This window comes from Varanus komodoensis, unplaced genomic scaffold (genome assembly GCF_004798865.1).
Source record: "Varanus komodoensis strain SLA01 unplaced genomic scaffold, ASM479886v1 scaffold33, whole genome shotgun sequence".
NCBI lineage: Eukaryota > Metazoa > Chordata > Lepidosauria > Squamata > Varanidae > Varanus > Varanus komodoensis.
In genome coordinates this window covers 4,122,324-4,192,913 of record NW_025335817.1, presented here as the reverse complement: position 1 = coordinate 4,192,913, position 70,590 = coordinate 4,122,324, and the positions used below count along the sequence as shown (strand labels likewise).

General features: G+C 52.6%; 1 protein-coding gene across 1 annotated transcript; it reads right to left on the bottom strand.

Moving 5' to 3' along the window:
- Window positions 1-13,747: 13,747 nt before the first annotated feature.
- On the bottom strand, window positions 13,748-57,983 carry WDR72 (WD repeat domain 72). The gene is made up of 19 exons (XM_044438541.1): window positions 57,831-57,983; window positions 57,203-57,309; window positions 55,564-55,642; window positions 54,478-54,652; window positions 52,583-52,659; window positions 51,545-51,664; window positions 50,652-50,797; window positions 50,239-50,335; window positions 49,238-49,379; window positions 48,585-48,830; window positions 47,500-47,720; window positions 46,977-47,172; window positions 43,573-43,787; window positions 32,507-33,276; window positions 31,430-31,515; window positions 29,023-29,105; window positions 27,783-27,939; window positions 14,028-14,132; window positions 13,748-13,821 (listed from the first exon to the last, which is right to left on the bottom strand). Exons 1-19 carry the CDS (start codon window positions 57,981-57,983, stop codon window positions 13,748-13,750), a joined length of 3,249 nt encoding a protein of 1,082 aa, XP_044294476.1.
- Between the last annotated feature and the right edge of the window lie 12,607 nt (window positions 57,984-70,590).

Sequence of the window (70,590 nt, the reverse complement as noted above, 5' to 3'; positions counted from 1 at the left end):
CCGGGTGTTGCATCTGCCGACAGGCCCACAGGTCAACAGAAATCTCACCAAACAAACCAGAACGACTGTTCCGTCCTCTTATTTCTTTCTGCTGTGCACATTGCAGGAACTTCTGGAGTCCCCGGGGAAAGCAGATGGGAGTGTGTTTATTACTTTTTTCCCAGGTGATATTGACTGAGGGGCTCATTAAACAAGGGAGAACACGCCATCTCTGTTGCCCTACCTCAGATCTGAAAAACCATTCAACCCTCTATAAAAGTGCTTTGGAGTTCTCTCCCCACAGCCCCAAATTCATTTTCTGGATATTTATTTCTCTCTGACCTGCAATATTTTCTTGCTTCAAGAAGTACCCATAACAGCTTCCTGTAAGTAGCAACAAGTCCCAGCAGGGTTGATGCTGCAAAGCTGCAGGTAACACAAAGGTGAATGTTTGCAATTGCGTCTCACAGCTGACTGCTACCACAAGATCCTCATCCAGTGTAGGGTGGTTGCTGCTACAAATATGCAAGAAGCTACTGCCTGCTTCAGAGGATTGGCAGTCACTTTGGCTTGCAAGTGCACCTGCTTAGTGGCATAATTGTTTCATGGATGAGAAACAATTTCTCATCTGTGAGAAATCCGTAACCTTAAACTGCTGAAAACTCAAACAGCATCCTCAGGTATCACACCAACCGCTGATTCCAACAATTTGACTACTTGGGAAGAAGAGACTTCAATGTCTCTGCAGAAATTATCACCAGCTTTCAGACAGGCACTGCCGACACACACCTTTCCATCGGAGAAGCAGCCCAACAGAGCTGGGTCGGCCACTAAACATTTAGCACCAAACCTTTTTGATAGCCAGTGCAATCCCTTCTTTATGCTGACTCCACTTCTCTCCCCGTGGATGCATTTCCTGTGATCCAAACATGAGAGAGGCCCACAAAATTCAGCCTGTGCATTTTGCATTACTTAATATTTCCTGCTGCAATATGCCGGGCAGACTGGAGATGCCAGTCACATCTGGAAACAGCCTCACAGGGGGCGGGGGGGGGGCGGCTCCTGCAACTCTGGCCTGCTCTTGCCCCTGCCAGAGGCCTGCCCCCCTCCTTTTCCTCTCTGCAGAAAACAGAGAGACAAGACAGCTAAGCAGCAGATTGGGCCCTGCACAGGAGACAAATTGGGATTCCCAGTTAGTCACAGATGTTTAATTTAATTACAATTAATGAATTACAGTTTACCCTGAGGGGAAATTGGCTTTCTTTGCCAAGGAGGTGTTTAGTGAAGAGCAGTCAGATTCATGACCTGGACCTCGGATTAACAGGCTGTCCATTAAGAATGCATGAGTAGCTGCGCAGCCTGCCTTTATCTGTTATGGTCCTTTTAATCACTTGTAATGTCTTGGAGAAGACCATCAAATGCTAAAATACCATAAATTAAGATCCTAAGCTTACCTTGGCTGTTACAGGGGCATTTTCCTCACTGACAAGAAGCCGGGGCGGGGCGGCAGCTCTGGAACATCAACATGCTTACGGCAAGTGTGCAGAAAGCCGGGCCCGGGGGCCGCCGCATCTCCAAGCAGTGAAATGCAAGTGGGCACTGGACAAGCCGGACTTCGAGCACGAGGCCGTGTGCAAACCTTGCATCGAGAAGCGCCCGTTCTGCTCGCCAACGTCCCTTCACAAAGGGCCCCAGCACAAGTACAGGGGCATTCTGTGCACAAAGTCCGTAACATTTGGGCCAGAGCAGGACGTGGAAAGGGTTCAGGGGATGGGAAGGGCAGTCCCTTGCATGATGTAAAAACAAACAGGGTGCCATTTAGCGAGCCCTACCATGCTCCATAAGCTATGCGTACAAAAATCGGAAAGGGTCCCAGAAAATGTTCATGGTCCTAGAACACACCTTCATTTTCTCTTTGACCTGCGAATTAAATTTCACCAGTGGCACTCAGTGGCAACGTCTGTACGAGATGCTGGGGAAAGAGGTGTAGCTCGGCTGTACAGCCTGGATTGTTCTGCACATTGGAGGGCAAAGCTCCTGTCGCCGGCACCTCCATGCAGGGCCGGGGAAGATTGCAGTCTGAACGTGTGTGAACTGAGCCACTGCCAGCAGGCAAGGGAGGGGGCAAGATGGATGGAGGTGGGCTGCCGCTCCCCACATGGGCAAAGCAGGGCTCGCACAAGCATGTCTTCCCAGGCACGCGCATGCCAAGCTCCCTCCGCCTGCCTTTCCTCTTGAGATGGCAAAGCTCCCTGGAGAAGACAGTGTGGGTTCATGTTTGCTTCTCCTATGGGGCAACAGAACTGTCTTGTGCATGTGGAAACGATTTGTTTCAGCCTCTGACCATTCATCCCTGTGGTCTTGGGGCCAGTGCAAGCATTTCAAAAAGCCCCTGTCCTCAGCCACATTTTGACATTCCCTGGTTCTTAAAACTCCTAAAAGACAAACCAACTCTGCCGCAATTATATTAACATGACTGGCGGCAAGTAGTGTCTCGTTAATGAGGCAAAGAAGAGAAATAATCCCAAGCCAGCTCAGCTCTTGCTGCTCGCCTTCCAAGAGAGTGCTCTGGTTTTCACGCCTCTTGCCAAAGTACGTCCTGCCGGAGGCATGTTTGCCCTGCCGCTGACATTTCAGAATTCCTCTCCTTGCTAACCAAAGCTGTAAATCACAGATCCCAAAGGTGTGCGATGCTTAATTGCCAGAATTGTCTCTCCTCTCCCCGCAGTGGCACACGCATCCATTCCTGAGGCTTTGCCCCAGTGCGTAGATTCCAGGAACATCCCCTGCAAACGAGATTCTGTTGTTTGGTGCAGGGAATGGCTCCCAAAACAACACCGATACACGAAGTGGCAGCCAGCCAGCCATGCAGAGACCACTCTGCGCTCCGCCAGCACAGCGGCTTTCTGATCAGACTCGATACAGGCCCATTTGCTGGGGGGATTTAAGGTGCAAGAGGCCACCCCACCTCTTGTGTGTGGGCCACGCTCTAAGCTGCCCGCATGACGGCCACTTGGACTCAGGACGGGTTTGCAGGGGCAGGAGGGGCCCGTCCTGTGGCCACTGGTGTCGGTTGGGGGGGCGTGACCTTCACTCCTATTGATCGCCCCTCTCTAATTTCCACCACATGCTGAGGCTCGTTCTTCCAACCTGCTGGTGTACATTAGAGCAGAAATCCATAACGCAGCCCTGTTCATCCAAGCACAGGAAGAAGCAAAATTAAATGGCAAAAACAATCGGAGGCTGGAGCTGGAGATAATTCATCATGATCCTGAATGTCACCTGGCAGGACGACGAGACCTGGCTTCAGCCCCCCGGCCCAGCGGAGAAGCCGGCCCGGCCCTGCAGGACACTCGGTTGCCACTTCTGGAGGCCGCGTCGGCCCTGTGGCGGCCCCGCTAGTCGGAGCGGACCGCCAGGGATTCGGCCTTCCCGATTTCCCAAGCAAGCACCTTCTCTGCCTGGGCCTCAGGAAGGAGAACACAGACCAGGGCCCAAGAGGCTTTGCCGTGACAGCGGGGGCTGGGCTGATCAAAATGAGAAGGGGTTGCGCTGGGGCAGGGAGGGGAGTGGGGCAGAAGTGGGCCCCATGTCTGAATTTAGCTAGTTGGTTTTGGCATTGTTCGCATGGGTGCCCTGCCCTTTTCCATCCCACAAAGACCACAGTGTGCCGTGACCGAATTCCATTCACTCTGAAGAGACAGCGCAAAGCTCGCTCGATCCACGGTTCACGCTATCTTCACACCAATGTTGAGCACCGCAGGGCCCTTTGGGCTTCAGAAGGGGCCTCCCTAACCCTAGCCATGCCAAATAAAAGCTACTTTAGAAATTTCCTGTCAAAACTTCCTCGGATTCAGCCTGTGGGGCAACACCAAGAGGCGCTCTGCACACGGTCTACCCAGCAGCGCCTCAAACATGACGTTCTGTAGCCCTAAACCACCTTTTGGTATCATCGGCTGCCTGCAGCTACAGAGAAGTTGAAGGTGGAGCAAGGAAGATGGCTGTGGAGACTCGTAAGATCCTTGTGATGCCAAAGCCCCTGCGTGTCTGTAGAATCTACAAGTCCCAGGTTGGCGCAGGGAGGTCAGGTGCGGTGAGGTATCTGTGTCCCTCAGGAAGCTCTTCCTGCCCTTTCCTCTTGCCCTCCCTGTTGCCTTGCAGGCAATCCCATGGCAGCAGGCCTGGGAGAAAGAGAAAGGTATGGAGAAGAGAGAAATACCAAGAAACAGAGCGTGGAAAGAAACACAGAAGTATTTCCCACAGTTTAAAGGCTTCTGCCTTCCCACAACACCCCTTTGGTTTGCCAAGGCCTCCTCTTCCCTGCATGGCTGCTGAGCTGGGAGGGGAGGGGTGGGTGACGTCACTGGGGCAGCCCAAACAATCCAGAGCAGTCCGGGGCACATGCCAGGGTGGCTTTAGATCACTTACAGGGTATTGGTGCAATAAAAACAGTGACGTAGTGGAGGCGCAGGTACATCCTAGCTCATGGAAGGACTGCACGCCTTCCTCAAATACATTTTCAGAAGATTTTAGCCTTTTGGGAGATGAAATGCAGACTCTGGAAAAGCAAAGAGTGGGACTTGACTAGAAGGCTGCAGGGGGAAGGTGGCTATTTTTCCTTCCTTCTACTGCTGACCACTACAAATTGGCTGCAATTCCTTAAGACAGATTCAGCTCCTTTTCACAACCAAAATATCTTCTTCCTTGTAACCCAAATAGAACCCCTCCCCTCATGCCTCTGGAAACAGTACCTTCTACAAGCGAAAGCACAACATTTACCATGGCTTTTATCAAAGATTTCAATTCCCTTCATCTTAAGGAAAATAACCCTTTTATTTTGTTGTGGACATAAAATTATGGCCCTGGGAAAATTGGAAGCATTTCTGTTGAGGGAAATCAATTTTCTCACTGCCACATATGCTCAATTTGTCACAGCCATTACTCAGATAATAACAGTCAAGTACCACTGAAATGGTGCATAGAGCACGCTCCAGTTTAACCCACAGAGCAAGAATGCCCCCCTCAAATGGTACTTGTTGCTCCAATAAAATGAAGAACTTTGCAAAAAGGCTTTATTTTTGAACAGGCGTTTCCAGTCACCTGACGTATGAGCTTCCAAGAGTTTTGCTCCATCATTTCATAGCAGGACATTTGAGCCACAAATGGCAGAAATTCAACCAACCAACATCTTCCCAACGCAGAAAACCTCAATATAAGGCCTCTGTGTGTGTGGTGGCGGTGGTGGCGGTGAGGAACTGAGATGATTCAAGGGAACCGGTCTTCTACAAGTCAGAAGAATCCCACTTCCAGGCACCTCCAAGGCTGTGGAGGGGCAGGAGGCCCTTCCTTGTGCTCTCACAGTGCCTCTCTCTTCTGCCTGGCTGTGCCTTCGTCTTCCTCCCATCCTGGTGAAGGCTGAGAGCCGAGAAGTGCTTCAGGCTTCCCCTTGTAGCAAGAGTCAGAGTGCCCTTCTTGGGAGGCACCAAGGCTGGGGAGGAGCAGAGAAAAAGGCGGGGGCCTTTCTCTCCAGGAAGCTCACCTGGCGCCAAGCCTGCCTTTCCAGCCCAGTGCTCTCCTCTGGTGAGGGTTCCAGGGCAGGAGATGCTTCCCCAGCTCCTGCAATCTGCGGTCACTTCAACTTCAGGTGCTCAGGCTTGGACCTGGGACCTTCTTAAAGCAAAGCAGGTGGTGAGCTGTTCTGCTGGCTTGTACTGTTTTTCTGGTGTCACTGCTTGTTTGTTTGAATTTCATTTTGTAAGCTGTTCTGAGACTCCCTTTTGCACCAGAGAGCAGAACATCAATGAGCTAAATATGTGGAATATTGATGTTTGAGTGGAGGCACCCATGAACCTCCTGGGCACTCTAAACAAATTCACCTCTTCAGAGCTGGATGAACTACATCTTACGATGCTAACTGAATATACAGATGGTCTCTCAGAGCTTCAGTATGTTTAAAAAAATAGAGAAAGGTGCAGTGACACAAGAACTGCAGCAGGCAAGCATCATTTTCATCTTCAAACGGTATCGCAGGGGAGGAAAAGATGGTGGTAACTACCCATCAGTCAGCTTGAAATGATGCATGGAACGGTTGTAAGACAAGTTGGCATTCAGTTGTATTTAGTCAAATATGCCATAATCACAAAGAGCTATCTTGGGTGTCCCAAGAGCACGTCATCCCAAAGGAAGTGACCTCCTCCTTCGATACGAGCGACTACAGATCAAGGGGATGCTGTCAACAGAGTCTGCCTTCATTTCGGCCGGGCGTCCCCTGGCATGCTTGCTGGCCCACTGGTGAAAGTGGTCCAGATGATACGCCTGTTGAAGAGCTCTGTGGCCCAACAATGGGCCCCAGAGGTTCGGTCAGAATTCAGTCATGCAGTGCGTTGCGAAGGAAGGCGGCAGCTGTTCTTGGCGCACGTTCCAAGACCAGGGTTGTGCTAACTGCATGTGTTCCAACGCTGCCTCCTTTTTCAGTTCAGATTTGGAATCGAACGTCTCCGCCTTGGAACGCTTGTGCTTTGGGAGACAGGGGCCTGGACTCGACAGGTTGTTCATTCACAACCCAGTTCAGCACCTGATCCCAAGAAAACCTTGCTCCTGGTTAGGCAGGCTGGGCAAATGTTCAGGAAATACACATGTCCCTAAATCTTCCATTCTGGAGTTTTACCTTTTATTCCTCACAATATTTTGTAGGAATGTGCTCACAAATATTTGTCTTTGGCCAGAAGAAGAAGGAGGGTTGTGGAGGGAGAGAGGCAGAGAGAAGAGGCTCCCTTGTCCAAAAGGAAACTTTATCTCTGGCCTGGAAGAAAATTGCTATAATAGGTTTTTTCCCCCATAGCCCAAATTAAGTCACTGTCCTCTAGTCAGCTATTAATCTTTTTATAGTAAATAAATTTATTCAGACTGGCCGGGTATCATTTTCAGGACCATTTCCTAGCATGCTTATTACGTTATCAGGAATTAACGGGTAACATGAAACAAACCTTTACGGCACCTATCCCTCAGGGCAAAGGGCAACGTCCGCCTGATCTCCTGGTCGCTTGTGCTGTCGGCACCGTTCTGGCCCTCCTTTGCAGGGGCCCGCTGGGCTCTGGCCCTGAGGTTCAGCCAGCCTCAGCCACCCCCATGTTCCCCACCCGCCCTCTTCCTCTGCCTGCACCGCTTTCCTGCTTCACCTCGGCACTCCCCTCACTGCAGGAGCAGTGGAAGATGGGGCCTGTAAGCCCCATGGCAGTGGAGCTCTGGAGAGTGCAAAGCGCAGCAGCCAGATGAAGAGCTGGCTCCAGAAGGCTTGAACAGGCAGCACCTGTCCAGCCATCCTGCACTCTCTCTCTCTGTGCTTCCAAGCCTGATTCAACGTGATGGCTTTAGCCTAGAGAGCTGCGCAGCCTGGAACCACAACACCTGATGGAACGCCCATGCAACCTATCCAGACTCGATGACCCACGCCTTGGGCCTGCCTCTCCAAGGAAGGTTCACAAGAACGGCCTTTTCCATGCCCCCCCCCCCCCCCGATTATGCAGTGAGCTCACCAGGGAGGCCCACCTGGCACCAACATTAACACCTTTTTGGGTGCCACATTAAAATTGTCCTCTATTGCAGGGCATTGAATAGTTGCTGTTATACTCGGGCTTTGTCAGTTGCTTAAACAAGTCTTATGATTAAATTTGTATAAGCTATTGCAACTTTAAAAAAATTGTATGGTAATAAAAGAGTATGTTTTTATTGCTGTTTGTATTTTATATTGTATGCTGTAAGCTGCCCAGGGAGCTCGGGCTTTTGGCTGGTACAGAAAATAAGCAAACAGACAAACCCGAGGGCCCCCTGAAGAGAGAAGCCCTTTCCAGCTCTCCTGCTCCATGAGCTTTTTAAACTGGAGGTGTACAGATGGAGAGGAACCGCGGCCTCAGCCCCCAACAGACGTGCTCCCTGCCACCATTGCGCTGGGTTCCCATCTCTGCACCACAGGACATGCAGTGTTCTCGCGACAGGCTTGCTGAGCATGGCTGCTCGGAAGGTGCCGGTGTTGCACAAGTGAGTGGCCCAAGGTGGACCGTTTCTGCAAGAGCATCTCCAGGAATTACTAGGTTTGGCAGGGATGCTAGAAGGGATGCAGAATTTACTAGCCGGGATGCAGAATTAAAAACAAGCCCTGAAGCATCATGTTACACAGGTGGCATTATTATCCTGGTGCCCATGAATTCCATGGACAGCTGCCAGTTCTGACTTGGCCACAGCCAGTTCTGACCTATGTTTTGTACCAGGTGAGGAGTGAAAGGAGTGAGTCAGATTAATTTGATATTTTCAAGGGTTCATGGTACGCAATTTGTCCAGGGAAAAGATTTCAAGAAACCTGCACATCTCAGAGGCTGTGTGCTAGCCGTGCATGCATTTCTTCATGCTGTGGTTATAAAGTCTGGCACTTCATAGCAGCTCACAGCATAAAGACCAAGGTACCTGATGTAGCTTAAGTGGACCTTCCGCATCAAATATTTCTTTTTGGAATAAGAATGTAATGTAAGAATGCAGTAGAAGCCCTGAGGCTAGGTCAGACCCATGGCCTGTCTTGGCTTCTGCGTTCTCTCTCTCTCTGCCAGCCCTGCTCCCCTCCTTCTTCCTTCCTACCCAGCAGAACCCCGGGAGGGAGCCAATCTGCTCCTGCCAGAAGTCGGGATGCTGGTAAAGAGAGGGCTTTTGACCTCAGGGCGCTGACAACACATGGCCCTGGATTCACTGGCCACCAGCTCTGGGCTATCACATCACACTGTGCCATTTCTCATCCAGTAAGCGATGAACATTCATGCCAGATCAGGGATTCTTGAAGGAGCAGTACTGCTACCAATGGAAAAGAGGAACTTGTTCCCGTTAATAGGACATGGAGACAAGGTTGGTTGTGGACTGCAGCTCAGTCAACATGCATGCGCGCACCCTGCTGTGGGGCATGCCAGAGGCACCTGGGCAGCCACTGTGGGAACAGAGTGCCAGACACCAGAAGCCTGATCCAGCAGGGTGCCACTGATATCTTGGAGATGCTGCACTGCAGGAATGGTGCCCAGCTGGGGGACAAAACAGAAGGTGGGCACACCGAATGATGCACTTGAATACGGATTACAGAAAGCTCAGGAAAGGGCCAGGATCCGCTTACTTTGACTTTTACCACAGTTCTCTTTCCTCTGGTTCCATTGGAAGAGCAGTGCTGCCTTCTAGCACACCTTGCAGGAACATACCTTGGACACCCAAGGATATGGCTTCTTCTCCTCTGCAACACAGAAATGATAACTGTTAAGTTTTTAAACGTTCTTTTACAATCTCTCTCTCTCTCTCCCTCTCTCTCACATACGCATGTGTGTGCATGCATGCGAACACACATTTATGGAAAGATTTTCTTCTCTGCTGAGTGACTGGGTTGTCCTGAAATTAGGTCACCCAAAGAGGCCAAAATACAAATAAAGCAGCCATGTGCACACCTAGTGAATGAGAGAAAGAATCGCATCTGTGAAACAATGGTTAAAATGGACCCTTCAGCTCTTTAATTGATTTACTGTAATCAGTATGAGTTCTAGAGTGCTCAGAATCACAAATAAATCCTGGATTAAGTTCTTGCTTGGTTAATTTGATTTCAAGAGCCAGCAGATGGATAATCAGAACTTAACTGGACTATCAGAAATTCCATAGGAAAGCCAGAAGAGTTCTGTTTTTCTAACTTTACACGGACACTAGACTTGCTAGTGGTTAATGTGGTTACTCCAGCGTGTTATTTGCTACAGGATGTGAAGAAGCTACCATGGTTACTGCAGAGCCAAGTGCCCGGGTCACACCTAGAGGTGCTGCAAGCCAGCACTTGGCCCACATTCCGCCACTGGCCAGCTGCCCCCACCACCGCCAGGCAGACAGGCAGCCAGCGAGGAAGCAGCCAGCCCTCGAGTGTCCCACTCCTCTCCAAGCAGCAGCAGAGTCTGCGGCTCAAAATACCATCAACATGGTTATTAAAATGTTTGCTCTAGGGTAAAATACATTTGGAAAGTAATATTTGAGAGAAAATACTGTTAGAATTTTGCAATGTAATGTCAAGGACCGCCTTCTCCCACAGGAACTGACCTATTAAGATCTGGTTCAAAGGCCCTTCTTGACTGCCATCCCCAAGGGAGGTAAAGCAGATGGCAAACAGAAGCAGGGCCTTCTCAGTGGTTGCACCCTACTTTTGGAATCAGTGCCTTCTTTACAATCATTCTGGCGATAGTCAAAACCAGCTTTATTTTCCAGATATTTTAATAACTGATTCAATAGATTGAAATTAATTTGAAATTTTAGTCGACTGATTACATAAGTCAGTTCTTTTGATGATCTAACCACTATCCTGACTGGAAGAAAAAAAATCGCTAAAATGTTTTGTGGCGGTCTTATGACTAATTATTAATATTAGTATATGTTTAACAGTTTTCAAAAATGTTTCTGTTTACTGTATGATTTTGTTTATTATTATTATTTATTATTTGCATTTTTATACCACCCGAACAGCCCAGAGGGCTCTCTGTTGTTGGATGTACCTGGGAGCTAGATGACTGCGATGGGACTGCCCTTGAAAAGTGTTAGACGTTTCAGCTTGTGCAAGCGGCAGCAGCCACTGTAATCACTGAGATCAGAAGGTGGAAACATAAGGAGATTTCTGGCCCACTTGCCTGGCTGCTTGCATGCTTTCATGCCCAGTCCAGAGGGCTTGTTTTAACCAATGCGACCTTTTATGGCTTGGCACCGACACCTCTCCCAACCTCAGTGTACTTGGAAACTGCAATCTGCATCTGATGCCTTCCTCTGGCTGCCGCCTCCAAGGTAGGTTCTGAAGGGAGCAGCCAGGCTCAGGGCCTTCTCAGTGGTAACCCCCACACCACACACACTGCCGAAGTATTGGCCACTGAGGCTTGCTTGGTGCCAGCACTGCGATCTTTTCAGCATCAGGTTAAAACGCCTCCCAAGCATTTAATGGCATAGGACGGAATGTGTCAGGTGCTTTAACAGGTCTAGTGTTCACTGACACTGTTGTATTTGTTTAAATTTTGTCCTTTGGATTTTACACTGAATTTTATCATCCGCGATTGGTATAAAGCAATCACTCAGAAGAAGAGCGGGCAGAGCTCATTCTCCCAAAGGAAACAAGTGGCCCGACCCAAGTGACGTATCACGGTCAAAGGTCCAAGGGAGCCAGTGCTAAAAGGGGTGCCTGCCACACCCCAGAATACGGAGGATGGGGCTAGCGGGAGCCAGTCGTTACAGCCGTGTGCCTCTGGGTGCTGGGGAATAGGGCAAGCGGGATTCGCATCCGCCTGCAGGTCTCCCGTGGGGGCCTCTGCTTAGCCGTCCCACGAACAGAGTGCCAGGCCAGGCAAGACTTTGGCCCGAGCCAGTGGACTCAACACGGCCAACCACGGCCAGCCCAACGTGTGCTCTGGACAGGTTGGGGATGCAGCAGGTGAATGGCGCATTTCCTTGCCGATACCTCACAGGAGAAAGCGACCCATACCTGTGGAGGTGTGTCTACCCACAAAGGCAACAAGAAACAGGGAAAGGTGATGGATAATCACCTGGGACAGAAGCCTCAGGAGAGCGATGCCGCCTGCAAAGGCTGCGAGGGGCAACAAGGGAGAAGAGGCAGACTCAGAAGCACCTCCTCCTCTCTGCTCCATTTGTGCACAAAGCCCTGTTGCCTCTCCCCACTGCACCTTACTGGAATTGGAATTTGATTGGTTAACACTTTCTACGTGGAAATAAATTACATCACCTAATTAAGTTCATCGAAATCAATAGGAGAAAATGAGTTTAGGATAGGGACATAAATTTGCTATCTACGATTATTCCTCCTCTGGAAATCTAACGCAAGGGAGGCAGGATGTCCTCCCAGAAGCGCCCTTTGCCCCTTCTGTGCCCCATGGAAACATCTGGAGTTGCCACCCTCCTAGGGAAGTGGAGCGGGGGATGCAGAGGAAGAGCAGCCAGGGGTCTCTGAGCAAAGCCAGGCCGCTTCTGCACCAGTGCTGCCAGGAGGGGGCTTCTCTGTGCACGGTGCACCCACAGCCAAGGCCGATTTCGGCCCGTCCCGACTCCGCTGGGCCCAGTGACCGCCACCCCCTGCCTGACCGCAGGGGCAGCTGCCCCGGGGCTCTCGCAGGGGCCTCCCCTTCCACACCGGGCCGTGGCCAGAAGCGCCGCAATCCCTTATCACGGCATCGCATCCCTGGCAGCGCCATAAATAATTCATGCCCCGGCTGGGTCTTCGTTGTGGGTCTCCGAACGGCATCGTGCCGGGAAGCTGGCAGCTGCGTCTGGACAAGCACCACAGATCCAATGTGACAACTGACTAACAAGTATTTTTCCCAGTCGATGGCGAAGGTCGACAATCACATGAAGTGCAAAAACAAAACACCGAAATGGAAGGAAGCTGTTTCTTTCTCTTTCTGAGGCGCCGGCTTATTTCCAACTCATAACCTCTGGTCACATTAGAGGACTCACCAGCCCTCTTTATTCTCCACACTCGCCTGTCCATTTACGCCTGTCCCTGGATCAATATGAGCAATTCTGGGAGAAATACGATGTTGTCATGACAACCAAGCCACAAATTCTCAGTGGGAAGCCGTGAGACCAGTTCAGAACTCTCCAGAGGTTTCCCGACCTATGAGGCATGTTCCTTAAAATGCAGGAACGGACGGAGGGGCAAACGGGCGCGCTGCAAGCACAAAGACTGCGAAGAGAAGCAGGCCAGGCAGAGCTTTGGGTAGAGCTGATATTCTTATCAGTACATATTTCCCTCCACACGCGGTCCCTGCCTGTGTGCCGAATCAACGAGGGAGCCGCCCTTCACTCCTCCGTGCTTCAGCCCAAACGCCATCAGGTGCCAGAGGGAAAAGCAGACCTCGATATCCTTTTGCTCTTCCAGACTATTTGATACAGCCAAACAAAGGCACAGAATAGGCTCTTATTATTATTGCTTGCAGTTATGGACCACCCCATAGCCCAGAGGGCGCTCTGGGCGGTTCACAGTGCATTTACCATGCAATCTGCCCCTTCTCGAGCCCTCTTCAGCCGGCACGAGAGCTGGCGGGGGTGCTCACTCTCGCCATCCCCTGATGGTGCATTAGAGCAGCTGCGCCTCCGCCAGACGTGGTGGGCAGGGATGGGAAACAGACACAGCTCCGGGCAGGGAACCACAGTCCCCCGCTGTGCATCTCTTCCCGGAGAGTCTGGGCTTGAAAATCAGTCACATTGCTGAGGTCGGCAGGGCTCTGAGATGACTCTGGGGACTTCACATAGACCCCTGACCACAGCCTTTCTCTGAAAATGCAGACTTGGCAGCGCTCCTCAGGGAAGGGTGAGCGAAGCCTGGGAGAGAGCAGGCTGCTGGACTGCGGGAGCACTCGAGTACTCTGCAAGACCATGGAGGCGATGGATTACAGGCCGACGGGCACAGAGATGCCAAGGGAGAAACGATCAGGCAGAGACCAGGGCTGCCTCATGCTTGCCAAAATGGAAGGCCTCTACTCTGCAAATTTCCCTGTTGTCAGTCCTGGGTCGATTTGCAAAAGGCAGAACATAGAATCCATAGATTTACTGTGGTCAGAGGGATGCTGCATGGGCTTCCCTTTATTAAAACGCTAATCAACATCAATTGCAATACATGTGCAGTCCTAGGCATGTATACTCAGAAGTAAGTGCCACAGTTACTCCTGGTCAAATTGTACAGAAGTGATGCCTAAACAGGGCATTTATTAGCCTGTCACTTCTGTTTTAGCGTCTTGCCAACATCCTTGGGCAGCGCATCCACTGGATTTTTCGTCATCCGGCTCTCCACTGAAGGGAGAATATTTCTCGCTGGCGCTAATGATTATTCTCAGCTTGCCATGCTGGTCTTTGCTCTGCCCAGTTCTAGTAAGTCTTGACCAAAGGAGCCCCGGTCCCCAACCTCCCAAGCAAAGATCCATCGGTCATTGCTGAAAGGAACGAGGCTGCCCTGCAGCAACACTGCCAGGCAGCCATGATGGATGGGCTCAACTCACGTGGGTTCTCCGACGCTTCCGAGACCCGCCCCTCGGCACCGTCCTCTCCACCGCGGTTCTCCACAGAGGCCGTGCAGCTGTCACGCTTGACCGTGCTGTTGGCAACTACAAAGAAGCAGAACACGGGCGCTGTAACAACTTCCCATGCTACTCCTGGGCCCATCAATCCGCCAACGTATCTTCCTACTCTCCACTTCTGCCTGGCTGTCCAGCCTTTCTAACACACCTGGCTGCATCCCTGGCGTACGGCGCGGATGGGGCAGAAGGTACATCAGGATCTACTGGAAGACCTCTGAGCAGCGTGCCGTAGATTAGCACGGATTTTCTAACTCCTGCTCATGCAACAGGAAGCAAAAGTCTCCTCTGTCTGTCCTAAATTAAGGTGACAAAGTGGACATTTGTCTTCGTACAAAAGGACCACAAGCACTCAGGCATACTCTGTTCTTTTATTCCAAGGGTATGCCACAATTGTGTATCTGGCTCTGGTTGGACTTTGGGGTTCTACTAAGAAACAAAGCAAATCCAACAAGATTTCCACTTTAACCTAAATGTACATTCTAATTTCCTCGAGGTAATACTTTCTGGTATCTTGTCTAAAATGGGTAAGTCGAAACATGGCCATTGTTTTGCACAAAGAAAGTTACAGATATGGATAGGCAAACCACTGTGATCCAGCTCAACAGCCCCTTTGAAATGGAGGGTATTTGAGAAACAGCCAAATTCCTCTTGGACTGGTGGAAGCACTCAAACATTTCAGGGGGCAGGCAAATAAATAAAAATGTATGGGAGTAATCAATTAAGTACTATCACTTGAAGCTATAACTTCATTTAAGCTGTATTATAAGGCCGTCTCCCTGCAAGGCAGATCAGAGGGTTGACTGAGGGTTGCCAGTGCTTAAAAAGCCCACGGAAACATCTGTTTCTTCTCCTCAGTGTAAGAACACATGATACTGCCGAGCAGAGCTTTGAAGAAACCCTATCAGACCTGAAAACTTTGGGGAGGAAAGGCAAGGACTTTGAGATGATCCCAATGGCTTTCTCATGTATCCTTCCAGTACTTGGAGAAAGAATAGAAAAGGAATGAACCCTCCCCTCCCCTCTTCAAATGCCTGCCAATGAAGGTGATGCCAGTGCAACAGGTCTGGGTCCTGGGACCACGGGCGACACTTCCTGGAAGATGGGCTGCAGGCAAGGGACAGGGTGTTTCTCACAAGGACTGGAAAGAAAGTTGGCCACAGCATGAAGAAATTCATCAAGAGGGTGGCTTCATACTGAATCCTACAGGGGAGGGAGAGGTAAACTTGCGGGCGACAGTAGATGGAGGTTTATGTACCACAACTGAAGACACAACACTGACAGCGCCCAGTCAAAAAATACAGGAAGATAACTAGAGTGTAAAGCAAGGGTCTTCGGTGCCTGTGCACCCGTGCCCAGCGTTTGGGAACAAACAGCAATGAACTTGACCTCTTAATATAGGAGGGAGAACATGACTTGGTAGCATAACTGAAATCTGGTTTCATTATGACTCTTATGACTGGAATTCGGCAGCTGAAAGATATAACTTGTTCCAAAAGAACAAAAAGAACAGAAAAGAGATGGAGTCACTTTATATGTTGAAGATACACATATCTGCACAATCACAAAAGCTTAGTAACCTCGACGAGAGCCTCTTGATTGAAATAAACAGAACAAAGACTAAAAGGAACCTGGTGACCTGAGCCTACCTAGTCAAGCAGAAGGTGGGGATGAGATGTTTGAAAAACAAATGCAGCCACAGCAACCTTCTGCCTTAGGCAAAAGAGAGGAAGGCGCATCTTACGCCAAAGCTCCAGGACTGCTCCAGGTATCACTCAGAGCAAAGAAGTTTGTGCCTAGAGACAAAAGAGATGTCTGTGGCCCCTCACATGGCGAAGCCTGGAGATGGGGGCTCTGTGCTGGATGCTGCATTTTACTGGCCAGCGTCTTAGGAGCCCTCATAGGGGGACTTCACACCCCGAGACCGGGACAAAGCACGATGAGAAGAAAGCGCAGGAGTGATGGAAGCCAAGCCTCAGGACTCAAGGAAGCCCCACCAGACCGTGAGGGCTCTCCGGCAGGCAGCTCGGTGCGGGCAGGGAGCATCTGGGAACGAGATGAGGCCGGGCGACACTTGCAAGGGACTTTGCTGATATGTGTAGCAATGCCCTGACTGGAGACCAGGCTGTTGTGATTCCACGGATTAAATGTCAGGTTGTCAATTATCTTCATTACACTTTTGGAGACAGATTAAGGAATTAATTTTGAGCGAGTCTGAAATTAGGACTCTGGGGTGAATACAGCAGCATATGGCAAGGGGGAATATCGCTTGGTGACACCGATGTAGGTGGGGTCAGCCAGGAAGCCGGTGCTAATCCCGACCCAGAACCAAGCGGCAGGCAGGAGACTGGCCAGGGAAGTGACTCCCCGGCATCTGCATGGGACACAGGCCGACCCGTCCCACTTTCACTGCTCTCAAAACAGTTCTATCCAATTCCCGAGAGCCATTTTGCATGTGCCAAGCTGGTTCATAAGAGCGACCGTGCCCCTCAAGGCCAGCCACCCCAAAGCTGAAACCAGAACCCGGCTTGCTCCCTTTAATGTCTGGCTGAAGCTTCTTTTCCCCTCTATTGGCTCCCCTCATTGATGCTTCAGGGTGGCTTTGAGCCCAGGCGGTCCAACAAAACTCATCCAGAGCTGGAGATCACTGGCTGCTTCCTGGAAGTCTCACCCCAGTGGGACAGGAGGGGTCAGGGCACTGTTCAAGCACTGTCTTCCTGACGAAGTCGGCAGCAGGACCAGGGGCCGTCCCCAGGCTGAGCCCGGGGGGCAGGGCAGCACACCCCAGTCCCCCGCTCTGGCAAATGATCCTGCCATGCTTTCCGTTTGGAAAAGCTGGTTGTAATTGCCTTCCTTCAGCTGTTCCTGAAGGCAATATAGGAAAATTCCGTATATTGATCTTAGGTGTTCTGTGTGAGTCAGAGGAGAGTGAAACAGTGTCTCATGTGCTTTTAGATCATTCTTTTTATCGGGATATAGAAAAACGGCTAATGAACCAGTTTTGTGTAATTTGCCTGGCCATCCAGATGCCTTTTATGTTCATTTACTTCTTTCTGATGTAAAAGCATATGCTACTCTGAATACTGTTAAGTTTTCTGTAGCAGTGATTAAAACACACCTGGCTCTAACCTGAGCCTGCACTTATCTTTATAATTGCTGTTTGGGGTTAAATAATTGCTTTGGACACTGTTCTAGGAGCTTGTCAATATGCTGGTCCACTGAGCATAATAAAGTCCTTGACTTGGTCACTGGCCAGGGACCTCGCCGGGCTCGTGCCAGATGGAGGAGCATCCATGCAAAACTGAGCCAACCACTCTGCCACCCGTCTGACCGAGAAGGGCCTCAGCTCGAGGCTAAAGCACCGTGCTCCCGCTTGCTCAGCCAGCCGCTGCAAAGTTTGCGCCAGTCGCTGAGCGGACCCACGAAAACATGCTGCAGAACACAGGGAGGAGCCTTGAATCCAGCTTGACGCTCTCCTCTCCTTGTTCCTGCTGCTGGAAGTGGGGGAGCACCCGTCCTCCCAAGGCAGGTCAAGGACAAGAGCTGCATTTAGGATTTAAGAGCCCGACCAGGGATGGGTAGAGGCATGTTAATGTTGTCAGCAGGGACCCAGAGCACAGCAGAGCGCCGGGAGCAACAGTTCCTTGGAGAAAGCACGTGGCTGCCTTGGTGAGAGAGAGGTTTGGGCAGGCCGTGGCCCTTGCGAAATGCTGAGGCACAAGCAACGGTGCCACCGCCCCCCGACCCCAAACACAGGGAATACAAAGCCAGCCTCTTCTTAGGCAACCTCCTTGGCCTGCAAATATGAACAAGTCAGAGCTCAATCAACAAGCAGCTCTGTGGTTAAAGAATCACTGATGGAAGAAGCTGATGAAAAACTGGGATTAAGGCTTTAGTGTGAGTCTTCTTCGCATTATCACGTTATCTGTCTGCTGCCTTAAGCTCTGCAAAACAGCTGGGATCATCTTCTTACAGGCCGCAGCTCCAAGATGTTTCAGCTGCTCCCAATCCAATTACACAGAAGTTAAATACAAAGAAAGGCCTAATTCTTAATTTTTCTAAATGAAGAACAGTGCGATTGTAGGTTATACAACAACTTAATCTGTCTTAAAACTGAGTATCAACCTTGTTCTTTACAATGCACTTGGTAAGCTAGCTTGTGATAGATACTGGAACACTCAGTCTGGGAGGTCAGTTCGTAAGAGCCTAAACGCTTCTGAGTGGATGCAGGTATTTGGCGAGGATTCCACCTGGCAAGCCAAGGATCTCTCTTCCAAGAGCCTGTGCCGCTTGGACACACATCATTAACAAGCCAAATTTTTTGAAAGAGCCACGAGCAGAATTTCATCACTCACGTACAGAACCCATCTCTTCTTCTAATTGCCCACCACACGTCTTGGTGATCAAGGTAGCACATGAGGGAAAAATTCAAAATATCACTGTTCTTCAGCAAATCTCCTTCCTGCTTGACAGAAATTTTATGTTTTCATGCATTTGTAAAAACAAGATCAGGGCAACATGTGCTCATGGATCCTTAAGAGGTTGGGTTTTCTAAATTAGAGCTGCCTAGTGCTTAAAAAAATCAAGGAAAGGGGCAAACCAAGTTAGCCATGTCCAGCCAATGGGCAGGGCCGATGTGGCTTTCCTTCCTCTCCTGCAGGCTGGAGGGCTCTCCCTGGGCCTTTCAGTATCTCTTGGTGCAGCAGGATTTGTGCAATGCCACCCATGTGGAGATGCGCCCAAGGAGCCGTCTGGAGCGACTTCCCTGCAGCAGGCAGGGTGCATTTTGCATGGCCCTCAAGTGCCTGTCATTTTCACACGTATGGGGAGCATCATAATGAAAATGATGGTATTTAGGGCAACGTCAAAAGTGCGTATTTGTTTCCTAAAGACGTTTCCTCCTCCTGCTAATGACAACATGATCTTTAATCTTACTATGCTTTGTGGTTTTAAAAATGAGGACTTTTATCATGTTTTCCTCCCCAAATATCTGGAACTGTTCTCCAATGGCATCTGTAAAAAGCTGAAGAATGTTTCTTCCCGCCCTAACCCCACCCCAGAGGCCTCTGCTGATAGAACAAATCTTCCAAGCCTCCTCCTTCTGCAGTCAGGAGAGCCTGCAAGGCATTGTGGGGGCCAGTTAGAACAGAAGCAGGAAGGGACCACCGTCCTCTCTCTCAGCAAAGCTGGTTCGGCTTCTGGAGCATGGGCCCACCAGTTCCTCCTCAGAAATCGGTCTCTAGCCCTGTTAAATGTTGTCGCTGTCTGCCATGCTTCAAGTTGCACTAAGTGCTTTATGTAAACACAGCCCAGTGTTGCTATTTCTTTGTAATGTAATATACGAACATCCATTTAAATAAATGTATTATGTACATTATGTATTGTAAGCCACCTAAGGCGGCCTCGGCAGTTATAGGCAGCCTATCAATACATGCATGCATAAATGAATGGCAGACACAATGACCTATGGGGGCTCTTCACTCAAATAGGGGCCTTCTGTTGTGGGAGGGGTCTCAGCTCGCTTTGGAGGCATTACCCGCACTCGCTCCGGCTCCTCTGTCATCATGATAAGATGCAGGGGAAGGAACTGTCCACAACCACAGTGACTCTGAAAAAGCCCACAGTAGTCATTTCTCAAACACGCAGGAGTAGATGTTGTGGCCCAGAATTGGCTGCTGGGGTTCCAGTATGCTCAGAATCAGTCCCCATGTACAGTTCAGAGAGGCAGCCCAGGATGGACAATCCCCCAAACAGTTAAAAACATGGGGCAAAAGCAGGATGGGTGGGGAGAGACCTGCAGGGTGGGATCAAAAGCCCTGGACCACGTGAGCTGTTCCCAAACATCCCGATTTTGTTTCCATGCAGGAGCACCTTGGGCCACCTGGTCGCACCTGGTCGCTCCCATTCATTTGGCTGCTAATGCAGCAGCCTGGCCAAGGAGCCTCCTGTTCATTTTGGAAGCTACAAAAAAGGTGTGGGAGGCAAGCAGCCACCTCCGCTCTGATTGCCAATGGACTGCAGGCAGTAACATCAGGGTGCCATGGAATCATAGCAGTCCTGCTCAGTGCAGGACTCCACTGAGCATTTTATGATACCCCAGAAAGCTTTTTGCAAGTCTGTATTTCTCTGAGGCAATAAGCTAACTTCATGCAGAAAGTGCAGGCCATGGTCTTGTTTCAGAGTGTGGCATGCAAGCCCCTGTTAAGCATTTCTTGTCAGGCCTACTGGGGTGCCCAGGCATGTTAGCATCTTACAGAGAGAGGGCAACTCTCACTTTGGAAACGGCTCCACAGAAGATTCCAAAAGAAGCTTAAAAAGGTGTCATCTCTAATTGTGGCCAAACGCCAAGGCATTCCCAAACCCAAATGCCAAATGGGTGTTAGCCTCTGCACAGCTAGAAGGATAAGGCTGTCCTAAGCCCGCCTGACTTCCGACAGCGGGATGACTCCAAGCAGCGGGGAGGGTTTTGCCTCTGGACCCAGGCAGGGGAGATGCCATCGCGCTCAAGGACCAGTCCTTGAAGTAAATAGCTGCGACCTGGCCCAGAGGCTGCAAGAGAAGCAGCCCCCCAAGAGTGGCATTCTAGGCCAGCCAGAAAGGAGCCCTGAAGGAAGGAGTGTGAAGACACCACTTATCCTGGCGCTGCCACCTCTGCTAGCCACCTGGGGACAAAAGGAGGACTAATTGGAAAAAGCTGGGCACCCCCTCAAGAGTGGCTCCATTCTTTTATAAAAAGAAGAGCTGGGAGGGGGTCTGAGGTGAAAGACCTCCAAAACGACAGTGAGAATGAGGAGGACAAGGATTCTGGGACTCGCATCTACTTCCTGAGGAGGATCGCAAGTGTGTTCATGCAGGAACCCTTCTGCTGTGGCCATCGAGTGATGTGCCATTACGGCCGTCCGGAGTGCCCTCAATTACTCTTTAGCTATGGGAACACATCTAGAATACGATCAGGCTTTCACGGGCTAATTTTAGCTTCTCTCTCTCTTTTTTTTTTTTTTTTTGCTGCAGTGCATTTTCAGGCTACAGTGGGCTGCTGAAGAAAGGCTAAACAGAGAGGGGAAATGCACACTGGCAAATTTTTCCCGCTAGTCCACAGGCCTGCCATTTGGAAAGGCGACTGCCATCTTTGCAGTTATACGTCCCATTTCAAATGTTCGCAGTGCTTCTTGGACTCTGCCTCGAGACCAGCTGTGGCAATGAACAAAATGAAAAGGTAATGCTCCAGATTATCTTACTTTGCATAAACCTGAGCTTGATCAAGAGCTGCATGTACATGTCTCATTGTGTGTCTGTATTTTTTGTAAGTGCCGAGCCTTCACAATAAGATTAAAGTGGCAGAATGTGGATTGTATAACCTGCTTCACCAATGCCATGATGTTTACAATGGATATTTCCCAAGACAGACAAATCAGCATGTGCTTTTTTCTTCCTTTCCTATTTTCTACCCGTGTCTGTGTGTATCATATGTTTTCAGGGCAATGCAAGAAAATCATTTACACGAGAAATGAGTATTTGGTTTACAGAGCATCCAACCAGCGAGGAGACAACTTTCCTTGGCCTGGATGAGGAAAGGTCAGAAAGCAATTCTGAATAATAAACGAGACCCGCTGACCTCATGACCCAAGTCTGGCAGGGTCAGTGAGAATCCCTTTCACCAAATGCAGAGAGCAGAGATACAAACTGTTCCCCTAATGAGCTCCAGAGATAAAGCAGGTGCCAATCTGGTGGCTGTGGAGGAAGACACAGTGCCAAAAGCCACTCCACCACTGCCCTTCATGTAAATGGGAAGGGATCTGCGTCCTTGGAAGCACAAACCAAGATGCCCCAGGAAGCCGGGGGCTTTGTTTCCCCTGCTGGGGCCCCTTCTAGCATGTGCATGATCCTGTAAGCAGGGAACCCTTCATTAAGTGAGGCGGAGGGGAGCGGCAGCCCAACAGGGCGATGCTGCCTCACCTCCGCCCCCTGGGCAACTCGAAGAGACAGGCAGCAGCCTTCAAGCTTCCTGTGTGGGTCGGAGCCACTGAACGCTGGATGCTTCCCAGAAGGGCAGCATAATAAGCAGCCCTCCCCAGCACACACAGCTCCTCCCCCACCAACAGGGCCAAACTGCCCCTGAGCATGGAGGTTCTCCGTGCAGCCACTGCAGCTGAAAGCTTACAGTGGTTCCATCCAGTCCAGCAGCATCCCGTGTCTGACCGTGGCCAGCCAGAAGCCCAGGGAGAGCCACGTGAGCGGAAAGCAAAGGCAGCAGCCTGCTCCACGTGTCCCTGGTGGCTGGTGCTGTTCCACAGCACCTGCGGGCAAACAGGGGGCTTCCATTTAGCCATCAGGACCCAGTGCTTCTGACAGATCGCTCCTCTTCCTCCTGCTCTGATCCCCTTGCAAAGCCCCAAGCCAGAGGCCCTCCCCACGTCTGCTGGCAATTCAGTCCCAAGTGCGAATCATACGTTGCGTGAAGGCAAGCTTTGCTCGGTCGACCCGAACCTTCTGCAAATCCATTTTATGGGGTCCCTCCACGAGGGAGAGTGCCATGCCTGCTCTCCACATGCCCGCATGGTCCGACGGACCTTGCATCATGTCCTCCCTCGCTGCTCTCTTTCCAAACCCCAAATCCTCAACCCCTTTAGCCTTCACTGGTGCGAGGGAGGCTTCAGCCGTACAGAGCATTTGGGGCATCCTCTTCTGTACCAAGAGTGCCCTCTGAGGCGCACTGACCGATGCGGGCTGCGCAGTCCTCCCAGACGTTTGAGAGCGCGATTCTGGCACGAAGGGATTCTCCTTTCCGCCACAGGGGCTCTGTCCTGAACTCTCCTGGGCTTGTGCACATGCATTCCAACCTGAGCCCTGCCCACCTCTTTCTTTGCAGCCAGGCCTCCCTCTCTTCCCTTGGAAGCCAAGCAGCGGCTGCAGAGCGGCAGGTCCACCTGCCAGCCCTCATTCTCACCTGGCTGATCCAGCATTGCTGAGGCCTCCCCCCCACCCCCCACTTGTCTCAAGTGGCAGCCACACACCTCCTTTTCATGTTGCTGGGGACAGTACCCCTTTGCTTTCCAGGAAAGCTCCTCAGTCCCACTGCAACCCTGCAAGTCCTTGGGTTCCCCTTGGAACACAAATGAATCTCTTTGGTAACTCCCACGAAACAAACCTTGGGGGATTTTCTGTGTGTCGGTTCTCTACATCATTCAACCACTAAATTTTTAAAGTTCAAAACAAATAATTCCTTACTGCCCGTGCAGCCACAAAAATCCTCAATCCTGTTTAAGCCATTTGCAGCAGAATGTTCTTCCTTGTGGCACAGAGACTTCACACCTCTAAAGGGTCCCGGTTCTTGACATGCCTTCCAGCTTCCCTGAATCTGCGGCACTGGCCATGCAGGCAGCTGCCACGTGGGCTTCCCCTCCTTTCCGGCCACTGACCTTCCCTGGATCCAAAGCAGCCCCTTCTGTCCCCGAGAGGGGCTCTCCATTGGCCCTAACAGCTTCCCAGGCAGTAACAGGCCGACATGCCCAGAGGGGCTTCCAGCTTGAGAAACAGGCGGAGTCCCAAAAATTGGCCGGGAACAGTATGAATGCTGCATGGAAGGTGAAAGGGGGTAAGTGGGTGAAGGAGCAGCTATAAGCAGGAGTCCCTGTCATTGCCCTGCCAGCTCTCCACTTCGGGGGAAATCTAATAGCTTCTGCTGCAGAAGAACGGGGAATCTGTCCTGCAGCTTGCAACAGGCCAGATATAAATGCTTCGCCTCTTGTGCTGGGAAGGACATGGACAAGAAATGCCCTGGCTAGAAAGAGGAGGCTCTGGTCCTGCCGAGCTGGGCTGCAGCGGGAGGGTTTGGGGCATGGAGGCCATTAATCACATCCCCAGACAAGCTATTGAGCTGTCTGTGGAAAACAGGAACAGTTCCCACAGAATGCACTGCTTGCGGGCCCTGATGGATAGAGTGAGATGATGCAAAGCTGTCTGATGCCCCTCTGCAAAGTAAAGCAGAAGAACGCAAGGTCTTTCATGACAGTCTCTGACCACAGATGAACAGCTACTTTATTACAGCACAGAAAAAGGTTGCACCTTGCTCCAGACTTGGCTGCCTTCCGCTGCACACAGTTAACTTCCCAGCCACCCACCATGTATTGACATGCCTGCTGTCCTTTTAGGATTTAAAGGGACAGCCGATGTTGCCCTCCCCTCTTCCCCTTAACGGCAAGTCTTGGAAATAATAATCTAGATACACAATCGGTTAAACCCACTGTTTTGTTGCTGCTCCTTTTCCCATTTTCATGGTGGGGAAGAATGCCCTTTGCTTTCCCCCGGGGCTTGCCTTTCCCTGCCTTTCTACGTATTCTGTTAACCAACCAGAAGGTGGCGCCACAGTACACCAAAGCAGAACCGCAACTTACCCCAAGGCTTTTGCCCTGGGATTTTGCCATTAGAAATGTAATACCAGACTTTCCTCTCTCCTAAAAGCCTGGCTAAGAGGGCTAGAAAAGGTGGGAGAGGCTCTGGGGGATGCCAATGCTGTGAATGGCCTCACAAACTTCACAAAATTCCTAAAGGAACTTGTGGCGTCACTGTGAAAGTCTGCCTGTAGCCTATTAGGCATGCTTTATCTGAAGCGCTCCACATTCGTACTGCAAAAAACAAGTTAGCCGCTGAATTAATTGCTTATGAGTAATTTCCTGATATTGCTAATGTGATGCCTAATTAAATCGTGTTTGTGTTTTCTAACCATTGCGTTCCATTTGAAGAGGGAGGAATTGCCAGATGTTTTAGCTGGGATTGTTCAATAGATATGATTGCTGGGGGGTTTTACACTGCTTGGTTCTGGAAAGCACAGGAGTGGGCAGAGCAGCCTTCAGGTGGTGCGTTGATCTTGCAGTGCAGGAGCATCCCAGTACCACCTCAAGCCTCATCTGGGGAAGGGTCCTTCCCACAGGGGCTGGACTGCCCACTCCAGGTTCTCTGCCTAGTGCATGCATCAAGAACGCAGAGCTCTCAGAATAAGAACCGGGACCAGAGCTGAGAAATATGGAACTGGAAAAGGGATATTACCTGATCTGCAAGTCTACAACAAAAGCGGCTCGCCGAAGCGTCACTGGAGATGGTTCCTGAGAATAGCAGCACCAGCGGCGGAAAGGCCAGGATCCAAGCCACCCAGGTGCTGCAACAGGCCACCGGTCACCTCTGCAAGGCGCAGGCCTTCCGATGGCTCAAGGCAGCATGTTTAGAAGCAGCCCTGAGCACGAAAAGCCGTGCATGCACATGTACCCGCAAAAGCTGCAGCCTGACCTGGCAGAAGACGACAGCGTGGGCGGGATGGGGCCAAAGCCCCCAGTGCAGTCCCAGAAGCTCTCACTCCGCGGCCTCTGTCCAGGCTCGGCTCCCCCACCAGGGCACAAACAGAAGGGGGAGGCACCCTGGGGCACTCACCCAGACCGGAGCTCCTCTACTGAGCTAGTTTCACACAAACCCCCAGGAAGGTCCTTCTGAAGACAAAGGTCAACGGGAGACCTTCCTCTGCAGATGAGAGCGTGTCCCCTAGGTGAGCAACACTAGGCAGTGGCGCTGCAAGGAAATGCCTTCCACGGGGGTCTTGAGCGATATCCTAGCAGCATCTTATCCTTTGCAATGTTTTGGATGAGTCTGGGATGGCGCCAGTACAATTGGATTCTGTGTAAAAATACGCAATAAATCTGATTTCTGTTGCATTAAGGGGTTCTCGGGTAAAACGCATGAAGCAAAGAATGAAATAAGCGGCAGTCCTACAGAGTCTTCCAGTTCACTTCCTTCAATACTTGACCACTAATATTAGAGAATATTGGATCAAGGTAGAGTTCTAAATGAACGTCTATGAGATAATACAGTAGCCAAGTCAAACCACAGGTTAGATGATAAAATACGAAATTGAGTTGCCTCCATTTCCAGGAAAGGGTTGAAATTTGAAGCATCGTCCTAATGGTCTCAGAGCTGCATATGCCAGAGGGGAGAGAGACTGTGTGCGTGAGCACCCGGCACGGACCTCCAGCACCCAGTGCTCTCGGGGCTGCCAAGGAACCTCCTCCCATCTGCTTTTGCCCGGCCAGCCAAGCCGGTGGCAATCTCCGCATCGGGGGCAGCTGCGATCCCACACACCACGACACGCCCTGCGAATGAGAGCCCCGGCAGTCCAGAGGGAAGGCTCTGCTGCCGCCAAGCATGGGTTCCCTGGGAGCTTTTCCCGGAAGCCAGCCTGAGAGGGGCCCCTGCTCAGTTCACCAGGGTAGATGCCCCCCAGCTGCTGCTTTCAAAAGGCTGAGGGAGAGAGGGGATCTGTTGCCCAGAACTGGTGGGAGTTCGTGGATGGGGCTTGTGGACTGTTCACACCAACTTCACTTCTCCCCCTCTAATTTGAAAACAGGCTTGGAGAGCAGATGCTTGGAGCTCGTTTTGGCCGACGCAGCAAGATTCATTTAACGTACCATTAACGTGAAGATTCAGAAGATCCATGCCAAGTTGGCCTAAGGGGTTCTCGTGCAAAGAGCAAATGGAGGGAAAGAGCGTCTAACTCGGGCACCCCCACGAGCGCTCGGAGGCCCCTGTCAACGCAGCATGGACCCTGCTGTGAAGACGTCGCACCCAAATCCAGGTGGCAGAACCCCAGTGCACAAGCTTCGCTGAAGCCCCTCCCCCCCCCCCCCCGAGGTGGCAGCAACCTGAGCACCCTCAGGCTGCAACCCCATGCGTGCCTTCTTATAGCAAGCCTCATCAGAGCAGTGGCAGGTGCGCCAAAGAATGCGTAGCCCTAGCTGTGCATGAAGTACAGTAGACAGCCTTTTTCCAAACAAACTGGCGTAGATTTCAGGTAAGAAAGACAGAAGGTGGGGGAGATCCGGTGTAAAGAGAACAGCCTGACACACGGCCTCGGTTCTGGCGCTGTCACCGTCCTCTCGCTCACAGAGAGCCACATTCTTTATGGCTTCAGAAAAGGGGGGACCTTTTGAGATTCCTGGAACAGGGCATGCTAGTCACAAATTTTCATGACAGACACACGCACACCATGAGATTATAAATTAGCTACCACAGAGAAGGCTCACTAATAAGATTGGATGTAAACTTTGGGTCACTTAATTTTAAGGCTCAGCTAATGGGCCAAAGAAAATTGGATATCACCTCATAACATAAATTCAGATTCAAGCTTTCCTACACCATTAAAAGTTACAGCAACTAGGTCTGCTGTAAAATTAAATGATCCAACTGTAAAACTCATTTCCACAGTGGGATTCTTCTATACCCAAGTATAAAGAGTCCACATTTCATATTATGCAGTCACCAAATGGGAGCTGTACATTTTTTATATATGTTTGCTCTCGTGGATAAAATATAAATCTGGAAATGTTGGCTCATTCCCATAAATTTGTAGATCATGAATGTTATCTATAAAATGAAATGGATCTGTTGTTTCCTATCCTGTTTCCAGTAAGTCACTGACATACCATAAGGAATGAATACTGGAAGCATTTCGCACAAGCATACGCAGCCACACCCATTCTGTGCGTACCTGAAGCGTGCAAACAGGCAGGACCACCGGAGTAGCTGCCCAGGTGGGTGGAAGCGGTGGGATCCGCAGCAGCGCCAACGCAGGGGCCTGCCTGGCAGGCTTGTCCCCCTCGCCTAGCCCTTAGCCCCACCAGCAGCTGTGACCCTTACCCAGCAAGGGGTGGCTCCTTTTCGCCTCTGGCTGGTCAGTCTTGGGCTCCTCCTCACTGGCAGGTGCCTGCCTGTGGCCGTTCGGCAACATCCTCCGCTGGTTCCTCATGCCCCACTGAACTTCGGCCAGCAAGGCGGCTTGGATGGCCTCAGTCATCTGCCGGAGATGGTGATTACTGGTGAGGAGGGTGGCCGGCCATGGTTAAAACCCGAAAACAGCCCTGTTCCTAGCTCTGCTGCGTGCCTCCCACACGCCCCCTCTCCCAGGCACAGCTTCCGGGCAGGAAGGAGGGGGAGTGCTTCTTCTCCCCATGCTCAGTTCGGGGGAAAGCCGAGGGTGGCGGGGGGAGGCCAGGCCTGGCGGGGCAGATCTGCCCTTGACCCTGCCATCCTCTCGGGTCATGGCCTCTGCGAGGGATCAGAGAGGAGAGTGGGGGAGCTGCAGCGTGCTGCAACTGGAAGGGGCCGAGGAGGGGAGGGGAGGGGAGGGGGCCACCCTCTGATGGGCCGGCTGAGCCTTTTTCAGCCACCTGCTCTTCCAGCACAGCCAGTTGTCACTGTCCTCTGTCTTCTAACGTGTCAAAAGCTACCACACACCTAGGCATTCGGGAGACAATGCCCACACTCCCCTCCTGACTGGCTTCCCGTCTGCAGGCCATGCCTGGGACACATGCTCTTCCTTTGCATGACAGAGGCTCTCTCTCCTCTCCGGATGCATCTTCTGTGCAGCAGGAGCACCATCTGTGAGCCCCAGCCGGACTGAAATGCCCCAGCCCAGCCATGCTCTGAGGAGCAGCTCCCGTGTGGGCCAGCTGGCCCTGACCCAAGGCAGAGGCCAGGGGCTACAGCCCCCCTGCCACCCCAGTGCCCCACAGCCAGCTTGCTGCAGCAGCTTCCTCCCTCACAGGGGCTGAAGCTCCCCTCGCACTGGTGCCAGATGCCACCCCAGTTAATCCAGGAATTGCACCCCGCGCCTCAGGTCTAGTGGGGCTCCTCCATCAGCGATCAAGAAACGTAGCCAGCCAGAATGCCAGGCTGCCGTGAGTCCCTCCGATATGCCCACAAAGGTCTGCGTGCACATGGGAATGAAGACAGGCGGGGCAGCCGGGCAATCCAGGTGTGCTACCCATCTGAGGTCCTTCCCGCTGTGCCGTTCGGAAGGCATCCAAACCGCGGTGACCTTGTTCGGGCTTCCTGAAACACTGCGGATCAAGCCCTGTGGCTAATACCCATTTCCTACCTGTATGGACTGGTCTCTCCAGCAAGAAATAAGTCTAACCAGTGAAGCATTATCCAATCCATGAGCAGAAAAACCAAATGGGCCTGAAAAATATACAGAAAATTCTGTGTCCAGTAACATGCAGTCTAAAGAGGATAAACACCCAAACCAAACATCCCAGTGGCTCTGTCAGAGATGACTGGAAGAAGAGAAGGGGGGGGGTTTACAAAGGGCACTTGACCTGTTAACCCTTTACAACCGAACAGGAAACTCACCCCCAATTTAACAATCCTGATATCGTTGACTATGCTTGCACTTTCTGTTTGTAGGATACGTCACATTGAAGGAGATGCAGGGCCCTGTTTTAAAAGGGGAGTTCTGCTCCCCAGGTTAAGATTCATTCCATGGTATGATACAACATCCATAAGGGCCCCCAACAAATTATTATTGCCCAAGTTATGCCTGTAATTCTGAGTATCATTTCCCCTGCTTTGAAATACCAAAATAGCTTATTTATTTTATTTTCACCAGAAATTTGGGAAAATTTGGGATCACTTCAGTTTATTTTCAGTAAGAATTTATCAAAGTCTGAAAATTTCTTCTTTTCAGAAGGGAAGAAGCTGAAATTCGAAAGTGTTGAATGTGGGGGAAACTGACGATTCCATCCATTCAGTCTTACTGGTACCTATTTTTCAACTAAGCAATACTTCAAGGTACAGTTGGAACAAATATGAATTGTCTACACTCATTATATAAAGCTACATGGGAGCCAGTGTGGTGTGGTGGTTAAGAGCATGGGACTGGGACTCAGACGACCTGGGTTCTAGTCCCCACTCAGCCATGAAGCCAACTGGGTGACTTTGGGCCAGTCACGGACGCTCAGCCCAACCTACCTCACAGGGTTGTTGTTGTGGGGATAAGATGGAGGAGGAGATGTAAGCTGCCTTGAGCCCTTTGTAGGAAAAAGGCAGGATATAAATCCATAAATAAATAAATACATGGAAAGGAGAGCAGTGAGGGACCCCAGGGGGTGTTCGCACTGCTAAGGCAGGATGTCAAGAGAAAAAGATGGTGGGAGGAAGAGGCAGCGGGGGCGGGGGGACTCTTCTCTGGTGCACCCACAGGAGAAAGCCAGCAGGGCCAGGGAGCAAAAGTCTGGCTTGGCTTAAAAGGCGGGAGCTGGTCCCGGCTGACGCAGCCGAGCACCCTGAGGTGCGCAGCACTTCCTACGCTCCCATCGTCAAGACAAGCTGGACTTGCTTTTAAATCCATGATTCCTGACACAGAACACTGACCAGGAAAGGAAAACAAATCCTTGCAAGGGCTGAGCAATGCTCCGTGAAAATCAGAATGAGGCGTGTGCACGGCTCTGCAGCTCACCCAGCGTGTGCTGGCTTCGGGCCCACAACACAAAGTTCTCCCAGGAAGCTCAAGATCCCTGATGGATGTCAATTCGTATTCGTTATGGAAGGGGGAACTTCGTTATCTGAATCCACCCAAAGCATCGTCCGTCTCGGATGCAATTCTGCTCTTCCCCAAAGCATGTGGCAGCTCTCTGGCTGGCTTTGCTGCTAAAGTGCCTTTGGTCAGCTGTGACAGCAGACTTGTGCTTCTTCCAGAGAAGGCTTGCCAAACCCAGGAACTGAGGGTATGGTTTCATTCCACCCCTGAGGCCAATTCTGCTACCACAATAAAAAAAACCAAGCACTTCTTTCGTGCGATGCCCAGAGAGCTTTTGGGTGGCACTCAAATGAAATAAATAATAACAATTATAATCAAATGGACTTTAGTTTAGGCCAGAATCAATATCTTAGGTGCTGCAAGATGCTTTGATTAAAGCAAACTAACAAACAGCAGTGAAAATGCAAAACCAAGACCTGATTACGGGTCAGATGTCTGGCTGTGCTGGGGTTGAGAGGAAGCATAATTTGGGGTGCAACAGAAATTCTTTGCTATTGCGGTGGATGTGGCTGCACAACACTGCAGAAAATGGGCTTTCACAAATTCTCAGCACTGTTCTCTCTATAAGCAGGACGCGTGTACACTAAAAATATTTTTGCATTAAAACAGATGATAACAGATGTTTCAGTGGGGATCAGAAAAGTACAGCAACTCCTGCAGGCCTCAGGGACAAAAATGATCCAGCCTGGTGCAGCACAACCTGTGGCTGCTGGTGGGTGTGGGGCTTCTGCTTTGCCCCTGCAGACCCCCCATGGGAACCCCTTGGGCAGGGCCCAGGTTGGTTCTAAGCAAAGAGGGGCAGCTGTGACACCCTCCAGCAAGGGCCTGGGAGGTCGCTTTGGCACTCAGGCAGTCTGAGCACGCTCAGTCAAGGATGAAGGGAAGGTTCCCCAGTGTGCTGGGCGTCCTCTCCTGCCACACCTAGAAAGCCCACAGCAACGCTGTCTTCTCATCTCCTGTTACTCACATCCAGCCGGCTCATCAGAAGCACTGGCAGTCCCCAGGGAAGGCCCGGGCCTCCTCTTGCTGCGTGCGGACTCGGGTTTCTGTGGACTGAAGACAGGTGTTGTCACTGCTCAGGGGGATCAGTGCGTGCAGCAAGCCGCCTCTGACTGTGCCAGACAGCTGGAGAGGGGAACCCTCCCTCTTCAGGAGTAGCTGTTGTTGGGGAGCCGGGCATTCTGCACACCCCTCCCAGAAGCCACGGCCGGAACTGTTTGTCCCGGGGGGCTGGAGAAGGCCGCAGGATCACCTTCTCAAAGCAGAAAGGTCAGCCCAGAATATGTTAAAATGCAGCTGATGTGAAAGCGCCGGGCCCTTTGGCACCCGCAGCCCCCAAATGTGGCCCAAGACAGACCACGATGACGAGAGTCCAACACAGGTGGCATATCTCGTTGCACACCTGCTGCGGCAGAGGGATGGGGGGGCAACCCTGAATGGGGCCCGGCTTGGCTTCTGGCAGCGCTCAGCCTCCGTGCTCGCCTGGGAGGGATGAGGTACAAGCTGGCTGCCTTTATTGTGAATGGGAGCACTGCCATTTATTCCACCAAGGAAGAAATGAGCGGGCGTCGCATTTGCTTGAGTCCTCCGTGATACCAATTTAGAAGACTTTTGGCACATCAACCACTGCCTTAGACGCTGTTCCAAAGAGTATCATTGACATCAAAAGCCAAGCTGCACAAAGGAGTAATCCAATAAAAGTAAAAGTAATCCAATAAAGCTGGATTGTAGCACAAGCAGGGAAACAAAACTTCTAGTTTCCCAAAGAGCGATCTAGTGGGCCCTTCTCCTGCCCTATCAGGCCATAAGATCCCTTTCTTGATCAGCCACTCCTAGCTCAGATCCCATCAGCCTGCACTTGAATTGGAGATGGTTTGCCCCAACATGCATTAATTTACATCTGCTAACATTGAACAGCATCTGCCATCTTGATGCCAATTCTCCCAGCCTGGAGAGATCCCTTTGGAGCTCCCCACAATTCCTTTTGCTTTTAACATAATCTCCTTTTTTTTATAGGGGGAAGTTAGAAAGGAGAAGTCCTTACCTTGTGTTTTCTAAAGGCCTGCTGATTATCCTTTGAACCAAACATATCCTGCTCAGTAAGTAGACCAGAGTGCTTGACCTGTCGGTGGTGCAAGTGCTTTTTCTTCTCTGCTCTTGGACCACTCCAATGTACTTATTACACAGATCCAGCACTTTGCTGGAAAATAAGTTGACTGCTTTGTGCTGCTGTTCCACCATCACCAGATTAGCACTGCCCCACCCTGGCAACATCAGAGAAAGGCGGTTGTCTTTTGAAATTAGTCCGAATGAGACTGGATAAAGAAGTCTTAAGATATCCAAGTCCCGAACGCAGAGATCATCCAACTCTCTGTCCACACCCCAGGGCAAGAGGCAAGATAAGAGGAGCTTTGCTGCATCTGTGGTGACATTCAGATTGACTTTTCCTGGCTGCTGCCTCCTAACCTTTTTGGAGCTTTTGGCTTTTTTGTGTCTTTTGATGCCGCCACTTTGTTCTGAAGATCTAAGTACACTGTTCTCCCCAAAGATTTGCTCTTCACTAGCCATTTGAACTTGCCCATCCAGCGGTGTGAGCGACGCAGAGGTTCTATTTCGTTTTAACATCAGTGTCCTTTTTTCAGCTGTGCTTTTCGCTCTCTTCAAAGTGTCATAGCTGTGGAATGAGCTGGATGCTTTTAGTCCATTGAGCGGAGCAGACTGCAGCACTTCTACTAGTTTTTCCAAATCAAATAGGAGTACATGAAAATTTGTGTTCCCCCATTTTGTCTTCACTGGCAAGATGGTAAAAGGCCACTGGGGAAGGCAGGCAGCAGGGAGCTGAAAAATAACGTAACAAAAGCAACTTTTATCCTACTCTTCTACTAAAAGTACCTACAGTGGCATGCAACGTAATCATAAAACACATAATAAATATGTACATTTAAAAAACTTCATTAACTGATAGTCACTAAATTCACTGCATTTGTCAAATGCTACAGTACTCAGGCTTATACATATTCAATTCAACCACATGGAAGTATATAATTAATAAACTGTTTCAAACTCAGCATCCCAATCATATCAAAGTTGCAACTAAGAAAGACATGAGGATGCCCCATTTTATTTATGGGAACACCGGACCCTTCTTCAAAAGATTGCTTGGGGCAGCTAAAGTAAGCAGACTGAATAACAACCAGCAGAGTTACATAGGACCTGTTGGAGCACCAGCTGCGACCAGCTGTGTCAGGCACCCACCTGTATGGGGCATGCAGACTGCAGGGAGAAACCTCTGTCTGGTATAAAGGATATGGATGTGATATGTTACCTGGTTAGTGTAGCAGAGAGCTGGGATCCAGCTGGCAATTGTGGAGCAGGTCTGTCTCAGTGATGCAGGCTAATATATCCTGAGAAGCAAAGTTAGGTTTCTAGGTAGGAAGCTGAAATCCAGGCCTTCCAAAGTAACTTTCAACCTGCTCCATGTGTTGAGACAGCTCAACATGTGAAGCTGAGAAGTCTCCATGTATGGATGAGATGAATGTACAGTGAGGAGGGAGGTTAGATGTTTTAGCTACTGGGACATTTTTGAACGAGCCAGGCCTGTGCAAAACAGGAGGCCCCCTTTTGAACCAGGATGGAATCAAACAGCTAGCACCTGGTATAAAAAAGGGGGAGCACAGCTTTGCAAGCGAACCCTTGGGGAAGCTAAGAGGAACTGTGGGGCATTCACTGAGAGCTGAACCATTCCTCAGAGGACGAGTGAAAAAGCTGAATGTACCCAGGCACATTTGGAAAGAGACATGGCGCAAGAGTGTTTCTGTGTTCGTGCTGAAAGCCTCTGGGTGAGGGCACTGGAGCTGGCCTGCCTAGTTTTGAGGGAAAACACAGACCATGTGTGTATAATGGGAAGCTGCCAGAACCTGGAGAACCAGCAGGATCCAGTAACCTCCACATATAAACAGAATACAAACTGGGGGGATCTAGTCAACTTGCCCCTGGAAGTTCCCACGCTGCTGTGCCCTGCCGAAGACCACCCATCTGTCGACCCATTCGGGTCTCTGGGCCACCTCATCGCTTTTCCTGCCCCCTTTCCGGAAGTGCTGCCTGTGCAAGAGCTTTGAAAGCTGCAGTTTGCCATTTCACTCAACCTTCAGCCTTCTCACAATTCTTTGTGGATCGACATCCTTCCAGTTCGTATCAAAAGTTTCTCACCGTGAGCCACCAGTTTCTCATCTACAGACTCAGTAGAAAATGGATAAAAGTGCTTTCAGACTCCGTTGTTGTCGACAGGCGTAAATAAAGGCGCCTGGGCAACGCCAGGGGGAAGCCCCCCTTGCACTGGGGGTGTGCTGACCTCTCCCTCTAATGGAGAGTGGGCACACGGCTTTCTTTGCGATGCTACCGCATGATCCTATTTGTTGGCTCCCTTGTGGAAAGCGAGAGCTTTGGTTGCTCCCTCTGCACTTCTTTTTCGCACTGATCCCACCACGGGATGCCTCCTGCCTTCAGAGTTCAAATACTCTGCTTCCTAATGGACACGTGCACTTTAAGTGGGCCATGGTCAGCTTCTTAGAAGCCAGTGAATCCCAGCTGCAAAATGCCTTGAGAGAGGAAAAGGTCAGCTGGCAAAAAAGGGTTTCCACTATGTTCCGCATAAAATGTTTATATGGAGAGTCCGGCTTAGACCAGCCAAGGTTAATGGCACATACTGCTGTATTTAGGGATGGAGGAGGGGAGCAGTGGCTGGGCCTTCTCCCTCTGCCAAGGCTCCTCCTCTGCTTTCTTGCCAAACCCACAGTAAGTACAGCAGAAATGGATGGCTCTTGTTGAATGCCATGCGCGAGACTCCCAGTGAGGAGGAACTGAGCTGGAAGGAAAGGGATCTTCTGCCAGCACAGCCTTCTGCACTGTTCTCCCAGATGATCTTCATCTCACAATTAAAACGCCAGGAGCGTTTCACTATTCCTGACAGTTTAGTTCAGCCCGTTTATGGAAAGCAGTTTCCAGACCCTTTACCTGCAGCCCTGTAACCCCCTAGCAGCTGTGGCTCGCACCAAAGGATGCCATTTTCTCTGCGGAACAAACAGGTCACCCATGTTGCTCCAGGCAAATAGGAGAGCAGCCATTTCCTAACACAACTTTTTATGTATTTCATGCATGCCTTGCCCTTTAACAGAAAGGGCTTCTCCTGGCTGGGAACTGAGCTGGAACCATCTCCATGTGAAGCCTCTGCTCTGCTCTGGTGAGCCATCTCTCCGCCCGGGCATGATGCTGGTGTCCTTCCTGCCTTCCACGGGCAGGATGTCGTTCATTTTGAGGAACGTTCCACAGTGCATCCCTCCCCACAGTGATGCGGTTACTTGCCATCAAGTCATCTCCGAGAAATATGGGCCCCGTGAATGCCTCCCTTCCAAAGTGCCCCCCGCTTGCAAGACGAGTTCAGCTCTCGTAAACTTAAGGCTTGGCCATCTTCTATGGAGTCAGTTCATCGTATGTTTGGCTGTCCTTCTCGTCTTCTGCCTTCCACTCTCCCTCATGTGCTTGTCTTCCCCAGTGAGCCTTGCTTTCCCAGGATGTGTCCAAAGTATGGCAGCACCAGGTTCATCATTTTTTATTTTTTTGCATCCAGGACAAGTTCTGGCTTGATTTGATCTAAGATCCACTTGTTCAACTTCCATTCAGACCAGGGGATTTGCAGAGCTCTCCTCCAGAATCATGCTTTGAAAACATCTATTTTCTTCCTATCAACTTTCTTCAGTGCCCAGCCTTCTCACCAATCAGTGATCAGGAACAGCAGGAATGATCTCAGCCTCGGTCTCCAGTGAAATGGGCTTGCACTTGATGATCCAGTACAATATGAAGATGTTCAGTGAACATATAGGTGAAGCTGGTACATGTAGGTGATGCTGCCACTCCGAGAGCTGCTGTGCCTAAAAGATGGGCAGGTAATCAGGCAATGCAAAGTCGAGGACATCTGGGGAAAAGCAACATGGCATCCCGGGATGTTAGAGCCTTGGAGATGTTTCATCAGAGGGAGCTGCAAAGCCTTGTTAGACCAGCCTCTCAGGTTCCCAACAAAAGATCCTTGTGACATCCACATCTGTGCTTGCTATTCTGGCCTGGGGATGATTGAAGACAGACCTGGATTCTGGCAAGATCTGTGCCTGTCTGCCTTATGCGCTCAAGGTGAACATCTCCTCGAGTGGAGGATGCCTTGGAACATTCTTAAGAAAAAAGCCCAAGAAGGTAGTCCAGGCAAATATTAGAAGTTTTAGTAGAAACATGAACATGATGTGAGGCTACTTGAACCTTTCGCGGCTGCTTGAGGGGACCTACCTGACAGGGCAAGAAAGAGCTGGAGTGGGCGACTCCCATGGAAGGACAAAGCTACAGAGGGCACTGACTGCATTTTCCGATGCTGCTCTCTGGCTCCAGTGGGAGACTTCCTCCCAAAGCAGCAGCACGTCAGGGGAGCAATTTCTGTCAGAACCGCAGCAGGAGAACACCAAGTTAAACGCCCCATCCCTACTTCTGCACCCCCTGGAATTATCAGGCCCCCTCCAGCCGCTGCTCTTGGCATTCTTAAAAGGGGGCACTTTAGATACAAGTGCTCAGTGCTGCTCAAAGTCTGGCTCATGCAAGTGCCTCGAAAGCAGAGGATGGACCTCCAGAGCTCCTCTTGGACCTCCTTCTTTACTCAGTTGTGATTTTATTATATATCAGTAGGCACAAAAGTGATTTATAAATACTTGGATTAACAGGGCAACTCTTCAATTAACCTCCTGATGACAGAAAGTGCAGGGAATCAATGCCAAGCTGCAGATGGGTTTTCACACTTGAGCCCCTCTTGTGACGGGGGGAAGCTTCTGTAAGAAGCACAATGAATAGTCTGACCACTGAGTAGTCGGAGCAAAGCAGACGCCGGCCACGTCTCTGCCAGCGGCTGTGCAACCCTCCTGCAGAACTATTTAGTCAAACCAGCCTCAAGCAAGTCAGCAGGCAAAATAGCAAGGAAGAGGCATTCATTAAGAACTAGCTGTTCCCTTGAAAACCTCCGAGCTGCGGGCAGTGGCAGCAACGCACAACACGGCCAAGCCCCCATGTCCCTGAACCGCGTCCTGTGGACAGCAGCCTAATGACTGGCAGGCCAAATTGCTGGCAAGCGGGCAAGCCAGCAATTGTAGCTGCTGCATGGAGAAGGAGGACCAGGGAGCTGAGCCGACAATAGCAAACGCATTACAAGCTAATCGCAGAGGCAATCTCCGGAGCACCACGCCTCTCCGGCAGCAACGGGACCCCTGCTCCACATTAAGTGTGAGAGCACCTTTTCGATTTCTCCAGCCACGGCAGGGGTAAAACAACCCAGTGTGCGAAACCCACTGACTGGTAATAAATTACTAGATTGGAGGCCTTTTGTTTTCCTCCAGCAGTGGCTTTGCTGTGCATTCCCGCTATCATGCCCAATTAAAGTGGAGATGGCTTCCACAAGCTCCACCTCGTAACTGTGCTCCAGTCCCTCTGCTCCAATTGCTCGAGCAAGAAGCACGAGGTCGAGAAGCTGCTCTGACCTTTCCGGGCTGACTCCCCCTGACCACTCGCTATGGGAAGCAATCTCCACTGAACAGATGGACACTTTGGCAGACTCTATAAAGCTAAAGAATATCAAGATAAATGGAATTGCGCTCCCACCTCCCAGCCAGTTTATGAGCATAAAATATTGCTTCGCCAAATCAGCAAACATTTTGAATTGGAAAGCCCACAACCCAGAGAGCCGTTTATTCTTGATTATACGGCTAGCAGAAATTTCATTTAGTGATTTGATTCTTTTAACTAAGATCACAAAAAGGAGTAAGGATTCGTAGAATCCAGGCACTGTTGAGTCGCACTGTCACAAAAGGAGTTGCAAGCGGCTTTAACAGTCCTGTTCTCATGTAATCTACACACACAGGACAGATACAAATATCACAGCCACTTCCAGGTAGGAGAAACTAATGCCATGCAATCACAGCTCATTCAAAAGCCAGAGAACTTCGTATGTAAATAACTGAACATGAGCAACCAAGCCAGAAAGGGAGTTCTGTCTTCCAAACCTCTTTAAATAACTATACTGTATTAAGTTCAAGGAGAAAGATGGCCAAAATCAAATCTCACATAAAGTCTTGCATTTTTTCCTTTTTAAAGATGTTCATGTCTTTGGGGAAAACATTTTAAAATTTCACGGTCCTTCTGTTGGAAAGGGATACTTGTGCAACCTCCTGGCAGCCAAGGCCTCCCTCTGGATGCCAAACACCAACAGCTGAAGCGGAGCTGCAACCGAGAACTGCTCACCTCCCCAGGAAAGCACTTCCAAGCGCTGGACGCTGCTTCAAAGAGTCACCTATGAATCCCACACACCAAGTGGACCTGTGCTAAGGATTTTCTTGGCATTCTGCAGTTCTGGGGCATTTTGCGCATTAAGGGGCAAATAACAGTACCTTGAGTCCAAAATGGTAAGTAATGTAAACCATGAAAGATTAGAGTGACAGGGTGATTCTGACCATTGACTCCAGCCAAACTCTAGCTGCTAGATTTTGAATGCACTGAAGAGGCTTAATTACCCGCCATGGCAGCCACGCAGTGCTCAGTGGAGGACGACATCTGCTGACGACTCTAGCTAGGTCGGAAGGCCTCGCTGCGCCCCTCATCGCCACCATCGCGCTCGTCCTGCTTCAGCACTGCTCGGAGTGCCCTGCTCTGAACCCACAGAGGCTGTGATGCTCGCCAGCTCCCCGCCAGGCAAGGTCAATGCAAAGGAGTGAGGAAGGATGCATGGTGCGCAGACAAGGCTGCCAGCCAGCCGACCCCAGGCCAAATGCAAAGCTAGGCCTTGCTCCTCTATTTCACGGTGAGAAATGGGGATGGGGGCAGCATGGGAGGAGAGCACCTGATGATCCAACTCATTTATGGAATGCAGATGAGAAAGGTGGTCACATGCAAGCCGCTCTCATTACTGCGTCTCCGTGGGTCGGGAATGCTTCCTCTGACGCTTCTTCCATCCAACTTGCTTGCTTGGGGCTCTTCTCCTCTTGACTGCTAGAGAAGCAGAGTGCCACTGTCTTCCAGTGAACCAGTTTCTGCAGCTGTGCTGCTTTTGAGAGATCCCTCACTTGGGAGCCCGCAATTGGAAGAGGAGAAAGAACTATGAGTATTCATGTTGGGTTCTGAGCAATGCTGCTCCAAACAGAGAATTTGTTTCTTTCCAGCAAATGAAAGCTCGCCGTGCTGTATTCTTCTTGCAGCACTGGAAGGAGTGGGCTCTTGCTCTTGGGCCCGCTTGCTCTAGGCTCCCTGGAGGCTCCGGCTTGGCTGCTATGAGAAAGAGAACTCCAGGCTAGTTCTTGAAGAGCCCCAATCTTCTTGCTTGCTTGGGGTGGCTTGGGCCACCTTTGGGGGTCATCCACTGTTCCTAATCAATACACACAGATGCACAGGTGGCCCGAAGTCAGCTGTGTGCACCTTTTGAAAAGCTTTCAGGAGGAGGCTAACCCTCCTCCTAATCGTCAGGTGATTCACAATGTGCTAAATTAAAGATTATTCATTGGCACATTGTTTTTAGATCTCTAAGACTCCAGAGTTAAACGCGACTTCAAAGACAAATCCACTGGGCAGCCAGGCCCATAACAGTGCAGATACACCCCGAGTCAAGACTCATCCTCATGCACGCCTATTTGTGCTGGACTGTGTGAACCGCTTCACCACTGGGAGAGATGGCAGGCAACCCCTGGCAGCTCCAGGCAATGCAAAGAGAAGACAAATTGGCAATTCCACCCCAGCAGTGAAACCTCCTCCTGTGTCCCCCAGAGACAATGTATGGACCGAAAACTGGGGAAGAGGCTTTAATACTTGCATTAGTTCAGCTCACTTTCCTAGATATTCCTAAGAAGCAAAACCGTTTAAGTCACTTGGCATTGCAGCAGCTTAAGGCCAACAGGAAACACAAGCATGGTTTAGCTTTGCCTTTAAAATACTATCCAGGCATCCTTGTTTGAAGGCAGAGGAGCTAATCTGGTCATTAAGAAGTTTTCTAATTAGCCTGAATAGTGGGGGTCAGGGTCTTGTAACACGCCCATCAAGAAAAGCAAAGCATGTGTCTGCATATGCTCACAGAATTTTTACCTGATTTACCCTCTACAGGTGTGTCCTGAAACAGAATAAAACATGCCAGTGATCCTTTGTGAGATCAAATAGTTACTTTCTGTATTTCAGTTTTCTGTCTCCTATATAATAAAACATATCCAAATGTAGCTTAAGGGAAACAATCAGTACATTCTGTGTGTGAGAGCACACTTGCACACACGTAAGAAAGGAAGAGAGAGAGAGAGCAGTCGCATCTGCAGCTGTTAAGCCGTTGTTAATATACATGATTTAACCGATGCTGGAGAAGGGACCGTATTCATTCAAACAGAGAGAGAAAATCGTCCTCCAAACGGCATTTTTCCTTGATACAGGTGGAACGATGAGGCTTTCCACCACCCCTTCTTCTCAGGTGTGTCCTGCGGGTGGGCATGGTTTTTGCCTGGCATTGGCACAACGAAATTCTTCCAGTGAAACAGCTGATCTATTGCCGCAGCAAAGCAGAGCAAGAAACGGGCTTCCCCTGCCAAATCTCCTGCAATCAGAGGCCTGCTTCCAGCCCCTCTCACAGCTGGCCAGGTAGCATAACAACCAGGGCTAGCCGAGCCCCGCAGCTCCCTGCCTGCAAGGGCAGCGCAAAGAGAGGCCGGGCGCGCCAGCACATCCTTGTCGCCACAATGAGGTCAGCATCGCCCTGTGAGAGGGCTGACATGCACGAGCATCCTCTGTTTTCGCAGTCATCCGGAAGGAGGAGGAGAAGAGAACAACACTTTGCCAGTGGCCAGACAGGTCGAGTTCCAAACTGTGCTTACAGGGCAGCTGACCTAAAGCAGAAAATGAGAAATCTTCCAAAGCTACATACATACCTTTCGGTTTCATATAATCTTTTTCCAGGATTGCAGATCCTCGCATATAAAAACTCTCTACCTCTGAAGCATTTACTGCATCCCCTGTTTTAATCTGCGTACACACAACCACCCACACCCGCATTCTGCTTTAAAATAATACCTAGATTTTCCTTTCCAAATGGTAGACCACGTCCTATAAACTCAGCAGGAAACCAGAACAAGAGAAAGAGCAGGTTGCGCCAAACAAGAGGCCACTATTGATTTTTCTCCCATGTAGCAGAGCCCCCCCTCCTTCAGTGGCTGTCAAAACCTCCTCTAACAGCTGGAGTCAAATTGCGCTATTTACAGCAAAGCCCTTGTCAGGCGGGCCATAAGTATTCTGACAATGCCCTATTCAAATGGGCCTTAGCAGCCACACAAATGGCAGGCTCTCCCTTATCGATGACGGAGCCCAGCCCCACATGTGTGATTTTTGCGGAAATCCTCCCTCCCTCCCTCTCTTCACACGGTGAAGTGGCGCTTTCAATGGCCAGCGGAGGCACTCCACATGAGGGGGCCTTTGACTTGCAAAATTAAAATCTGTTTAGGGATATCGGAGGAATTTGACAACACGCACATTTTATCTTGCATTGACCGCATTGGTCACACCAGGAAGAACAAGGCCCTTCTCTTCTTGGCACACGCTCTGCACTCAAAAGCCTCTGAGCAGCGTGAAATTGGAGCAGTGACCCTCGGCAGCAGCAATTGCTATTCAAACAAACACAATAAGGAAGGAGCCACCTTTGATGATGTTCTGTGAGGTGCATTAAGGGCATGATCCACCCTGAGTTAACTGCTTAACAGTCCCATTGATTTCCATGGGAGAGATTTAAGAACAGTCAACTCTTCTCCCTGGAATTCAGTGGAACTTAAAAGCACAAATTTGGGTGGGTCATGAACTAAATTTTAGGGGTCTCAGAAACTGGTTTTTCAATTACTTGTAGACAATTTCAGCTGTAGAAGAGATTCATTATACAAATTGCTCTATATTTTAAACACAAAACCAAGCCCAGATTCATTTGAATGACATTCTTCTCGAAGTCTTACTGTTTTTAATGACCCATCACTTGTACTACATAAAAAGCTTTATATTAAAGATGGCAATGGTCTTACACAAGTTATGTAACTGTTTTTGCTGACGGGCACCTGTGACCGTGGGGAGCAGGCAGCCCTCATGTCCCCAAGGCCCCACCAGCTTGTGCACCAGCAAAAACATCCAAAGGCTAAAGTGCTTAGAAAGGATTTCTGGGGAAGAAGGGACCAGGCAGATGTGAAACCCACAACTAGCAAGACAAGGGCACTACCATATTGATTGGGGTGGGAAGCTTGCATTATTGCAAACATCAGGCTCTCGGTGGATGGTGGCAGCGAGGCGGTGGGGGGGCTTCCATGGTTTACGTAACATTTTAAAACATGTATATGCAAAGCAATAGGTATTTTACAAGTTTGCTCTCATATTGAGTCTTCATGGGTTTTGCGCGGGTGCACAAAGTGACAGCAACAAACTCAAACGGGAGGAAGGGAGGAATTCTGCCCTCTAGCCAACAAGGGCCACTGGCTAAAAGCAGCTGCCCCAAGGGCCAGCCCCACCCTCTGTGGGCACAGGCTGGATCTCACACAGGATGACTCTCCCTTCACTCCTGCGAGGCCTGGGGGCTGCTCTGTCCCCAGAGGGCCTCCCCGCTTCCCATCCACTTTCCTCAGATCACCAGCTACCTCTGTGCACTCGCAAAAGCCTTGCTGCGCATTACGCACAGCATCACCACCCCAGCACCCCTTCCTCTTCCAAAGTGAGAGGCAGCTTTAGGTGAACCATGTGGTATCATGGGAGGCTTCCAGGTACTGGATGAGTAGCTGTTCCCACAGAGCCAGCGCCGCAAGAACACGCCCAGGACTGCGCTAGGTGTTGCTGGCTATGGACAGATGGTCCTGAGTAGCAAGCAGGGAGAGCAGAAATGCACGGAAACTTGGAGAGGGGAATGGAATGGAATGGAGGGTGAAGGCAAAGCAGAAAGGATCTCTCAGCCCGTGTCTGGGGCCCTGTTCACATGCACACAGAGTCCACCGTCTCCTCCTGTTCAGAGGAGCAAGCAGCCTCTTTCCATAGACTCACCCCACAAGCGAAAGACTTTCCTTGGTGAGCAAGGCTGCCGCAGGAAATGTTGCCAAATGTATAGGAGCTGGAAGATTGACCGCCTGCATGTTTCTGCTTCTCTGGGTCTTCTTCACAGACAGGGAGCAGAGGGTCTGTCACTGTCCGAGCTGAGTCTTCGCAGCAAGCAAGGATCACCTTGGCCATTTCCCCACTTTCGTGGCGCTCCAGAATTCCTAGATAAAGAGCAAAGCAGTGTGGAGATATTTAGAGGGAATATTATTCCGCCTGATAGTGGCACATGTGATGCAATTTGCGGGATCATGTCTTGCCTCTGAGCGACTTAAGAGCTTCTCAATCGGTGTCCTATCAAAAATGGAACTCACAAGATGTTCGTAAAGCCAGCAGTGTGTCTACAACTGCAAAGTCAAGGCAACAGTCCTGTCCCTGTTTATGTCAGGGCATGCCGGAAGAAAGAATAAAGCCATTTGAGTCACACGTGGTACTGGCTCTCTCACACAGACGCTGCAAGCAGGAGCCCAGTCATGTGGAAGCGCATTTCCAGCGGTCACCAACCCACTTAGTACCAAAATGTAGGCATGATATGATTGGTATCACTTAGCCTTGGTGGGGTAAGATCCATGCTTGGACCAAAGCAATGAGTGGTACACTCTGCCCACAGAAGAGACGTAGCGGAAAATGAGAGGGACATACACAGAGCCATGAAGCTGAGGATGGAGGCAGAAAGACTGAGAAGGGCTCGGTCCAAGGCCTGGGGACAGAGGGGAGGCAGGGCCAGTCGGCACCCGTTCACCTCAGCTGCCTCCCCAAAGGGGCAGGTGATCAACCATCCCGAGATGCTTGTAGTGGATGGAAGATAAAAGCTTCAAGTAAACAAACCAACCAACCAGGGAAAAGACACGCAGATGCTGAAAGGAGGGAGTCGCAAGGCAGGGCAGGGGAAGCCGGGGTTAAGAGCACAGCCCCCTTCCACAGGAACAGCTAGAGCAGATGGCTAAACTAGGATTCTTCTGGTGCCAAACGTACCCAGGGCAGGCGAGTAACGTATAAATCGGGGTCATGCAAGGTAATTGGCAAGCACCGTCCAGCTTCGACAGAACCACCACTTGTGCTTGTGCACTTGCAGTGCTGGGCACTCTCCTTGGTGCAGCGTCACAGGAAACCCATTCAAGAGACTAATGGTGGCAAGCAGGCCGCCGGCTTCTCACAGGGAAGCACAAATGGTGCGGGGAGAGGCAGATGCAAATCCCCACAAGCGCATCCCTGCCCTCCCCTAGCCACAGTCTCGCTCTCCAGCTCTGCGTGGGGACATCCAGGCAATGCTGGACGGCGCCCACAAGGCGCCCAGGGCAAACGTCAGCTCCAAATTCCTCAGGCTCCGCAATTCACCCTGCGCCCTGCCACGTCCAGTGTTCCTGGAATCCTGCCCAGAGTATCCAAAGTGCAAGGGGTAGCTGACGGGGCTCTTTTACCCTCAGAACTGACACCCTTCTTTCTCCTTCCGCAGCTACTCTTCTTCAGCTACACATTGCTGCAGATACTGTGTTATCAACAGCCAGCGTTCATACCACACCTGACGGCTGCCCTCCAGTGTCCACACGTCAAACAGCAGGATGCAGGAGGCCTGCCTTTACGGTTCCCTTTTCACTCGCATCTTTTCGTTTTGCACAGATGAGAGGACCAGCTTCCAACCGCAGGAGACTGGCCTATGTACTCTCAGCTTCACTCCCTGACCCACGGTTGCTTAAAAAAACAAAGCCACCGATGGCCTGAATCCTTCTGGGAGCTCTCTGTTTTTCCTCCTTGTTCATATTTTCCCCATTTCAGTTTTTGCACTGGCTTGCTCCTCTTCACAGTATTCTCTTAGCCCTTCCGACAGTCACCTGTAGCTGGTGGGGCACTGCCGGGGGCCATGCCACAAACACGGCTGCCTGAACGCTCCTGCGCCCCTAAGCCACCGCTGGAGGCAGAAAGGGTGATGTGACATTCAATGGTGCCAGGCTCACAGCCTGGTCAAAAGCCTTCCTTCAGAACAGACCAAAACAGAAATGCCCACATGCCCATTTGCTCTGGATTCTTAAATATCCACTCCCGTGAGGGTAGTGAGGAGCCACATAAGTCACCCCTCCATGCAGGACTGTGTCTTGGCTCCTGCTCTGCCACCTGTCTCCTCAGCGGATGTGGCAGAAAAGGAACCCGGTAACAGGTGACACAGTGGGAACTGGCACGGTGCCAACTTCAGGTCCAGCTTTGCTATCTGTGGCTTAGGGGTTTAAAAATACGCTTGCAGTATATTGACATAATGCTGAAGCATAACTGAAAGCGCAAGCGATAGCCACGCAGAAGTCCCGCAAACTCAACGCATACCATACAGGCAGATGCTACTCTCGTCAAATGGCCTCAAGTATCACAACACAGATGTTTCATCCAGGCTTGTTCCAAATAAAACAGAGTGTGAGGGGATACTGTAAGCTTGCAGAGCTCTCGGGGAAGACCTAATGGCCTCCTAATTGGATTTTGCACCTCTCTAAATGAATGTCGGCTTTTCCGTTGAGGCAAAGCTTGTTAATTCAGTAGGCTGGGTGGTGCGGGAAGATGAAGGCATACTTCCAATTTCTAAAGATAATCTGCTTGAAAAGGGCTGCTGGAATTCACTTTGGGCATTGCTTGGAACCAGTTTCAGGCACAGAGCAGAGAATGTAACATAAGACTGTCACTGAGAGTGTTCTGAGTGCATTCCCTCTACTGCTAACTGCAAGCAACTGCTTCCGGCATGCTGGGCTTGGGTGTCCAGGGTGCCTTCCTGACCACCGAAGGGTGTGATGCCTCCAGCAGCACTTCATCACGCAGAACTGCAGCTGGATGGGAGGGAAGGGCCAACTCCTTTACCAAGCGTGGCCTGCACCCTAGCTTCCCTCCATCTCAAGGTAGCTATCTATTCATAACATCACAATAAAAATATCAAACACGAAAAACAGAGCACAGTAGCTGCCATTCAAAGCAAAACAGTCTAGAAGCATCAGCCTCTCTGCCTGGCTCAAATCCTCCATCAGCATCAAAGAGTTTTGGAGAGGAGCTGCTTTTCCTAGAGGAAAAAGCACCAGCAAGGAAGAAGCCAGCCAGATCTGCCCAGGGAGGGGCTCCAGCCAAGTCTGTGGCACCACCAAGAGGGCACTGCCTGGCACCGTCGCTCACCACACAAAGGCTGCACGAGAACAAGCATCCTCAACTCAGCATCCAGGTAAAGCCCTTACCCATTATTATGGGCCTGTCCCCTAAAATTCAGCTCTTCAAACTAAATGTTTGCCTGCAAGAAATAAAGCTGGAAGTAATTCCCACAAGTGTCCATCGTATTTTACAATGAAACAGAAGATGGTGCACAGGCAGAGAAGCCTTTTGCTCACCTGTCTCAATATCCCAAATATAAACGGAATCGTTTTCACATCCAACAACCAGCAGGTTTTCCACAGGATGCCACCGAAGCATCTTCACGGGGAAAAGGTGCTTCCTGGCATGCAAGATGCAGGCTCGCTCCTGGATGTGCAGAAGCACTACCGAGTGGTCCCTGCAGATGCAGCACACGATCCGGTGGCCTTTAAACTGCAAAGGCAAAGCAAAACAAGAATTTTAAAGCAGGTTCTTCACATACATCAGTGCAAACACGGGCACCCACACACAGACATGCGCTGTCCCCCCAAGCCCCGGGGAATGTTGGGGCTTACAGGGGATATTTCTGTCAAAGAATGCACCCAAGGGCTCATGCGCACCCTGCCAATGGCTGAGCCTCGTGAGCCCCAGTGTAGCATTCGCACGTGGGGCAGGTGGTTTCTTTCCATGCAGAGCTTCCTTCTGTGCGGGGTTTCCTGTTCTGCAAAGGCAAAACCACGAAGGGAAGAGAATATTCTCTGCTTCTGATCCCGCACTCACTCTGTAGTTCTCTGAAGACAGCCGCAGGTCCATGACGGGGCCAGCCAGCAAGGAGAAATGATGCAGCACTTCTGCCGTGCACATGTCCCACCAGATCACACAGGAGTCCTGGCTGCCGGAAACCAGCCAGCTGGGATCAAAGCGGGCGGACTGCCCGTGGAGGTAAAGCAAGGACGTCACGCTGCTGCTATGGCCGCTGAGCAGCCTGCGGGGCAGGGCGCCTGGAGGGAGGCGAAAGGAGGCGAGTCGGCACTAAGCCCCACCAGCCAGGGGCTGTGCCGGCTGGGCAAAAAGGGACACTGTGGCAAGAGACAAGCGTGCAGTTGCAGTTGCAGACAAGAGACAGTTGCAGACAAGCGTGGCTACCACACTTCAGTGCTGCTTCAGCGAGGTTTTGCTCCTATTTCATTCTCATGGGAATCCCATTTGCCCAAACCTTTTGCTGCAATTTAACAGGTCGTTACTCCCCATCAAGGCCTGGGTTCAGTAAAAGAGGAGTTCAGATCCATTCATCCACTACATTTATATTCCACCTTCCACAAAAAATGCCATTTGAGATGGAGAACACCAAAACTGGAGAGCAGCTTCTTGTAAGTAGGATTTCAGAAAACAAGTGGCTGTGGAGAGAGGGCTGAAACGCCCCTGCACAAGCAGGATGGCTTTCCTCAGGATGGGGGCGAACGGGTCAGTGGCATGTAGTGTTTGCCACACCCAGCCTTGCCCCACTAAGAGGACTGCTCCCGCAGACAGAAGGTGGCTGCTTGCCCTCGCAATGCCCCCCGTTTGCCCGGGACGCAGATTTATTTCCCACCCCATTACTCCTGCCAGGTCAAGCTGTGGGGTTTGGTCCCCACCAGACAGCTCTGCAGGTCTCCCAGGGGTGGCCCTCGTCCAAAGCCCTGCTCAGCCCCTGCAGCTCGCCTGCGCCCGGCTGGCACCCACGCCAAGCCCAGCTGAGTCCCGAATGTCATCAGACACCGAGCAACAGGCCTTCCAGGGAGCTTTCTGCCTTTATTCAACACAAGGCATCAGTCAGAAGCCCAGCCAAGCTGGGATTCTGCACGCCTCCATGCCCGGCAGCTCACCTTCCAGCAAGGAAGCATCTTCCAGCAGCCTGACCTTGGCAGCTTGCAGAGCCAGGACAATGAAAATCCTGCCGTCTTCACATCCGCACACCAAGGCATCGAGGCTGGGGATGAACACCGAGGAAGTGATGGTGGCGCTCCTGCCCCCGGCATCAGCCCCACAGAGATGGTCGGCAGCAGCGGCCTCTACAGGTCTCTGGCCATCGAAGTCATCCTGGAGAGCCCAGGAGGCTGCTATGGGGATCTCTACAGAGAAATACAAATGCACCACAGTTTGCAAAGCCGAGCTGCTGAAGGACACGGAGGTGAAATTCAAGCGAGGACGTGTCTGACTTTTCCTGACTTCATCCTGTCGACGACAGGTGACGCCTGGAAAACGCTAAAAAGCATTCCAGTCCTGCTTTTAAAAAGTCCTATGTCCCACTGTGACGGAGCGGGCGCGACAAGAGTGCCCGTCCTCTCCAGGCCTTGCACGATCTGGCAGTCTTCTGCACCCCTTTAGATGCCCAGATGAACCCGGATCATTATTGTCCCACCAGGCAGATCAGGAGCTGTGGCATTTCTGCCCCTCCACACCAGCATCCCCTCCTGGAGACCTCCAGCATTTACCCTTTCAGTTGTGCTGCTTCTGGGAGATCAAAAGTTGTCCTAACCTTTTGGAGAACCATCTAGAGTTGAAACTGGGACATCAGGAATATGCCACAAAGTGATTCTTCCGGAGGTTTCTCCACAATATAGGATCTTATAAAAAGGTTCCTTTCTTTCATTCATGAAGCCCATAACATAAGAGAAACTCTGTTTAAAAAAACACCCAGAGGGGTAACTCGGTTAGTTATTCGCAGCAGGAATGACGACGAGGCCAAGGCTCCCTAAAGGCTCACAGGCCACCATGTGATGCAGGAAGGCCTCTCTGTCGCCGCCACACACGGTGTTGTGGCCAGAGGGCAGGCTGACATCAGGGGCTGGCTCAGTGGAGGGAAGCCGGACTGGGCTTTCCGGTCCTGCTCCTTACGCCGCTCGGCCCCCTGGCCAGGCCCACCCTGAACATGCAGCTGCTGTGCCCGTGGCCCAAGGGCTGCGTCAATGTCACCCATGCTCCCCCCACCCCCTGCCCCCACCCCCAAAGCCTGCAGGCAGCGCTTCGGTCTACAAATCCTCGGGAACAGATAACAAGGGGAGGCATGAACGCTGTGGGCTCCAAGTGCAGTCAGGAGGGCCAGCTCCCCGAGACAGAGCTGCTTCCCTTGCTGAGCAGAGTCGAAGGCACACCCAAGGCAGGGAGAAGGGCCGAAGAGCCAGAGGGACAGCCAGGCGGGAGGCGCACAGAGCAGGCAAAGGCTTGGCCCACCCCCATTAGCTGTGCAGGTGCCACACCTCCTCACACGGCCCTCATGTTTTGCACACTGGCCTAGTCACGCCACAGCACCCTCTCGCTAGTTTCTAAGTGACCTGGGGGTGATGAAATGGGGGGGGGGGCTTTTGCTGTTTGCTTAGGTATGACCTTACTGGTAGCCAGCGAACAGAATCGCACTGCCCACTTTAAAAACCCTAACGCTGACCATAACCCTTTGTGAATAAGCCCCAAGCTGGTAGGTGCTGCCTGCCATGGGTCTGCCCCTTGCCACTGAAGACACACAAGAGCCCCAGCTGTTACCTTGTTATCTTCCACATCTGTAGAACAGAGCAAGACGGGATGAACTGTTTCTTTGAGCACCCCTCCACTGAATGGCTGTACACTCCAGGAAAGGCCACTAAATCCCCAGGAAAAGAAGAAAACATCAAAAATACATCTTTTCAACCAGCAAGGAGTGCCCAAGGATCCCGAGCTCAGTGCAGCGTAATGATACGCAGTCTTTTCCTCCTCCTTCCCCACAGCATCCCACGCCTCGCATGGCTGATTTTACCCACTGCTTTGACCAACGAAAGGCAGCCGCTGGCGGACCCCGAGCGAAGCCCCTCCAGCCAAAGTGACTGTGTTGTACAATCTGATCACTGGGTTTTTCACTAGCCTCCCAAAGTTCAGCGGGTGCCCGAAACATTTGTTGCATGCTCCCAACCTGAGCGCACCTGTTCAGCAGCTGGTAGATACAGCCATGGCCACCTTCTGTCCAAATTATCAGTCTGTGTGCAGCAAGGACGTCACCCCCAGCAAAGCACTGGCCGCTTGGGCTAAATTCAGTCCACAGCAAGGAGAAGTCACAGTAATCGTACACCTAAAGTCACAGGGAGAGAAGCTTGCATCTGTTGGGCGAGGCTCAGTAAAGCCAAAGGCAACAGCAGGATTTCAGTCTAGTGGCTGCATCCAGAGTTCCTCCCTGGGACACACGCCAAGACTCCAAAGGGCGATGCGGCACGCACAAACCTGGAGCCTGAAATGGCCGTGGGTCTTTGCCATCGGGTGCTCGCACAGCACTGCCTCCTCTACTGTCCCCCCTCCCTGGGGTTTCGGTGGGGGAGGGGTCTTTTGGACAAGGGAACATCATGTGAACAATGGACCTCTGTGGCCAGAGTCACAAGGCCCCTGTTCGCAATTGGTCGCCGTCTCTTGCCACAGGATGCCTTGGTCGAGCTGAAAGGCTCTTGTACCAACCCAAGGAGTCACTCCACTCGAAACTGCAGAGCTGCCCAGACTCATAGGCTGTAAATACTGAGAAATCCAACTCAGCAGGCTGTCCGTTCTAACTCTACTGCAGATTTTAAGAACCGGACATCTGAAGACTCAGGGCCTGATGCTGATTTAGTTTAGCTTCTCAAACTGGGCAGCATTTGATCTGCACTGAAATTCAGAAAACTAAAAATACAAAGTGACTCAGTCCATCCACTTGTGGTTTTTCTCTTGCGGTTTCCAATACCACACGAGCAGTTAGCTCACTTTCCAATCATCACCACCGCAGCTCATCACCTGGGACCGCATAAGCCGAAGGTCCCTGTGAGGGAAGGAGAGAGCATGTTCCGCGTACCTTCCAGCAGGTGGAGAACACGACTAAGAGGAGCCGTTCTGTGTAGGTGCAAAATCGGACTGCATTGCAGCAGCCACAGTCCAGGGACTTCGATTCCCTTTCGTTAATACTTTGCGCCTCCTGCGTATCACAAGCAAAGGAACCAGAAGTGGCAGCGGGCTCATGACAACGGCCAAGATGGCGCCACACAGAAACAGTCCAAGAAGCTCACTGCTCCGCCCTCACAACCCCGCCCTGGCCAGGGAGAGGCTCGCCTCAAGCAGCCCCCGCAGATCAGCCACTGAGGCCCTCAGACATGGCCAGGCTGCCTTACAGCCTGCAGACAGTCGTCTGACTCTGCTCCAGCTTAGGCCGCACGGCCCGTCACAACTGAGCCAGGGAGCAATGGAGCCAGGATGTCAGCTGCTCCAGTCTCTAGGAACCCCTCTTGGGTTGTGCAGCCAGAAGCGAACAAGTTGCAGCCCGTGCTCCTTGGGTCCCTCCCTGGGAATCAAATGCGGAAGACCAAGCTAGGCCACCCCTCCTGGAGGGAAGGTCCTTGCAGCCCTAGAAGAGGCCGCAAAACTTGAAGAAATCTGATTTAGTATCTGCAGGCCTGATCAGTTACGGCCCGCTACGGATTTTGCCATTTTTAGCAAGGTTATGGAGCAGGTGGTGGGGTACTGAGCTCTGTTTATGGCCTTGGAAGAGGCAATCCAAAGCATCCTATGGCCCATTAGATGCTGCTTGGAAGCCTATGGGTGTGCTCGCTTATCACACAATCTAAATGTGGTGTTCAGAATTACAAGGCTGTGATAGGAACCACACTAGAAATGGTGGTGGAGGTCTCCAGATTCCAGAGATGTCGGAGCCACATGCCCTTTCCTGAGGCCATTAGCGATGCTTTTCCATCCTCCTGCCACTGGGTTGCCGATCACAGAAGAATTGTCTGATTCTAACCCCCACCCTCCAATTCAACAACTCTGTATAAATCTGCAGGATTTTGCCCAACTTAGAGACTTTGAAAGTTAACAGATCATGGCCCTGTGCAGCTCTTACCTGTATCTTGCTTACCGAAGATGACAGGTCCCAGACCTTAAGATCTCCTGCTGCAGACACTGCTATTAAGGAATCCTCTGTGGAAAAGCAACACAGATGTACTTATGAAGACTGAGCCGAGCTGCAGAGAGAGGGCAGAGCTAGCTGGGACGCAGACGCCAAGCAGAGCAGCAGATGACGACCTGGCTGTCAGGCATTATGAGGAAATGGAAGGACAAAGATGGCTGTTCAGCTCCTGCCGGGGTTAACTCGGGCAGCCCCCACCCAGCCTTGCCTGGAAGTGTTTTTGGTTCCTGCCACTGTGTGATCACAGCACTTGCCCTCCACGTGCATTTCGCACCCACACCCTAACCTCCCCGACCTCGGTGCTCAATGGCCCACCTGCCTGCATCTCTGGGCGCTTCTTCTTGAACCATTTGGCCATTTGGGACATGAGAGGCAGCGCCAGAAAACCCAAGGGAAGGCAAAGGCATTAGCTTGCACTGGACCCTGTTTGTGACACATCACAGAAACACAGCCCCACATGTCTACAACTCGGAGACAAGAAAGACACAAGAGGGCTGGCTGGGGATGCAGTATCTTAAGGGTTTTGGTATCGGTATCATCATCATCTAGTGCAGTGGTGACGAATCTATGGCAGAGAAGAGCCTTCTCTGTTGGCATGCAAGCCAAGTCGCCCCAGCATTGCCCCAGCAGCCGAGCATCTGGCATGGTTTTGATGGTTGGAATGTGTTTGGAATGGGCAGAAATGATGAGCTGAGCAGAAAAAGCTACTCAAGGAAGGCTTTTTCAAAATCGCATTATTCTCAAAGACACTTTAGCCCTCTATTAGGGTTAGGGCTGTGCACCAGGGCACGGTTAGGGTAGGAAAACGAGGTGTCCTGGCATGATTTTGATGGTTGGAATATGTTTAGAATGGGCAGAAAAGATGAGCTGAGCAGAAAAAGCTACTCAAGGAAGGATTTTTCAAAATCGCCCTCTTTTCAATGGAACTTTCGCCCTATATTACAGTGAGGGGTGTGCAGCAGGGCAGGGTTAGGCTTAGAAAAACGAGGTGTCCTGGCATGATTTTGATGGTTGGAATGTGTTTGGAATGAGCGGAAGTGATGAGCTGTGCAGAAAAAGCTACTCAAGGCATATAGGGGCCATGCGCATGCTCGAAATAGGAGTAATGGTGCCAGGCGATGACGTCACAAGCCACGACTCATTAACCGCGACTCATCCAAGCTTTTGCATGGCTGGTCAGTGCGCTGCCATGGGGGGGGGGGGGAGAGAGAGAGAGAGAGAGAGATTTGCTTGGACTGGCTGTGAGTTGTTTTTTTCTAAACTAAAACCTCAATTTTCAGGTTTTATTGTAATGTTGGCACTTTGCAATAAATACGTGGTTTTTGGGTTGCAGTTTAGGCACTCGGTCTCTAAAAGGTTCACCATCACTGGGTTAGGGTTCGAAAAATGAGATGTTCTGGCATGATTTTGATGGTTGGAATGTGTTTACAATGGGCAGAAATGATGAGCTGTGCAGAAAAAGCTACTCAAGGAAGGCCTTTTCAAAATCGCATTATTTTCAATGGAACTTTAGCCCTATATTAGGGTTGGGGCTGTGCGCCAGAGAAAAACCCTAGGAGGAGAAGGCAGAGCTGGCGGAAAAGCCAGCTGGAAGAGACAGCAGAAAGGCAGGTGGCTGTCACTTGCCTGTCTGCGCAGCTGCGGCCCATCCTGCTTCTCTCTCAAGCAGCAGGAATATCGGGAGGGGGCGGGCTTCCCCCCACCTCAGCCGGCCTGAGCACTGCTGAGCTCACAGCCGTGCTGAGCAGCTGCGCCAGGCCTGCCTCTGCGCACTGGCACTCGGCCCCAGCAGCGGGGCCTCCTCGCCGACGACTCCAGCGGAGGCGTACCTTGGATCCGGGGGGAGTGCACCAAGCACATGCAGCTGATCCAGTCTGACGCGTGAGAAGACGCCAGCGTGTGAAGCACAGCCAGCGTTCTGGCGTCAATGACGAGGATGTCGTCATAATGTCCACAGCACAGGAGCCAGCCCTCTCCCGTCATGCGGAAGGTGTTGCGGTAGTACTGCCGAGGGAGAGCGCCGCGGGTGAGCAGGCAGGGCCACACGGCGCGGCCCCGCCAAGCCAAGCCCATGCAGGGGCCCCGGCCCCGCCTGGCAGCAGCGTGCCCCTGCGTGGGAGGCCCCTGGGCATCCTGGGACAGCAGCACCCTCTGGTCTGGTGCCCACAGCTGAGCGGCCCCGGAAGCGGAGGGGGACGGAGCCCATCTGCCTTCCTGCCCCCCTGCCCCACGCTGTGTGAGCAAGGCGAGCACCTGCGGCCTGTGCAGCTGGGCGCTGGCAGGGCTGACCCGGGCCAGGGCAGGGGCCCGGCCGGCACGGGTGAGTGCAAGAGAAGCGCCGGCAGCACATGGTGGTCCACAAACAGTGCTTGCGGCCATCCAGCGAGGGAAGCCCAGCGGGACGGGCCAGGGGCCAAAAGCACAGGCATTTCCCCAGAAGTCCACAGAGCCCCTCTGCCGCGGCCTGTGAGCATCTTGGTCCTCACGGCTCCCGTCGTGAGACAGCCCGGGGGCAGGAGGGCCGGGTACCACGCCTCACTCCACCTGTCAGCCGTGCTGGCGGCCTGCACTCTCTGCCATGGCTTGCCTGCCCCGGCCCCATCCCTGAGGGCAGGCAGGAGGTGGACGGAGCAGGTGCTCTTCCGCCTGGCATGCGGACAGAACCCACGCCAGCAGCTGCACTGAGGGCGCCTGAGCAGCCCTAAGCTAAAAGCTGCGGCCGCCTTAACAATGTGCAGCTCTCTTAGTATTCCCTGGCGGGCTGCACCCCACCCTTCCCTTGCCCGACGCTTTAGGAGAGATGCCTTGAGGGGCTGCCAGAGCCCCTAAGCGTACGAGACCAAGCTGCCAGGAGAGTCCTCCGGCGGGGGGGGCGGGGGGGCAGACAGGTTCCATCCAGAAGGTGCTGCACTTACACAAATTGCCGTGTGCCTAAAGGGAAGCCTTGCATTTGCGACACACTGTCCGCAGCTGACATTCCAAATGCACATTTCCCTGCCAAGAGACGACAGCCGAGTTAGCATTTCTAGTCACGTGCCTAGAATGAGAGTAGCATGCAGCCCCTGAGGGTTTTCCTCTGCACACAGTGACTGTTTGTGCAGCCGCCTCACCATTAAAAACTGTGGGGGGGGGGAATGCTGTTGCTATGCGAGTGCGCACAGGGGAAATCTACCAGCGCACCTGCACCCGGGGACACCTCTCCCTCTGCTTTGGTGACCACATTCGGCTGCTCTGTGACCAAACAGGCACGTTCTCTCCCACTGCAGCTCAACAAGAATCCACTGCTCTCCTTCACTGCAAGGGCACCAAACAATCTTCATTTTGCCCAGCTCAAGCTGCACTTTTGCAAAGCACCATCTGCCTGGCTTGGGGGGGGATGCTGGGGGCCTCCAGGCTGCATCCCCAGCCAGGGGAGAACATACAGCGACCCCCAGAGAAGGGCATTACTGATGCCCAGCACCTCAGTCCTTCCCAGAAATCACAGTGCTTCATTTTGTGACAGAAACTCCATTTTAGTATGGCTTTATTATTATATTGTGAAAATGATTTGAAATGCAGCAGACATGCCTCATAGTAAGGAAAGCAGAAGCGAAATGCTCTGCTTTAACAGGCCAATACTTTATATGTCCCCCCACGGATCTCATAAAGCTTTACTCCCAAGTAAGTGCATAAATGATTTCAGCAATAACCAATTGAATTCAGAACTATTTGTACTATTTATTTAAAATGCGAATACCTCAATCCATTGTTTAGTGTAATAAAAGTAGAATTAGGGACGGGGAGAGCGAGAGGATGAGGGGGAGAGCGAGAGGATGAGGGGGAGGATGAGAGCATCCGAGTTCCTTCTGCAGCCTCCCACAGTGGTTCACAGACAGTAAGCAGCACATATAATGCACCTGTGCCTTGCACAGCACCTCAACAGCTTTCCTTGGAAGCATCCAAGGACGGCATCAACCTCTTTAGTGAGGAGGAGGATGGATCCAAGACTATTTATCAAACACATGTCCTTCTCTCAGCCAAAAATGATGCCAAAACTAAGGTAGCCCCATAAAGCCCATAGAGATGCACAGCAGCTGGGCATTGTCAAAAATGTGCATGCACCGCCTTTGGCCTCAGGGCCAGCATAAGCCGAACCTCTGGGGGGCACAGCCCTTTTCTGTAGTTTGTTTCCCCCTGGCTTTCTACGTCTTTCATTATCTGACCACAAGGTGGTGCTGCAGTACAGCCCGGAAAGAGGATTGTGACAGGCAAGAGACTTGGTTTTGTTCTGCAGCTGAAATGTAATCGCTAACCTCCCACACTCTAAGGAAAAATGTGAAAATAGCTGGAGAACACAGGAGAGGCCCCAAAGGACAGCAACAGGATCATGCTCGTCCAACAGGGCCTCGCACAGAGAAACCCTTTCTCTGTGGACCCTGCTCCACTTCTCCAGCAATGATGCTATAAATTGCTAGCTATTGCCCAACAACAAGCAGGATCATTTCTTGCTCCGCTGGAACTTTCCACGGAAATAAGCCGAAGGTGAGTGTTTATGGGAAATGCCAATCAACTGACCCGTTCTCCGTAGAACTGACTATGTAGGGTTGCTTCTCAAAGTCTCTCGCTTTAGCTAAACATGTCACAGACGCCGTGTGACCAAAGAGCATTTGCTTCGAGGAAATCTAGGACAGCAAAAAATTAAGCATGTGACAATGTCAATACAGCCCTTTCCTTAGAACATGTTAAGACTGTAAGGAGAGCCTCGAAGCTGGATCAGACCGACGCTCCATCTGGTCTGGCATTCAATTCACACAGGGGCCAGCCACATCTGCACACCCTTCCACCCCGACTGAGAGCAAAACCCACGGAAAGGAGGCGGCACGGGGCAGAGTTCTGCTGAGAGGAGCTGAGCCGGGTTCTGGGGACATTCTGAGCCTCTCATAAGAAGGATGCTTCCATGCCCTGTGCTGCCATCCCCCCTCCCCACAACGTGTGACCCCGTGGCAAGGGCAGCATCCAGAAGCACGGCTGCCGGCAAACCTGCTTGGGACGAGGGCCAGCTGGGGCGAGTCAGCAGAGCAGCATCTCTTCAGCCAGGGCTCCTGACTGGCGATGTGGGCACAGGGATGCGAGGGAAGGAATGAGGACCGCTTGAGGATGGCTCTCAAGCGCGTGGGCCTGGCCAGCGTTCAGCAATTCCCACCTTTAGCTCTGCAGACAGATCCCAGAGACAGATCTGCCCCTCCTGGCTCCCTGTCACGATGGTGCCCTGGTCCTCCGTGATCAGGATGGCTGTGATGCTGTGGACTGGGGCCTGCTTGCCCCACAACGCCACAACCTGCACGGAGCCCTTCATGGCAAGCTAACCTGAAAAGAAAGGAAGGTGTTTCAGCAGCAGGTGGGGCAGACACGGTGGCATGAACATGTTCTACAGACTCGTTCAGGGGCCACGGGCGATCTCCCAGGAGAATGCCTCCCGTGAAGCACCGCAGCATGAGGTGTGAGTGTTCTGCGGTCTGTGAAGAAAGCGTGGCTATTTAGGAAAGTGTCCTTTATTTGCTTAATGTGTCTATAACCCACCTGATCAAACTTATCTCAAGGGGTCTTGCAACGGCAACAAGCTGAGACAGAACACACGGCAGCAGCAAGCAATGTAGAGTCACAGAACACCAACAGAAAAAGCCAACGCAGCCCTTGGTATGCATAGAGCGTATCTTGCATTGCTCCACTCAGGCTCCCTCGCAGATCCTGAGGGATGGGGAGTGAGGAAGCAGTGCAGTGGGTCACCTTCCCTCCTGCTTCACGGGCCTTTTGCAGCCCTCCCACATTCCTCTCACCCAGAACACAGAGCTGTTCCTGCAAGGTCTGCTGGAAGTGCATGGACACAGGCACCGGGGGCCAGGAAAGGCCTCCCATCATCACCCAGAGGGGTCCCACCAGGCCTCACCCCTTCCCCTGTCACCCTGCGGTTAGCATGAGCTGGAACGCGGTGCCAGGAACAAGCCAGGGCCTGCTGGCAATGCTATTTGTATTTCTAGAATGAGCAGCACCAGAAATACTCACTTCATTCCACACGATAATTTGCCACAACCGGAAGGAGCACCGCAAGGGCCAGGCAATCCTCCAGCTGTCCTCACATCAGAGGTTTGAAGCACCAATTCAATTTTATAATGTTAATCTCGGCCTGCCACTCAGAAATTTTCTCAGAGGAATATGATTGTTCTCTGGATTTCATTTTAAGACTGATTTTCTACTTCAACAATCAATAAAAATATGCTTTCATCAAAATTATCTTGGTCAAATTCAAGGGGCCATCTCAAGCTCTCTTGGTGACACAATATTAGTTAAAAAACTTGATGTTGCTCCCGAACTGCGAAATGAGGCAAGGAAAGCAGAAGCATCTCAGCACATGGCCTCCTACAGGCAGGGGGTCCAGAGCAGAGCCCTTGCCCATGCCCTGGGAGCTGGTCCTGCCCCTATGCATCGCGATGCACATCACCCCACCACCCCTATGCGTACGCTACCAGAAAATCGCACCGAGCCCGTGCCTTCCAATGCACACCTAGTCTGTGCCCGCATGGAGAACCTGGGCAGCACCACGGGAAACACTGGCTAGGGTGCAAGCCGGCCTCTCCCTGGAGTCTGGGGCACAGGGCATCGGTGGAAGCCCTTCCTTTCCCCAGGCCATTGCAGAGCCGGGTTTTCGCGCCGCCACCGCCACCTCCCTTGCACTGCGTCTCATCCTGGCAAAGCTCTGCACTCTTTCCCGGAGCGTTAGGGATTCGCACCGCGCTTCGCACGGCAGGTGCGGCCTGCAAATGAGACGCGGCTACGGCGAGGCGAGGCAAGGCGAGGCGAGGCAGCCGCCCGGGAGGAACGCGAGGCCGACGGTTGCACCGCGGGGCGCCCGAGAGAGCTCCTGGGCAGGGCTCGGCTGGCAGCGCCCCTGCGGGCGGAGCACAGGCCACTACAGGAGTCCCTCGGCTCGGCTCTCCGGCAGGCGGCTCGAAAGCCGGAGGCTTCGCCACAACGCCGACGGGGAAGCGGGTGGCCCCCGCCACACGCGCAGGGCGCTTCTCGCCTGGCCTTAGCGGCCCCGGGGCTCTCTCCTGGAAAGCAGCCCGCGGAGAAGCCGCGCCCGGCCCTCGGGGAGCAAGGGCGCAGCCTGGCCCGGAAAGGGCGCGGGCGACAGGCCCCCCGCGGCCCCCTTGGCGCACGCCGCGGCCCGAGCCTGCAGCAGCGCCGTCGCGGGCCGCCAAGAGGGGCTCCCGCACGCGGCGCCCTCCCCGCCCCGGGCTTCGGCCCGGCCCGGTCCGCGCGCCTCCCGCGCCTGCCCCTAGCGGCCCGGCCGCGAGCCCGGAACGCGCCTGGAGGGCTGGAGCTGCCTCCCAGCCAGGGAGGGAGGCTACGCGCGGTCACTCACCGGCGCGGGCCCCGCAGGGCCAGGCTGTTCCGCCGGGCTCTCTCGGCGCCCAGGCAGCGCCCGCGGCGCTCCCGCTTGCTCCCTTCCTGAGCCGGGCTCCTCTCCCCGCCGGCGGCAGCAGCTCTTGCTGCTCGCTGCTGCTGCTGCTGCTGCCGGGAACAGCCGCCCTGGACTGGGGCCGAGCACCGCTGGAGCTGGGCATGCTGTGGCGCGGCAGAACCAGCCGGTGGGAACCGGCCTCTGCCCGCCCCGCTGCCTGCTCCTGCAGGGCGGCTGGGCTCGGCTCGGCTCCAGCAAGGCCCAGCAGGCAGGGGCCTTCGCCTCGGCCTCTGGAGCAGCGGTGGCCCCCGCCCGGGGGTGGGCTGTGGGGCCTTGCTCTCGGGCAGCCCGCTCCCTGGAAGCCCTGGGCACGGGAAGGGAGCACGCCTCGTTTCTCACGAGCAGCGTTGCCTCCTTCTCTTCAGCAGGTCGTGAGTGGCCTGCCCTGCACACCCTTCTAGCCCCGGCCTCACTCAGCGCTCCTCCCTCCCTGCCTAGTGAGAAACTGGAGAATCCCACAAAGGGGAACCGCCAGCCAGGGTTGTGATGTGGCCAAAGCTGGGCAGGTTGCTGGAACTCCTGCCGTGAAGCACACAATCACCCCTTTCCCTGCATGCAAGGTCTCTTGTTCCCTCACAACTTTTCCCTTACCAGGATTTAAATACTGACCCACCAATTCAAGCAGGGATTCGACTGAAGTTTTCCCTCAGTGTCTTATAAGCATGGCATGGCGCCAAGGTGATGAAAAGACACTGGAGTGCGGAATTTAATCTTGACGAAGTGATGGAATCATGGCAGTGTGGGAGCAGCAGATGTTGGTTTTCTGAGCCTGAACATCATCATCCCTCAGAGTCACAGTCTGTTTATTAAAAAGAACCAAAGGAAGCACCCTCTGTGCCTTTTTCGCATCAGTCCTCCAGCCCATTCTCCCCCTTCAAAGAGCACCAGCATAAACTAAGCCCTGGGCTGGGAGCTGGGCCAAGTTACGGGGGCATCCTCAGCAGCAGAAGGAGCAGCAAAACCTTGGGGATAGACCCAAACCACTGGCAAGGTCCTGAAGACAAGCTGCAGGCTCCCTGAGAGTTATTTATTCATTTATTTAGGGGACTTCTATGCCGCCCCATTCGCCGAAGCCTCGGGGCAGCTCACAAACATAAATAAATCATATAAAATAATATAATGTAACAGTATAAAATTAAGTCGCCCTGGCCAAAGAATAAAATAAATAATATTAACAATTAAAATAACGTTTGAATAAAAAGGTCTTCGTCTGGCGCCGAAAAACAAATAACGACGGCGCCAGGCGAACCTCTCTGGGGAGCACATTCCATAGATTGGACGCCACCACGGAGAAAGCCCTCCTCCGAGTACCTACCCTCCTAATTTCTTTCATGGAGGGTTCCCGGAGAAGGGCCTCTCCCGCAGATCTCAAGGGGCGGGCAGGCATATATGGAAGTAAGCGCTCCTTCAGGTAACCAGGACCCAAGCCGTTTAGGGCTTTATAGGTCATCACCAACACCTTGAATTGGGCCCGGACTTCAATGGGAAGCCAGTGAAGCTGATGGAGAACTGGAGTCATGTGAACATAATGCCCAGTCCCCGTCAGCAGCCTGGCAGCTCTATTTTGAACCAATTGAAGTATCCGGACCGTCTCCAAGGGCAGTCCAACGTAAAGCGTGTTACAGAAGTCAAGTTGGGAAGTCACCAACGCGTGTGTCACTGTCGCCACCCATTTACCCACCCATGTGTTCTTGTGGCACTAAACTGCCTGTGCAGCCTCTGCAGGGGCTTGTGTGGTATGAAGCTGGTAGATGTCAGCTATGCAAGAATAAAACAGAGTGTGAATTACGAGGGGGCTATCTAACCCTGGCATGCCACATTCTCTGGGTTCCTGCCTATTTAAAATGGTGGCCACAGCCCTGTGCTGGGGTACAAGCAGCCCCAGTGAATCAAAACACCTTTGCATGTGTCTCACCCACACTAGAGACATTCAGGAAGAAGCTGGGCAGCCATCTGAGTGGGGTGGTGTGACTTGGTGTCCTGCAACAGCAGGGGGTGGATTGGATGGCCTTCAGGGCCCCTTCCAACTCTACTATGATTCTAGGTCATTGATGTGGATGGATGAGAATGTAAAATGATAACATTCATAGAAGCACATCGCTGTGGAGTGTGGAAGGGTACGGCCAGGTGGGTTCACCAGTCATTGCTGTCACTGGGCCTCTTCAGGGATGTTCAGTGGTCATGGTTCCTCCTGTGGTTCGTTTTCTTTAAGCTGGAAATGGATGGCCGAGCTCCACCAATGGAGGGACGTCCTTTTTAAAGAGGGGCACTGGCAATGTCCGTGGCCATCCTCAGCAAGCCGCTTAAGATTGGGCAGGTGGACCAAATCTCCTGGGCAAGCGCGGAATGTGCCTCGCCACAGTGTGCAAGAGCAGAGGACATACTGCCTCCGTTATCACTCTGACACCCCACCTTGCCACCAAAAGAGCACTCCGAGCAGTCGCAGTTATGAAATACAGATGGAAAGCTGTCGCGATGCATGCATACTGAAAAGGCCACCGCCTCGAGCACCAACAGCACCCAGCCTGCCACGGCTCCCGCCCCACCCCTGCAGCCACAATCCTACCTAAGGAGGGGGCAGCCCAGCTTCCTTGGCAGGAGCTCCAGAGCATGGAGTGGCTGCTGGGAAGCTCCTGAGGGCCCAGCAGGTGCGCAATGAGGCAGGTGTGCAGCACCGCCAGACGAGACGAGGCGGATCGCTGCCCGCAGATTCCTCACTGGCGTTCCCTCAGGCCCGGCCCTTCTCAGGCCTTCTCCGCACTCCCGCCTCCGCCCCCTCTCCAGATCTTGGAGGCGCCGGGAGTCCCTGCCACGCCCAACTGCCAAAACCACAGGATGCTCCCTGGGGAGCTTCAGGTTGCAGCTGCAGGAGAACCACGCAACTCGCAATGTTTACCTCCAAACACTTCAGCTCTTGCCCCAACCGGCGCAGGAGGTGCCTGGCGCTCTCCAGAGGTGGCTCTTTACCTTGCCTGATGCGTGGGTGCAGGGACCTGGTCTGCCATGAGCCAGCCCGGTCCAGCCCTGCCGGGCACAGTCTGCCCGTCTATTAGGGTGCATCTGGAGGGGTGCTTCCCGGACGCCAGCAATGCCTCAGAAGCTGCCACAAACACCGCTGCACTCTCGCCCAGGTCTGCTGGCGGCGTTCAGCTTCGGCCGGGTCTTTCAGCGGGAATGGCGGAGCTGCCAGAGTCCTGGAACACACTCGTCCTCGGAGGCCGGCTACGGCTCTTCCACAGTGCTGCCTTTAAAAGTTGTGCCAGGGGGGCTCTGCAAGCTGGCTATGCCCAACCCGCGCCCGCCCGAGACCCTGCTGCCTCGGCAGGATCTGGGCCCGGCAGTCTGTGAGGCGGTCTCCCTCGACGCCCAGGTCTGCTCCCCTGAAATGGCCTCACTGTGTGGGATGGCAGTGCCGTGGCCTGCCCGCCTGCTCTCCGGGCCTCCACCTGCAGCCAGGCGAGCGGGCGGGCAACGCGTGGGCCTCCAGGCGTTTCGGCGAGACACTGGCCCAGCCCACGGAGCCCACGGGGCAGGCCGAGGGGCTGCAGGCCCAGGAGGAACGGGCGCCCTAGAAGGCCTTCCCTCCTCAAGGGACTCCAAGGAAGGGGCGCCGAGGGACCTGCCGCAGTCATGCCTGGCCGGCCCGCGGGAAAGGCAGGAAAGCGCCCAGCTGCCCCGAGGGCGCGGAAGCCCCGTGTGTGGACAAGGGGCAGCCAAGGCCCAGGGCCTGCCAGGAGCTGGACTTCCGCTCTAAGCCAGGCAAGGGTGCCTCCTTCCCTCCCCGCCTGCCTGCCTGTCTCTGTTTACAAAACGCCGAGATGTGGCAGCGGCGCTGTGTACAAAACACGGAAAGCACGCCCGGCAGCGAGCAGCCCAAGGGCACAAGGAGCACAGACCGGAGCGAGGAGGGTCACCTCTGCAGAAGCCACGGGGGGGGGGGGGGGGGGGGATCGGGGGGGGCGGGGGGCCCCCCCGGCCCCGGGGGGGCCCCCCCCCCCCCCCAGGCCAGCGGTCAGCAAGCCCTTGGGAGTGCAAAGGGCGACACAGAAGCATCGCTGCCTTCCACGCCTGGCACAGCGTGTCCCAGGACCCTCGGCACAAGCGCTCTTTGCCAGCCAGCCAAAGAATGAACAACAACGCTGCCACCAGGGAAATAACCAAAGCCGGATGGGTTTTGCCTTGAAATCGGGGGTTTGGGCGTTGAAGTGCAGTGGAAGATGCCGGTGGGTCTCTGAGTCCCATGGCCGGGTGGGTGCCGAGGCCGCTCCCCTTCCCCACTGCCACCTGCTCTTGCCCTGCCTCTCTGGCCGGCCCAGACAAGGGGGGGGGGGGAATGAGGCCACAGCCTCCTCAGGTGCTGACTTTCTGCCAGGCAGCAGACTAAGCAGTGGCAGCCTGGCAAGACCACAGACAACTGGCAAGAACAGCTTTCCTGGGACATTCAGAAACCCGGAGCCATGTGAGCTGGGCCTCGGAGCAGACCAGGATGGAGGGGAAGTTCCAACTGACAGCAGCTGCCACCTGTCCCAGCCAGATCCCGCCTTACAGGGCCAAGGGCTGCTCTCCATGCTGGGGCGACCTTGAGCCCAGAGACAGCGTCTTCCACAGAATTGCCAAGAGAGGGGTTGCAACAGGCTCCCCACGCAGGTGTATTACAGTCTCCGTTCTTGTTTCCTGGTGAGACATGCCATGTGGAGGAGGGATTTGTGGTAGAGGTGCAAAGGGGGGGGGCAGTCTGGGAGCATCTCCCAGGAGCAGTGAGGTGGGCTTCAGATGAAAGTGAGGACTTGGAGAGAGAAGCAACATCCCGATTCTCCACCTGCCCCCCAAAGGGCCCTGCTTTTACTTTGCCATCAGCGTGTCTTATTTACAGCAGGCCCAGATCTGGGGAGGGGGCAGCCAGAGGGCCGTTGGCTCTCACAACAGACACTTTGCTTGCTTGCCTGCTTGCTCTCACAGCTGCTGGATGTACAACTTGCCTGCTGGGGGTGGGGGAACTGTCCCCTTTGCCCGCCTCTGGCTTGGGAGCTTGTTCACAGACAATGTCATCTGGCCTGCAGGATGTTCCCGTTTTCCCACTGCCGCTTCTGTCCAGGTGGGAAGGTGGCATAGCTGTGCAGCTGCTTGGATGGTTATCCCCCTTCCCTTCTAGCCCCAGGGCAGCAGGATCCTGCCCTGGGCCACTGAGAGGGCAATCCTGTGCTTCTTCACTCAGAAACAAGTCCCACCAAGCTCGGTGCAGCTGGGAACATGTGCATAGGATTGCCTCCCAGAGAAGACAGCAGCTGGACCCCTGGGAAACTCCCAGCTCTTCACCGAAAGGCCCGCTCTGTTCGTTCAGTGGACGTGAGTCATCCTCTCTGTCAGAGGATGTGGAGTAGCAACCCAGATTTTCTGCCGGCAGCTCCAGCCCTGTCAGGATTCAGCAGGCTGCGCCGCGGACGAGCAGGTCCCTCCCGTTCTGCTGGCAGCTGCCCTTGCAGCGCTGCCCTGTGGCCTGCTGCCCACCAGGGGCTCCTGCTGAGCCACCTACCAGCTGGCCGGGAATCCCCTCCTTCCGTAGCTCCCAGCCAGCCCTGCCTGGCACCCCACACACAGAGCAAGTCAAGGCACAGCTGGACTGTGGCCAAGGGGAGCCTCTGGGTCTAAACTGTGGCGTCAGCCTTCTGTTCCCTTGTGGGGGAGGCGGGCGGGCGGGAACGCCAGAGCTGCCTCCTGGCTGGCCAAAGCCCCACACCAGCGCATGTGCCACAGCCTGCTCATCTTGCTGATGCCATGGATCCTTGGGGAAGCCCGGCCTAAGCGACAGCGGCAGGGCAGCCAGGATAGGCTCCGGGGCAAATGTTCACAGCCCCCCAGGGCCCCCCAGAGGGCGGCCCGGACAGTGGTGGATGGTGGCGCGGTGGTCCAGCAACAGCGGTGGGGCTGCCAGAGCATTCTGGGGCTTGAACCTGCAGTGCCCTCCCTCCTCCCTCCTCCCTCCTCTTCCTCCTCCTAAAAAAGGAATCCATAGCAGGGAGTAGCTGGCAGAGTTGCAAGGTTGCAGATACACACTCACTCTCACTTTCACTAAATCCCACGCTTTCCCTAACCAACTGGCACACTCCTAAGGCAGTATATTCCACATCAAAATAACAGGCACAGCTCAGACCTGACTGTGCTACGATTCAGATAAGTTTAAGATGCAAAATGGCACATGCCCAGGGTCTTCCTTTCTTTTTAAATCGGGCTTGGTGGCAGGATTGCCTTTGTTTTGCACCTGTCAGACGAGTTATCCCCCTTAACATGGATTTCCAGAGTTTGGCAGTTCAGAGCCCCCAGATGGCACCTGACTCTCTCTCTCCCCTGCCTGCCTGAGCCCGGGTACTACACCTGCTCGAACCTGCTGCCCAGGCTTGGTAACAGATCGGATGAGTGTGAAAGAGTGGCACTCGCCCCAGGTAAGGCAGAGGTGCTCCTGGTCACCTGAAGGCCAGTCGGGAGCTCAGCCTGGTGAGTGGCTCCCACTGCCTTGGGGTGCCTGGCTGCCACTCTGGAGCCCACGGTGGCTGGGCTGGCAGGCAGGGCACATGCCTCCTCTCTGGTCCTTGCTGGTTTTGACACACAGCTTATCCTTCCCTATTTTTCTGCTGCATGGCTTCTGGGTGGCACTGAGCCACACCACAGTAAAACAATCACACAAGTAGGAAAATGCAATGTCTTTTGCTTTCATAAGTAATCGACTATTTTCCCACCACTAAAAATTCCCAGGAAGATGCTATTTAAAAAATAGCAAATATTGTCACTGGAAGGTGACAATAGTAATGTATTTTATTGTGTTGTAAGCCGCCCCGAGGCTTCGGCAAGGGGCGGCATAGAAATGTTCTAATAATAATAATAATAATAATAATAATAATAATAATAATAGCTCTACAGAATCCTGAAGCAGCTGTAAGGAAAGATGAGCATGCAGTCAGTGCATCACGCAAAAAGACAGACTCCTTTACAGATGCACCCACAAAGAATCTAGCCTGCATCTCACCTAGCATGTGTGAACATGCAGCTTTTTGCCCTGTGGGCCTGAGCCCTGGATCCTTCTGGCACCCAGCACGGCTCCTCTTGCTCTTCCAGGGACTGCACGTTGGTGGGCTGGATGTGGGGTTGGCCGCACAGGCCTCAGGCTATCCGGATGGGAAGCAGCCTCCTTGGTCCCAGGCACCCGCACCCTATGGGCAGCTCCTGCTAGGCGGTCCCATCACGTGCCTGGTGGGGAGGAGACTCTGGGCTGGGGCAGCACTGTGGGAAGGGCTTCCGGTGCTTTTTGTGTGCGGTACAAAGGGGGTCTCATGCATGTTCATTCAGCCACTGAACTCACAAACAAATGGGTGTCCTTCCTGGTTTCCCCAGCTCCTGATCTCCAACCAAAAAGCTTAAGAGATTCAGAAGCTTCTTGACGTTTCAACAAACCCTGAGGAAGAAAGGAACTTCTGCACTCCTTGAGGATTGTTAAGACCACACTGGGTGGGCATATCAAGGGGAAGCTGCAGGAGAAACACGACTGGCATTTCCGGGTAAAGGAAAGGGCAGCTCAGGAGCTGCTTTGCCCAGATAGTTCAGGAGGCTGCCCATCCAAAGAGGCCACTGAGGATTCTGGAGAAGGTTGGGGGACTCTGTGCACACAATGGTTGGGCTTCTTCTAACGGGTGCTTCAGATGAAACATCCCTTCTTGGATCTCTGGGTGGGCCTGCAGGAGTGGAAAGATGAACACAAGCCAGGCGAGTCTCCTTGCGCACTGACTCCTTGCGCACGGGTGGGGGTGGGTAGGAATTGCTAGTCTCCTAATTCTTCATCGCAGTAACGTGGCTTACTGTCCCGCGTGCCCGTGAGAAGCACAATTGTCCACCAGAGGGCACTCGGACGCTACTTTTCTGGAGCCGAATTCCACGGAGCGCCTCTTCGCAGGCTGGTCTGAAGCCTCGCCATCTGTTCTGCTCACAGGGAGAATCCTCTCTTTTATGCAGCACGTCCATCGGCTTTCCCTCAGGGATTTCAGGAGAAACGGGCAGGAAAGCGTGGAGGGCTGGGAGGCCTCCCCTTTCGCCTGGAGCTCCCATAACATTCCATGAAGCCGGCAGGGTGGTGATGATGCCATGATGGAAGCACTTCTTGGGCAGAGCGTCTCTTGCTTTCCTGCTGCATGCAGGCAGCCACACAAGCAGGAGCACCTGCTCTGCCCAGAGGCACGTGCCAGGAACAGACGGAGCTGCGACATCTGCACCGCAAGCACCCCCCGCCCCCCGATGCAGCCACAACCTCTTGAGGGCTGCTTTGGAAAGCGGCTCCTTCCTCATCCCTGGATGCAGTGAGTGCGCTCGCCTATCCCTCCTCCGACCTAACCAATCATGAACAAGGGCAGGTGGACAAGCTGGTTGGTTCTAGTCAAGCACGGCAAGCTACCGGAGGTGCAGCCCTGGAGTTACTAGGGAAAGCTGGGCTGGCCACAATCCCAGCAGGCTCGTGGTGGGCTGCCCATGTGCTATGGCCTACCTTATGTGGGGCTTCCTGTATCACAAGAATGGTTGGCAGAGACGAGGGATGCCCTAACAGTCTGCAAGATCTTGAGTGATGAAGTCTTGCTTTGTGAGTGTAACATGCATTGGGCATGGATTCTAGGCAGAGGGTACCAAAAGAGCATCGCTTTTATGTAACATGATCATATGCATTGGGAAGAGATTGCAGAAAATCTCTCTCTCTAATGATCTGCGCAGACACGTTTCAATATATTTTGAAGGAATGCAGTGAATCTAATTAACTATTTATTTATGATATTTATACGCTGCCTTCAAGCAACACATGCTCGGGTTAGCTCATGCAATAAAGTAGGCTAAAAGCAGGTAAAAGCAAGAAATACAGTTGCAGAATGTGCCGGGCCTCTGGAAAAGCAATTGCAGCGATCATGGGGAGGGGGGGCTTCTCCTCTGGCACGGCCTTTCACTCTTCCTGGGCATCATCCCAGAGCCGCTTCAGCCTCTTTGGTGCCAGCACTGTGGGTCTTCCTGGCTGCACTTGCAGAGGGGCAGATCCCAGAGAAACAAGAAAATGTCCTCTCCAAGGCAGCCCTGCTTAGCTGCTCTAAATTTGTGGCAGTGGCTTCCTGCATGGGGCCAACTCATCTCTGGCCTGAACCTCCCCTTCTTCTGCCGTTGGCCTTCCTTGGCATTAGTTCCTTCTCCAGGAGTCTTGCCATCTCCCGACTGGCTGGACCGCAGCAGCAGGGCCGGCTACACCACCCTTGAGGACGGTGCCCTATCAAAGAGAGAAGGAGTGTGCGTGGGAGAGAGAGAGGAGGCCATTGCGCTGATCATGCATGGCTGGAGGAGCTGTTGGAGACTGGCTAGAGGAGCTACTTGGCCTCCCGTGTGGCTGCAGACTCTGTTTCCCTCAAAGCCCTGAAAGGAGGCAGCACTCCTGGCCCCACCAGGCCCCTCTCAATAGTCCAGGTAGCACAAGAAGGAGTCCAGGCCTTGTACGAGCCATTGTGGCTCAGCAGGACAGCTCCGCAGAAGGCCCAGGGGCACCAGAGCCACGGAGGGGACCCTGGACTCCTTCTTGTGCTACCTGGACCATTCAGGCGCCTGCTGCGGCGACGAGTGAGGCTGACTTTGCTTGTGCCGACTTCCGCAGCCCCCAGGCTGAGGCTTGGCCAAGGGTTTGCGCGGTTCTTCGAAACCTGCACTGCTGCCTGAGCTTTGTCTAAGACAGGCTGCCTCCCGCTGTCTCTCCTCTCTTCTCTGGTTCATTTGGCTGTCATCTCTGCTGCCTGAAAATGTCCCCTGACTGGTGCTGATGACATTTCTACAGGAATGATGCAATCAAAGCTTACTCACTTGTGCCAGGCTGCAGGACCCCGGGAGCAGGGGACGCCGCCTCAGATCAAGGCAGACTCCCCGCCGGCCCCCCTAGCCCAACGTGGGTGATGCTGAGCAGCAGTGGCAGCTTTCTGGGCCTTCGGGCTGGAGTTTTCCCAGCCCGAGCAGGAGGTGCCTCCAGGGATGGAGCCTTTCCCCTTCCGCATGCAAGTACTGATGCCAAGCCAGCCCCGAATTGTCTGACTCATCAGATACCACACATCAAGGTCTTCTCTGAGGTTGGTGTGGTATAATTTGGTGCCAAAATACTGGGAAAACTGCAGGGCAAGACGTGTTTTTGACATCTGAAAGTTCTGCAAGGACTAGGAAGCCAGAATCAAGCGAGAGCAGCTACAGCTCTGTCCAAGGCAGAATCTGCCAGATCAGCTCCCTCTCTGGCATCAAGTCAACGCTTTTATTTCATCAACATTTTATGCGTCCAGGAGACTGGAGCCTTCCGTATGCACCGTGGCTGTGAATGAAGCACACACGGGAAACGTGCTGCCCAGCCCACGGCATTCTGGAACTGCAACTCTCCAGGAAGGATCGATCA

Bases quoted from the DNA above. Each gene is read 5' to 3' on its own strand.
- WDR72 (XM_044438541.1), bottom strand. From the start codon at position 57,983: ATGAAGGGCTCCGTGCAGGTTGTGGCGTTGTGGGGCAAGCAGGCCCCA. The intron at 54,653-55,563 runs GTAAGTGCAGCA...CTCCCTCGGCAG, and splicing joins TTAGGCACACGGCAATTTGT to TACTACCGCAACACCTTCCG. The intron at 47,721-48,584 runs GTGAGCTGCCGG...GCCTCCCTCCAG, and splicing joins AGATGCTTCCTTGCTGGAAG to GCGCCCTGCCCCGCAGGCTG.